The following is a 72,089-nucleotide window of genomic DNA, read 5'->3' on the forward strand; positions in this document are numbered from 1 at the left end:
AAAGAAAATTTCCCATGCATTTCCTTAAAGAAAAAAATTACTTAAATTCAAAGAACTTTTGCGATGTATTTCCTCCGAGCTATGGCGAAAAATAAGAGCAGATGCAATTTTACTGAGGTAAGAACAGGGCCTAAGATCGACATTTCGGTCTATTTGCGTTTTCATTGTCACTGAGATTTCATTTTTTATTGAATTGACTTTCATTTTTGTGGGGAGCTTACACATGGGTCAGATTGCTATTTTTCATTTGTCATTGTCAATAAATTATTTTGTTTGCTGGGAGGTTGCACTAGGTTCTATTCTCGTTAACATTTAATTGTCATTGTCTTTCAAATTTCTCTGGGGAAGTTACAATACATCGTTCTGGACGGTACGTGCAAGACTATAAACTGTTAATGGCGCCTTGCTAGGTCGTAGCCATTGACTTAGCTGAAGGCTATTCTATCTATATTCTCGGCAAATGAGAGAAAGGCTTCGTCAGTGTTGTCGCTAGCAAAGTCGTCCGTACAACTGGGGCGAGTGCTAGTAAGTCTCTCTAGACCTGCCGTGTGGCGGCGCTCGGTCTGCAGTCACTGATAGTGGCGACACGCGGGTCCGTCGTATACTAGCGGACCGCGGCCGATTTAAAAAGGCTACCACCCAGCAAGTGTGGTGTCTGGCGGTGACACCACATTTCTCCCCCGCAAATCGGCGAACGGTTGTGTTATAAGGCTTCCGCCTGCCGTGGGAAGGACCCCATGTTGACGTATGCGACGAGGTGGGGAGCCTAACAACAGGCGAGGCTGTGCCACCCGCACGCTGCCATTCGGTCCGAGGGGAGCTAGGAAACGCCTGAAAACCTAGTCCAGGGTGCACGCCAACATGCGGTGTATGCGCCCGTAAAGAAACAGGAGGGGCCGAAGGGTCGACCTCCAACGAGTCGGAGCACCCGACGGGCGAAGATGACATCTGGTCCGGAGCGGGAAAGAGTTCCATGTCGGAGGATAGCTGGTCACGGGAAGCGATCGGCGGCGCGTGACCCAGGGAGGCGCTTGGCGGCTGCAGCGAAGCGTCCACTGCGGGCGTCGCCGGCGGCGGCTGCGGCGGCGGCGCGTCGCCAAGGGGCAAAATGGAAGGCAGCGTCGGTAACACCTGGGGATGAGGCGAGCCAGTAGATGGGTCCCCAGGGCGCTGACCGGACGGCACAGTCGCTGAAAGCAGACGGGGAGCGGCAGAACCCGTGCGACGACAGAGGCACAGCTGATTGAGATGCCGACGCACCTCACCAGAGGCCCACAAAACCAAATACATCGCGCGGCCGAGGCAGCGAAGAATGTGCCCTGCGAGCCAACGCCGTGAACCGCGATAGTTGCGATAGTATACAACGTCGCCAGGGGCAAAAGCAAGTGTCTGCCGCTGCACAGGAACCTGATGCGGCGGATGCAGCAAAGACATCAAGGTTCGATGAGGACGACCATGAAGCAACTCAGCCGGCGAGCGACTATCGCGGGGCTGAGAGCGATACGTGGACAAAAAGAGCAATAACTCATCCTCCCGAGAATGTGACTCTTTCAGCTTCAACATCTGTGACTTGAAAGTCCGGACCAATCGTTCAGCGGCACCGTTTGAGGCGAAAACGGCGCGGACGTCAGATGGTGAATACCATTGGCCTTGCAGAATGACTGAAATTCTGCGGACATGAATTGTGGGCCATTGTTGGAAACAATAGTCTGTGGAAGACCTTCAATGCAAAAGATAGCGGATAACGCTTGGATGGTGGCAGATAACGTCGTGGAAGACATCCGGACAACAAAAGGAAAATTACTGAATGAATCCACCACAACCAACCATCGAGCATTCCAGAAGGGACCAGCAAAATCGATGTGTATGCGTTGCCAAGGGGAAGTGGCTTTCGGCCATGCAAAGAATTTCCGCGGTGGTGCGGATTGTTGTTCTGCACACGCCATGCAAGAAGTGCACATTTTCGTAATCGCAGCATCGATTCCGAACCAAGTACAGTGCTGACGAGCAATTTGTTTCGTTCTCACTATACCCCAATGTCCTTGGTGGAGAAGCCGTAAGACAGAGGACTGTAACGAACGTGGGACCACGACCCGGGACTGATCATTATCAGAACGCAACAGCAAAACACCACGTTGTACAAAAAGTCTCTCCTTGTGAGCAAAAAATCTGCGAACCAACGGATCCTCGATCCGTGACTTTGACAAGGGCCATTGCGTAGCAACAAAACGCAAAACGGTAGCAAGGACAGGATCAGCAGCTATGGCAGTAGCTACACGACGAAAATCAGTCGGAAACGATTCGACCACGTCATCGGTTTCCGCATCAATGAACATGCAAGCAAGTTCGGAAGAATCGAATGCTCTATCCTCAGCAACAGGCAAACAGGATAACGCATCGGCGTTTCCGTGCTTAGCAGTGGACCGATACAAGGTATCGTAGCGGTACTGCGAGAGGAAAATAGACCAGCGAATGAATTTCTGCGCTGTACGTGGAGGTACAGGCTTGTTTGGATGAAAAAGCGACGTCAAAGGTTTGTGGTCTGTGATGATGGTAAAGTGACGACCATACAAGAAATCATGAAACTTAGTAACACCAAATACGAGAGCCGAAGCTTCTTTCTCGATCTGTGAATTATTTCTTTGCGCAGACGAGAGAAATTTGGACGCAAAGGCAATAGGGCATCATGTGAACCACCTTTGTGCGCAAGCACAGCACCGATCCCGAAATCCGATGCATCGACCATCAACAAGAGGGGTTTCTGGGGATCGAATGGCGTAAGGCAAGTATTGGAAAGCAACGCCGATTTCAACAGGCAAAAGGCGCGTTCGCATTCCGTCGTCCAGACGAACGGAACACCTTTAGGGCGTAAGCGATGAAGCGGTGCTGAAATGGAAGAGGCATGCGGGATATACCGCGTGTAATAGTTAATTTTTCCCAGCACACTCTGTAGCTGCTTCAAATTCTGCGGCGAAGGCAAGTCTTGTATGGCACAGAGGTGCTCTGGACTCGGATGTATGCCTTGGGCATTGATTACATGTCCCAAATATGGTAAGTCACGAGCAAAAAGCACACATTTGTCCTTCCGCAAGCGAAGACCATTTTGTCGCAAGACCTGAAATAACGTTCGGAGGTTGGCTAAATGTTCTTCTTCTGTCTTTCCGGAGATCACAATATCGTCCAGATAGTTTGCTGCAGTAGGGACCGACGCACAAACAGTTTGCAGATATTGCTGAAACAATGCAGGGGCGGATGCCCACCCGAATGGTAGTCTTTTGAATCGATACAAACCAAGATGCGTGTTAACCACCAGTACGTGTTGGGATTCTTCGTCCACCGGTATTTGCAAGTACACATCTGCGAGGTCCAACTTAGAAAAATATTTACCCGGGCACAGTTTGTCAAAAAGATCTTCCGGGTGGGGTAAAGGAAAAGTGGCAATCACTAGTTGTGGATTCATTGTTGCCTTGAAGTCCACACAAAGTCTCAATTTTCCGGATGGTTTTGGCAAAATTACTAAGGGTGAGACCCAGAGAGAAGCCTGCACACGTTCAATTACACCTTGTGATTCTAAATCGTGTAATGATCTTGCGACCTCATCACGCAATGCGTGGGGAACATTGCGTGCTCTGAAAAATTTCGGTTGTGCGTTAACTTTCAGTTCCAAATGTGCTTCATAGTTCTTAGTGCAACCAAGGCCCGGCGCAAAAATGTCTGCAAATTCTTCACATAGTCGAGAAACACTGTCTGAAGGCACAGTCTGGTTCACTGATAGGACTTGATTGACTATAGACAAGTTAAACAACTGAAATAAATCTAAACCAAACAAGTTCACAGCAGAAGAAGAACGAAGGACGTAAAATGACACAAATTTTGTTTGTCCGTTGTATGTTGCAAGAAGGCTGCACTGTCCTAACACAGGGATATTCTGACCTGAATATGTAGTGAGCTTAACATTTGCGGCACGCAACGGAGGGTTGCCCAGTTGTTTGTACGTGTCTTTATTGATTAGTGAAACTGCAGCTCCGGTATCGAGCTGGAATGGGATCACGTTGCCATTAATGTCCAAGTCGACAAAAAGTTTATTGTCCTGCTGACGACAAGAGCGACTGTCTCGTGCAATTTGAACAGACACTGGTACAGAATCACTTGCTCATTGATGTGATTTCCTGCGACGTCGACGCACACTTTTTGTGGGACGCACACAGTCACTTTTAGAGAGATTAGCACTGGGCGGAGTGGAATTAACTACATGAATTTCCATGGGCGAAGGTTCACGAGCCTGAGTATTCTTGGTTCGATTCCGGCGCGAAGCAAAGGGCCTGGAATGGTTGTTAGTGTCTGATCTGAGCTTTATCTGGCAAACACTCTGAACATGTCCTTTTTTATTACAGAAAAAGCAAATAGCTTGGCGTGATGGGCAATTCTCACGCGAATGTCTAGTAGCAGACCTTGGGCATGACTTTAGTACTGCATTTGCATGCTGGCGCGGGACACGCGGCTGCGCGGACGTGCACGAGGGCTGTTTACCGTTCTGTGCAGCCCGCCCGGCGGGCCGGTTAATGTGACACACAGCTGGCGAAGTTGCAAATGATTCCTGAGCAAAGTCAAGTGTGTCTTGCCTATCCAATATGTCTAACACTTGTTGAAGGGAGGGATTGACTAGTTTCAAAATTTGCTCCCATATACGAAAATCAGAAACGTTCTGTGCAATTGCGTCACGCACCATAGTATCTGAATAAGGGAGTCCACATTCACACTCGAAAGCACAATCTCTAGTAAGGCCTTGCAATGTTGCAACCCACTCCCTATTAGTCTGACCGGCCGTACGTTTTGTACGAAAGAACGTATACCTTTTTGCAACGACATTGACTGATTCTTTGAAATATGCATCTAAGGCCGACAAAATTTCTTCGTAGGACAGAGTTGCTACGTCGCGTCGGGGAAACAATTTCACTATCACACGGTACGTTTGCACCCCTACACACGCCAATAAATGAGGCTGCCGCTCCTTACCTTGAATTCTGTAGGCGGCGAGATGAAATCCAAATTGGCGTGACCACTCCGTCCAGCTTTCCATCGCCTCATTGAAGCGTCGAAACGGTGGTGCAACTGCATGTTGTGGGTGCGGTAGCTGTGAAGCGGCGGCGGCCGCATCGTTTTGCATAGCACGTTGACCCTGGACGAGCTGTCCAAGGGCATCCAATAACATCTGCGTCTGCTGATTCTGCAAGCGATAAAATTCGGACAGTAAATCTGGAGATTGTGGCGAAGCCATGACACAAGTACTCTAAGCAATTGTAAAGAACAAGACCCTATTTTTTATCGTCGCCAAAATGAAGTGTCGGCAGAAGTGCCAAAACCGTGTTGTTTGAGGAAGCCGAAATGCACGCTATAAGCTCACGCAGGATGGCGTGAGGTTTGAAACAGGATACGTAATGAATGCTATAAAGAAAAGTATGTAGCTTCTGGAATACTTAACTTTAATCCATCATTTCAATACATCGTTCTGGACGGTATGTGCAAGACTATAAACTGTTAATGGCGCCTTGTTAGGTCGTAGCCATTGACTTAGCTGAAGGCTATTCTATCTATATTCTCGGCAAATGAGAGAAAGGCTTCGTCAGTGTTGTCGCTAGCAAAGTCGTCCGTACAACTGGGGCGAGTGCTAGTAAGTCTCTCTAGACCTGCCGTGTGGCGGCGCTCGGTCTGCAATCACTGATAGTGGCGACACGCGGGTCCGTCGTATACTAGCGGACCGCGGCCGATTTAAAAAGGCTACCACCTAGCAAGTGTGGTGTCTGGCGGTGACACCACAATCAATTGGTGAGAGATATGGAGATGTGCTGGCCAGGGCAGCGGTCGAACATTTTCTGTATCCAGAAATGCCCGTACACGACCTGCAACATGCGGACGTGCGTTATCATGCTGAGATGTAGGGTTTCCCAGAGGTCGAATAAAGGGTAGAGCCAAGGGTCGTAACACATCTGAAATGTAACATCCACTGTTTAAAATGCCATCAATGCGAACAAGAGGTGACCGAGACGTGTAACCAATGGCACCCCACACCATCACGCCGGGTGATACGCCAGTATGGCGATGACGAATACATGCTTCCAATGTGCGTTCACCTCGATGTCGCCAAAGACGAATGCGACCGTCATGATGCTGTAAACAGAATCTGGATTCATCCGAAAAAATGACGTTTTGCCATTCGTGCACCCAGGTTCGTCGTTCAGTACACCATCTTAGGCGCTCCTGTCTGTGATGTAGCGTCAAGGGTAACCGCAGCCATGGTCTCCGAGCTGATAGGCCATGCTACTGCAAACGACATCGAACTGTTCGTGCAGATGATTGTTGTCTTGCAAACGTCCCCATCTGTTGACTCAGGGATCGAGACGTGGCTGTACGATCCGTTACGGCCTTGCGGATAAGATGCCTGTCATCTCGACCCCTAGTGATACGAGGTCGTTGGGATCCAGCACGGCGTTCCGTATTACCCTCCTGAACCCACCGATTCCATATTCTGTTAACAGTCATTGGATCTCGACCAACGCGAGCAGCAATGTCGCGATACGATAAACCGCAATGGCGATAGGCTACATTCCGACCTTTATCAAAGTCGGAAACGTGATGGTACGCATTTCTACTCCGTACACGAGGCATCACAACAACATTTCACCAGGCAACGCCGGTCAACTGCTTTTTGTGTAGGAATAATCGGTTGGAAACTTTCCTCATGTCAGCGCATTGTAGGTGTCGCCACCGGCGCTAACCTTGTGTGAATGCTCTGGAAAGCTAATCATTTGCATATCACAGCATCTTGTTCCTGTCGGTTAAGTATCGCGTCTGTAGCACGTGATCTTCGTGGTGTAGCAATTTTAATGGCCAGTAGTGTATGTACTCGGACGCATCCTAATTGAAGACAACATGAATCTCCCGTCTGCCAGGGGTATAGCTTTTACGATTCACTCCACGCGTGCCATTAATGTCTATGCCCCTTCTGGTAGTGGACGTCGGCGTGAACATGCATGTTTTTATGCGGACAAGATTGCCCCACTGTTCTTGGGTTAACATAAACATCTTCGTTGTGGAGGGGACTGCGTATTCACCCGGACAGATCAAGACCTGAATTTTGCATCGTGCCAGGAGCTGCGTCTCCTTGTTCGTGATATAGCCCTTCGCGATACTTGGGAGGTACGGCACGCCGACGACAAGGGATTCACTTTTCACGTGAGCCATTCGGCTACTCGGTTAGACAGCATTTATCTCACCCATAGGCTGGTGAATACGGTGCTCGATGTAGAGCGCTGGCCTATGGTGTTTTGTGACCACTGCGCCTACATATATACATTGCTGCTTCCCCGCCAGGAGGTTTGGAGGAGCCGAGCACTTGGAAACTTAACACTCAGCATCTGCAGGATCCTGATAGTCGCCAACATATCGCTGAGACGTTAACAAGACCCGAACAGCGTCTCCGATCCTACGCATACGTCGTCGTTTGGTGGCTAAATTATAGCAAACCGATGCTTCGCGCACCTTCACCACTTACAGCAGGGAGGTGGCCGCTTAGCACAGGCACACTACCGACTTCCACCTCAGTGCCCTCTGTGACGTTGATGGCCAGCCACCTTCCCCGGAAGTGCTAACTGAACGCATCATGATTAAGGTGAAGCTACCAGCGATTACTCGCCGGAAACTACAGGGGCTATGGTGCGTGCCCGCAGACGTGGTATGGTGTGGCGGGAGATTCCGTCCACGCAGCAAATTGTGCACGATCGTAGCCACATCAGCCAAAACTTGGTCACCGATCTCGAATGTCATCCTGTGCAGTGGGGCACCTGCCAAGCGGACGTAGTCGATTACTTTGTCGAACATTATCGTCTAGTCTACCGTGGGCCGTCCTGGACTACGATCCTATCGCCGTGGACGCTTGAGGAGGGGGTTACTTTAATGGAACCTTTCACCTCCGAGGAGGTCGCTACTGCTATCTTCTGGACTGCGCTGTACAAGTCACCAGACATCGATAGACTCCCTACTGAATTTTATAGTGTATTTTGTGACCTCATATCTACACTATGGACGGAAATGTGTAATGAATTGATCACGTCTGCAGCTGCTATTCCACCAGCCTTTGTCAAGGGCATTATTGCTCTCGTTCATAAACCGACGCCTGGAATTACTACGGAGCACTAATGCCCTGTCACCTTATTAAATAACAATTGCAAAATCTTTGTGCAGGTATTGGCGGCGGGTTGCAGACCCCTCATACAGCGTGTCCTCTCCACCGCGCGAACTACAACAGATGGCAACGGTTAACGTCCAGCTTGCGATCGTTGGTTCAGGTCAATGGCCGTGTTACGGGTCCGATACGCTTCAACGGTCGGTCCCACAGGGCTGCTCTCGTCCATGTACCTTAATGCAGTGGCGCTGGATTTTTTTTAATTTGAGGTGGAGCCCCTCCACGCCCACACCGGCATGATGGCCAACTCAAAAGGTCTACTGCCATCTCTGCATAAAGGGTTAGTGTTCACTAAAGTGAGGTGTCGCAAAATGTGGGTACTGCGATGTTTGCATACGTCTGGCTAAGGTTAGCCATTTATACGCGCTCATCTGGAGATAGACTAGGTCGAAAGTCGTACGAAGGGTAGCCGTTTTAAGGGCAGAGGGAAAAAGTGCCAAGGCAAGTGCCAAAGGAAAGAAACCTCTGCGATAGTTAGGTCGGGTAGTAAGAGCAGGGATGTCTTGCTGACTGCGATAGGTCATGCAATGGCAGGTTATGTTAGAAGCAGGTATCATGCAATCTGATACCTTCTCATGCCAAGTTTCGTCATAAGAGATCGGTCCTAGACGGTGCTGCAGCTCGGTGTGCTGTAGTATGTGCTGGGCTCGTGTGGTGTCTCCTTGGCCTGCTGCGGCGGCCTTGTCCTTGTAACAAAAGAATTCAGTGCGGCAACGCATGCACTGCCATTATGGCCTGTCCTGCACCGTGTCGTCAGTGACTTGGCACAGCTTCAAAAAATGTTCTAATGTGTGTGAAATCTTATGGGACTTAACTGCTATGGTCATCAGTCCCTAAGCTTACACACTACTTGACCTAAATTATCCTAAGGACAAACACACACAACCATGCCCGAGGGGGGACTCGAACCTCCGCCGCGACCAGCCGCACAGTCCACTACTGCAGCGCCCCAGACCGCTCGGCTAATCCCACGCGGCGGCACAGCTTCATCAGGCTGTTGCCGCTTCAGCGTCGGTGAAATGCATGCCGTTCGCTCGCGCTTGCGTGATGAAGTCTGCCTCTTTGGCTTCTCGGCCCCTTGCGGGGGCCACCTCCGCGGCGGTCAGCGTCGACGCCGATACCGCTGGGGCGGCGGTTGTCTTCTTTGCACCTTTCGCCTGCGGTGCTGCAGGGGCAGCCGCTGGGACAGTAACGCGAACGTCCTTCTGCGAGGTCTCAGGAGTGTTCGCAGGTTCTGCTGCGCTGAAGCCTTGGGGCAAGACTGCACGCAGTTGCCTCAAGGCCTCTTCCTTCTCTGCAGCCACGGCGGCTGCGAAGGCAGCCCTCTATGCCACCATGACGGCTTTGAGGGCTGCAGTGGTCTCCTTCACAGCGGTGCCGAGTTCGAGGCCACAGTTCTTCTCGGGCGCGCGAGCTGTATCCCGACTGCCCGTCTCCGGGCGGTCGTCCCAGCTCCAGACAGGTGGAGCTGCTTCTGCGCCGTCACTCGCGCCGGGCTGTTCTGCGCCCTACGTCGTTGCCGACGTCGTCTTCTTCCGCTGCGTCGGTGCGGCCGCGGCCGTCTCGCCGCCTTCGCCACGGTTGCGGTTTGAGAAAGCCGGGCAACCGCGCCAGCTGGCGACCTGCGGGCCGCCACACCGGACGCAAGTCGGCAGAATGTTACTACCGCGGTCGCAGGCGCGGCTCCAGTGTCGTACATATGCGGATAACCTCCTACTACGGGTTGGTTCTCGCGAGGAAGTAGCACGGATCATCGACCCCATCACGGCTCGTGGGAGAGTGACAGGAAGTGTGATGAATGTGCGCAAGTGCACGGTGCTGTCAGTTGGTCGCGGGGTACTCCCGGAAGACCTGGTACCCCTCCCATGTGTCCAACACCACTGCTATCTTGGGATTACCTTTAGGTCCTCAACGCGCTTTCCGACAACGGTTAACTTTGGTGAAGTTTTTAGAATTACCCGTGTGTTGATCTGTACGCTGGCTCGATCCTTTGCATCGTGTTGCCTACCTGAATGCCTGTGTAACATCCAGGAAGGTTCACATTGAGCATATTCTACCGCTGCCATTTACGAAAGGATTCCAGCGGCATTTAAATATTTTCGGACGGCTGAGTCCCTCTTCAAAGTACACTGTGACACACTCACTCGTTGTCCGAGTGCCGCAGGGCCTGGTCTTACTAACGTCCGCTGTCGTGCGGCAGCACATTACATGACCACGGTGCATAAACATTGGCACAGCGTTGAGGCCTCCATTACGCACCATTTGCTTGCCGTTCTTGTGACGCTATCCCTCCCTCCGCCGGTCCCCGTGGGTAGGATCAAGCCCGCTTTTGCACACATCGTGGCCGTCTTTGTGGAACTCAGTTACGTTCACGTCGAACTCCCACGAACACGCCTGCCGCGGGCGAAGGATTTCTGCGTCTTTTTCTTGCGTGGCGTCGCCTGTAACGTCGTAGCACGCCCAAGTTCCCGTTGCTGCGGTGGGCTGTGATTTGGCGCCACACTCATCACAGCTGCTATCCGACCCATATGAGATCTACTTGGTGTCATGCTGCAAGGTGCCAGGACATGGGCACTTACACGTTAGCTTACCAACATTAGTATTAATAATAAAGGGACTGGCAAGGGCATCAGATCATGACTCTATTATGATAAATACGAGGAACTCTCGAGCAGCATTTCCTGCTTGTCTGCATGATTAAGTCACTAACTTAAAGCGTTGGTGAAAAGTGTCGGAAGTTGAGAATTGTGGAATTTAAAGTCTGCAGCTGGCCGCAGCTCGCCGGGCCGCCGTGGGAGGCAGGTAGCGGTCATCGAAAACGCGGGACAATACGGCGCTTTTGGGGATATACTGGCATCCGGAGCCACCTGTGCTGGGCAACACGTGGCGAAGACGGAAATTTCGTTTGCATAGGGGCGATATGACCTACTCGATCATGTTGGAGGGATTGCGGTGATGATAGAGCGGTCGACATTGTCCGAAACGGGGTATTCTTCCGCCGCGTTTTCGTACGCGTGTGAGACGGGAGAATTGTGGACAGAGGGGACTTCGCCTTCAGCCATCGAGCGGTACGGACTTGGAGACGGCGTCTTGGCCATCGTCTTCGAAGGGAGATGTACGGTCTGTATCGCAGCACTGCACCAACGCGTGTTGCGTGCAGAGTTCTGCGGCTAGAGCTCTTTGTGTACTCAGAAGTGAGATTTTCACCAACGCTTAACCACTTCCAACATCTTACCTAATATTCTTGACCTGGTAGTCTTCCTTGCGAGGTGCCGTGTATTTATCAATGCAAAAATAAAATGGTTCAAATGGCTCTGAGCGCTATGGGACTCAACGTCTGAGGTCATTAGTCCCCTAGAACCTAACTAACCGAAGGACATCACATACATCCATGCCCGAGGCAGGATTAGAACCTGCGACCGTAGCGGTTTTATCAATGCAGCTGCCGGTAATAGGGGCGCGTAATTGCAAATTGTTGATGTGCCATTCTCAGGAGTGTGTGGGTGGACAAAGAGATCAACCTTTTTTTTTGTAAATTTTGTCGGTTGTGGGGAATATCAAATTAAAATGCCAATATTACAATCGAATTATCGACTTCATTGTAGCTAGCATTTACCCTGTCCCAGTAAACTCTAGTCACTGCACAGCTTGCCCAGACGGGAAGGAAAGAAGGTTTGGAGGCTTCTATGTCAGCGACGGACAAATAAGCTTACAATGCGACTTTTGGGAAGTGTCCAGTTAATGAGCGGCTCCATGCTATAGGACTGGCGGACTCGTCGTCTGCCGTAATGTCGACGATTAAACTGTGTAGCCGATACGGATGTCTGTTTGTTGGGGCGACACATGGTCGCGTGTTTTCTACGAGTGCCGCCGTATGTTACTGACCCCGAGTCCTTTCTTTATCCAGTGGTGGAATATTTTCCTGCAACCAAATCTAGGGCGTTTCTCTGGATAAGGAGCTGGACCTTGGCATATCTACTTAGAGATACTCTACACTCACGCCTTAATTTTTGGCAATACTCACAGACTGCACATGCGGAGGCTGCACACAGTTCCCGCTGTCGCACTTGTTTACGAATTATCTTAACAGCGTGGCAGGTGCCCGTCCGATTCGGAATGAAACAAGATGCGCCTGCCATCATTTCGTACCTTGCGAAATTTCGAGGATTCCGGATAGGTGGACTTATTTTAATTTGTTTTTCCTCTGTATATACGAGGGTCACTCCAAAAGAAATCCACACTATTTTTGTAAAAATACAGTTTTCATTCTGCATGTGTGAAAGTTTTACATGTGTAGATACATACTTCCCGCTTGTTTTCAAACTTAGTTCAACCTGTTCCCGTCAGTGGCGCCGTCACAGCATGTCTTCAAGATGGCTGCTACACTTGACGTTCGTCAGAAGCAACGTTCTGTCATAGAATTCCTGTGCTATGAAAACGAGACAGTGGGAAACATCCACAAGAGGTTGACAAAGGTGTATAGAGATGCTGCTGTCGATCGCAGTACAGTTAGTCGGTGGGCAAGCAGGTTACGTGATGAAAGCGGGCACGGAAATATGGAGGTTTGTCCTCGCAGCGGCACGTCTCGTACTGCACACACTCCACACAATGTGCAGAGAGTTAACGAATTGGTGACTGCTGACAGACGCATCACAGTGAACCAATTGCCATGCTACGTTGAGATAGGGGAAGGAAGTGTTTGCAGAATACTGAAAGTGTTGGCGTTAAAAAAGGTTTGTGCCAGGTCGATCCCCGGGATGTTGACAGTGGCTCATAAAACTCTGATGGACAACACTGAAACACCCGCCTTGCAGTCCTGACCTGGCTCCATGTGACTATCATCTCTTTGGGAAACTGAAAGACACTCTTCGTCGAACAAGGTTTGAAGATGATGACTCCCTTCTGCACGCTGCCAAACAGTGGCTCCAACAGGTTGGTCCAGAATTTTACCGTGCGGGTATACAGGCGCTGGTTCCAACATGGCGTAAGGCAGTTGAGAGGGATGGAAATTATGTGGAGAAGTGAAAGTATTGTTCTTAAAGGATGTATCTACATACTGTAAACCATTCAAACATGTAGAAAAAACGATGAATTAAAAAAAATAGTGTGCATTTCTTTTGAAGTGACCCTCGTGTGTGTAAAAAAATAAAAATAAGTGAAGTAAATAAAGAAATAAGTAAAATTAATACCATCAACATGAGGGGTGCAGCACGGAGGTGGGGGAGGTCTCGTGGCCTCGGGATTCGACCCCCACTCCCCTTGTCTCCACCAACCTTATTGTAATTGTGGCAATTAAAACAAAGGGGGGGGGGGGCGGGTTCTAAACCAGTCATATCTTAATTTTGGAATAATAAACAGAGTTGGAGGCGGAAGGCTTCCGACATAAGAAGTCGTCCTCTTTCTGCCAACGCCCTTGTCAAAGAGGGCGCAGGAGGAGGCAGAGGTTCACATCATTTTCTTGTCCTTGGGGTGGGAAACTGACCCTAAAGGCGGAAGAATCAGAAATGATCGATGGCATCAGGATTCAGAAGGCAATGGAAACCACTGCATTAAAGACACATAAAGTGTATCTACAGGACATTTGGCCTGTGACTGAGAAAGTGTCATGATGATGATTCCTCCATTGGCAAAAGATTCCGTAATAGTCCCCCATTCGGATCTCCGGAAGAGGCTGCCTAAGGGAGGTCACCATGATAAAAAAGATTAAGTAACCAACGAAAGGATAGGGTTCTACGAGTCGGGACGTGGAATGTCAGAAGCTTGAACGTGGTAGGGAAGACAGAAAATCTGAAAAGGGAAACGCAAAAGCTCAATCTAAATATAATATTGGTCAGTGAAGTGAAATGGAAAGATTTCTGGTCAGATTAGTCTAGGGTGCTATCAATAACAGTAGAAAACGCTATAACAGGAGCAGAATTTGTTATGAATAGGAATGCAGGGCAGAGAATGTGTTACTGTGAACAGTTCAGTGATAAGTTGTTCTAATCAGAATGGACACCAAACCAGCACCGACAACGACAGTTTATGTATACATGTCGACTTAGCAAGCTGAAGATGTGGAGACAGAAAAAGTACATGAGGATTTTGAAAGGTTAATACAGTACGGAAAGGGAGATAAAAGCGTAATACTTATGGGGAACTGGAATGCAGTTGCAGGAAAAGGAGCAGAAGGAAATGTTACAGGAGAATATGGGTTTGGGTCAAGGAATTAAAGAGGAGAGAGACTAATTGAGTACTGTAATAAATTTCAGCTAGTAATAGGGAAGTCTCTGTTCAAGAATCACAAGAGGAGGAGTTACTCTACGAAAAGACCTGATACGGGAAGATTTCAGTTAAATTACATCACGGTCAGACAGAGATTCCGAAATCATAGATTGTAGGGCTTACCAAGGAGCAGATATAGACTCAAATCCAATATAGTAGTGATGAAGAATAGACTGAAGTTTAAGAGATTTGTGAGGAAGAATTAACACACAAAGAAGTGGGATATGGAAGTACTAAGGAATGACGAGATCGCCTCCAGTTTTCTAATGCTATAGATAAAGCAAAAAGAAACTACTCAGTAGGCAGGAGTTGAAAAGCAAAACATAGGTACAAAGAAGATAACTGCGAAAAAACCACGGGTAATAGTATAAATACTGCAGTTGATCGACGGAAGAAGGAAGTATAAAAATTTTCAGGGAAATTCATGAATATAGAAACAGAAGTCACTGAGGATTGAAATAAATAGGAACTGCAGGGAAGCTAAGAGGAAATGACTGTAGGAAAAATGTGAGAAAATCGAAAAATAAATGACTGTCGGAAGGATTGGCTCGGCATATAGGTAAGTCAAAATAACCTTCGGTGAAATTAGAAGCAAGGGTAGTGACATTAAAAGTGCAACGAGAATTCCACTGATAAATGCAGAAGATAGAGAAGATAGGTGGGAACAGTACGTTGAAGGGGAAGATTTCTCTGAGGCGACAGAGGAAGAAACAGGTGTCGCATTAAAAGAGATGGCTGATCGAGTATCAGATTTTAAGAGAGCTTTGGAGGACTTAATATCAAATAAGCAGAAGGCATAGATAACATTCTATCAGAATTTCTAGAATCACTGGGGGAAGTCGCTACAAAATGAGTATTCACGTTGGTGTGTAGAATGTATGAATCTGCCGACATACCATCTGACTATTTGAAAAATATAATGCACACAATTCCGAAGACTGCAAGAGATGACACTGGGAGAATTATGACAAAATCAGCTTAACAGTTCATGTAGCCAAGTTGCTCACAAGAATAATGTACACACGAATGGAATAGAAAATTGAGGATGTAATACTGACGATAAGTTTGGCTTTAGGAAAGGTAAAGGCACGAGGGAGGCAATTCTGACTTTGCAGTTAATAATGGAAGCAAAACTAATGAAAAATCAAGAAACGTTCATACGATTAGTCGACCTGGAAAAAGCGCTCGACATTATAAAATGCTGCAAGACGTTCGAAACTCTGAGAAAAATAGGCTTCAGCTAAAGGGAAAGACGGGTAATATACAATATGTACAAGAACCAAGAGGGAATAACGAGAGCGGACGACCTAGAACGAAGTGCCCAGATTAAAAAAGGTGTAGTCTTTCGCCCCTACTGTTCAATCTGTACTCTGAAGAAGCAAGGATGAAAATAAAAGAAAGATTCAGGAGTGAAATTAAAATTCATGGTGAAAGGATATCAATGATACGATTCGCTGATGACATTGCTATCCTGAGTAAAAGTAAAGAATAATTAGATGATCTGATGAATGGAATGAACAGTCTAATGAGTACAGAGTATGTATTGAGAGAAAATCGAAGAAAGAGTGAAAGTAAATCGAAGAAAGACCATACTAATAAGAAGTAGCAGAAATGAAAACAGCGAGAAACTTAACATCACGACTGAGGGTCACAAAGTAGATGAAGTTCAGGAATTCCGCTACCAATGACGGACGGAGCAAGGAGGACATCAAAAGCAGACTGTCACTGGGGAAAAGGACATTCCTGGCTAAGAGAAGTCTACTGGCATCAAACATTGGCCATAAGTTGAGGAAGAAATTTGTGAGAATGTACGTTTGGAGCAGAGCATTGTATGATAGTGAAACGTGGATGTAGGAAAGCCGGAACGGAAGAGAATCGGAACATTTGAGATGTGATGCTACAGACGGATTTTGAAAATTAGGAGGACTGATAAGGTAAAAAATGAGAAGGTTCTGCGGAGAATCGGAGAGGAAAGGAATACATGAAAAACGCTGATAAGGACAAGGGACATGATGATAGCACGTCTGTTAAGACATCAGGGAATGACTTACATGGTGGCAGAGGGAGCTATAGAGGCAGAAACATGGAGAAGAAGACAGATATTGGAATGCATGCTGCAAATAATTGAGGGCGTAGGCTGCAAGTACTCAAGTGCTACTATGAGATGAAGAGGTTGGCACAAGAGAGGGGTTCGTGGCGGGCCGCATCAAACCAGTTAGAAGACTGATGATTAAAAAAAAAACTGCTATCTATAACAGCTTCTGGCCCACGGTTTCATCCATCGAATCCATCGAGTGATGAAGATGACACATTAGACCATAAGGCACTATTCAGAACTACAAACATCTATCATTGTAGAGAATTGCAGCGTATTTTTGCCTAGCATTATCAAGTCCTAGCTGGCAAAGGTTACTTATTAGGATGAAAGTTGCTAAATGCTAGACACCTTTGCGTCTTCGTCACAATTCATCTAGGTCTTTTGGCTGATCTAGTTGTGGCAATATAATTTTGTTAATAGGACGTGCATCCAGGATCAATGTGGTTGCTCAATTCTTGGTGTCGAATATATGGATGGAATTAGAATAGCTGCTAACTAAACTCTCAAGAATTTCTCAATCAATAACTTTGCGTTTTGTTGACAGAATACGATAACACTGACTTCCAAAGAGCTCACAGTTTTTAACATACGCTTTAGATATACAAGTTGTCATTAATCCTCATGTCGTAGAAAACGTCGTTTACGTGTGCAGCAATAATATCCTATTTCAAGGTACATACTCTTCTATCTTGATTAAATAGTCTGCTTCATCGAGAATCCAACCTACACTCATCTTCATAAAGCCAGTCAGAGTCAACAAACAAAGCAACAAATAAAGATGGAATTATCGGTGCTCTGTGTTCAAAGTCTCTGTTGTCAATGAGAAACTTTAAAACCATCGTCTCTCGTATAGGTTTACGTTTATTTCCAATAGCAGTAACTATTTCGACGCTACAAATACTGTAAGGCTCGCTGAGCTACATAGACGATATCATTACTGCAAAATTGTGGTCAATTGTCTGCCTCTATTAAAAAAAAATTGAATTTAATCCAACAGCTGCCCAGTTTATTTCTAGCTACCAAAATAGCATTAACATAGTAGTGCTCCCATGTACGCCTCACGTTTCTGTAATAAACCCCACGTCATTGTCTTTATCGTATGAAATGGCATTAATAAAAAGTTATGACCCATTATGTGACTGCGTCTTTCGAAGCGGTTGCATCTTTTCATCATTCGATTCTTCAGGAACCTATCACGTCTTCGTTCGTCATGCTGTAGTTGATAATGTTCTTCATATTCCAGGCGTTCTTCATTGACATACCGATTACCTACCTGGCTGCCATATTGATCTTCCCGTCGTTTCAGACTATACTGTTTGTTATATGTTCTGTGATTACAGTTATTATTTTGAGGAGGCGATGACTTACTGCTTAGCCGGTCGGGATGGCCGAGCGGTTCTAGGCGCTACAGTCTGGAACCGCACGACCGCTACTGTCGTAGGTTCGAATCCTGCCTCGGCCATGGATGTGTGTGATGTCCTTAGGTTAGTTAGGTTTAAGTAGTTCTAAGTTCTAGGGGACTGATGACCTCAGAAGTTAAGTCCCATAGTGCTCAGAGCCATTTTTGACTTACTGTTTCTAGAAATTTGTGGAAAATCGTTGTTTGCACACCGCTGTATTGTCACTAAATTAAACAACCAGTTTCGGTCCGGAACGGACGATCTTCAGTTATAATGAGACATCATTAATTATATTTTAAGAAATCTTATCTATGAACAAGCGTTGTGCCATAAACCAACATCCAAATATAGTACTGGTGCGCATACAGTGGCCAGCAAGTAATGTGGAGATGCAAATGGCAAGAATGAAGTCCACAATGATAGAACAGTCAAGAGAATGCATTAGTGTTGTTCGCGTGTAGTGATGTTGCAAGGCCTGGAAAGATACATAAGGGTCGCAAAAAGCGACGGACTTGGAGTGGACTTTGTGAAGGATACGAAGATGACTCGTACTGCTGTGAGACAGCTTTAACAACACCTAACAGAGTTTCAAAGGGAGCTCATTGTGGATCTCCAATTGACCGGATGGTCGAATCGTGCAATATCTAGATTTTTCGGGCAATCGGAAGTGACGGTGACCCGTATTGGACTGCATAGAATCGTGAGGACAGGCATATTTTTATATGCGTCCCAGTCGACCACGTCTGACCACAAGGGCAGATCTTTGTGCTGAGCACCAAGCATATCGTAACCCTTTCGCATCTGCACTTCCCATCCGAGAATAAATACCGATCAAAAAAAAAAAAAAAATGTGTGTGAATTCCTAAGGGACCAAACTGCTGTGGTCGTCGGTCCCTAGACTTACGCACAACTTAAACCAACTTGTGCTAAGAGCAACACACATACACACACACCCATGCCCGAGGGACGACTCGAACCTCTGGCGGGAGGGGCCGCGCGATCTGTGACATGGCACCTCGAACCACATGGCCACTTCGCGTGGCAAGTACCGATCTTCATGGATTATTCTGTGCCATCCCACGTAGTTCTTCAGAGAGTAACTGCAGCGGATCTGAGAAATTACCATCCCATGCATAGGATGTGATTAAGACCCCAGCACAAATGGCTGTGATAAAAGGGTGCTGTGACTGTGAAACATGAATCGCAGATGAATGGTTCTACTTTGTGTTCACTGATGAGTCACGGCTCTGCGCTACCATCGAAGACCATCGTCGCCGAGTGTGCCAGCGGCCTGGGAGAGAGCCCTTACTTCAAAAGTCTTAAAAGGGCAAAGTGGTGCCACTCCACACATCATTAAGCGGTGAGCCTTTGGGTATGATTTCAGGTCACGGCTTGTAGTGGTTGAGGGAACTCTGACACCACAACAGTGCGTCATGGACACCTTGTGATCTTATGTGCTACGCGATAGCAGCAAGGTGCCATTTTTCAACTGACCAATGCTCGTTCACACGTGGGTGTTTCTATGAAATACCTGTCTGATGCTGAATTACTCCCAAAGCCAGTAAGCTTCAGTAAGATCCATAGATCCGTCCTTGACAGAAAATGTGTGGACCAGCTTGAACGTAAACACTGTCCCGGTGCCAGTATACAGGAAATGAGCGACCAGTTACAGTAGTTATGAGGCAGCATTCTTCAGAACATGATACAATGGCCTTATGACACCCTTCCCAGTCTAATTAGTGCAAACAGCCAGACAAGAGGGGAAGCTAAATCGTACTGAAAAGTGGACATATCCTGCCATGCTCTTTTTACATGATTCGATTCTGTAGTTGCTAAAATAACGTCACGCTCCCTCTCAACCCTCATTTTCCGTTTCCTTCTCCCCTTCTGGATGCTTCAGTTCCCTGTCAGGTATTGTATAGTTTACGTTCCGCATTCCCTGGACAAGATTTAACAACAAGCCGTAATACAGGTTACTCATATCTGGTTTTTGGACATTGATTTTATATTTGGCGTTGCGTAACTTTACACATATTAACTTCTACGTAAATTTTTAAAGACCATGTTAATTCCGTTGCGCTTCTATACGTACCAGTATTGCAGCATCAGTCTCAATGCACGCGTCATTATGCCTCTTAGTTTTGTAGACGCTTGCACCATCTAGCAGCAGTACTGGGAGTTAACGGAAGACGGCAGGCCACGAATGTGTGGTATTGCAGGGTGCTATCATCTATTGACAAAAATTGTAAACATTTAACTAGCTAATTTAGTATGCTTCGAAGTTTGACTCTTCATCATTGAAATGTCTAATACTTTTTTCTTTTGCAAGTCGGAGTATGAGTTTGTCTTGGTGACGTTGAACAGCACAGTCGTATGTTAGCACATATGGACTCAGCCTCTTATTAAGTGTGTTTAAAATGCTATATTTAAGTTTTGAAATGTATTACAGCTGTACACCGTCGTTTTGGAATGTGCTGGCCATCCTTCTGCAAGTTTTTAGCAGACAGCTCCTGTGATGAAACGTAAATCGCAATGTGTTTTGAGTCTGGTGGCTGGCTATCTACCCAAAGGATATAGCAGTTTACCTGAATTACGAGCTGTTGAATGAAGTCAGGAGTTTCACTCACTACAGCTTTGGAAACTGTGAAGTACTTGCAAGAGCGGCAAGATACTGCTCACTGACGTCGTTACGGAACTTAACTACTTCCATTACAGGTGTTGAGCAGTCAGTGGATGGGTTAAAAGGAAACAATCATGCAAAGTTAATTTACATTTTGTGAATTCATGCTCTGTGAGGTATGGTGTTTTCATTTGAATAAGTTTATATTTAGTCATTGGAAGTGGTATTATATATATCATTATGTAAGTAGTGGGTGTATACTGAACGTGGGCTTCATGTGATTAAATTATTTTGTTTCATAGTTACAGAAGTAGATGCTGGTACAGGTTCGAATCAATATTTTCTATAAAGAATATAGAGGATTTGATAGATGATAAATCAGGTCGCTGTATGAAATGTACAACTTGCTGTGAAATTAGAGTTTAATTATGCACAATTACATTTCAGGAATACATCCAGTTAAATACTGTTTTTCACACTAATTGCTGTATTGTGAACTACTGCAGTCTTCCATTTGAAAAATTAATTTTTTCTCGCATTAATACTTAAACAAACATCAACCACAGTGCAGTGTAAATGATATATTTAGTTACTAGATACGTGTCATATAAATGTATTTTTATTCTGGTGTGCTTTCCATGGTAACATCGTTTGTGAGTGTAAATGCAGATATGTTCAAGTAATTCAGTTAACGTGTTCCGTTCGTTATTTTTTTTGCCCAAGCACTATTTATTTCAGAGTCAGAATGCAACTGTGAGTAGAAATAGTAACTCCTTCTCTCTTCACATTAAAATTTTAATTAATTATTTCAGCTCTGGTAGCCTGCACCATCTGCTGCGCACGATTGTTACCGTTTCTGTCCGATGTATCACAGTGAACTTAAGATTATTCCTAATTAGGAAAGGACTAATGAACTTATAGGAAACGGTAGCATCGATGTTGTTACATCTGAAACATAATTTACGTCTCTACCAATGTGACTATCTTCAGTTTTTATAAAATTCTCTCCTATTGAGTCATCCAATAACCCCTTTTTTTACTCGTTTCGGTTTAATGACGATTTGATGCCCTTCTCGTCATTTTTACACTTACAGTCAGACTGTTACGCAATTACAAGTATTATTCTCTTGCGAACTCACTTTTTTTCTTTTTTCTGAGGGGCGTCGGCTCGACCCGCGGATTAGAAGCAGTCAGAATCCGGTTTCGTTACGACTTACAGTATATTAACTAATAATTTATTTAATTTTATATTGCATCATATTCTTTCACAGGTACATGTAAATCAGAAAAAAATGCACCATGTGCGATTAAAACAATGGCCTCTGTTATTTCTTATTCTTTTAAGAATGACACATTTTACAATTTCGTGGAGACACGCAAACGCCTTTTTGACGCAGAAACGAAGTACGGAGTCTCTCCTATGCGTAATTCAAAGAGTGTGTGTGTCATGCAGTAGCTAAAGGGCTCAGTATTGTTGCGTAAGAAACGTCACAAGCTCCAAAGTCGTTTATAGTTCTAAATGATGGTCGTAGCGAGTATATTAAATTTTGTCGTTCATCTCATCTCATAGACGATTGCTAGATGTGATCCTTCTTGTCCGCCTCTCGTTTCTTTATGGAGCAAGAGCCTTTTATTCCGCGCCGTCAGTTGATGATATTAGAAATCACTCCATCAATAATTAGGGATTTCAGACTATCTCGTAATGTGCTATCGAGTGAATTAACGCCTGGTGGTCTATCTCCCATACTACAGGACATCGTTAACCAATCCATCTCAATGAAAAGGAACAGTTTAGGTGGCGTAGCAGTGTGTCACATCAGTAAGCAAGAATTCTATCGTGCATGAGACGCGTTCTGATACACTGGACCTGAACAACTTCTTGCAGTAATTCCTGTAGACGCTTGTTTACCAGAAAACGTAAGTATCTCTCTCCAGTCAGTCTTGGTGACAGTGCATGTGATCCAATGAGAAAGTGATTGGTAACCCCACACCAAATACTGCCACGCCACTTTTGGTTCGTGTAGACAATGGTCATTTTCCTCTGTCCACTCGTCAATATCATAAGGAGTCATTACACCTTCCTGCGAGAAACGCCGATAAGTAGGATTTATTTATTTTTGCCTGCGATATTGTAGTCTTACATCCTGTAACTTAGGATAAAGTTGCTAAAGTCCATCATAGTAGGATGTGATATTTTAGCAAATCATCGATGCAGATTTCCATTTCACCATCCACGGCTAAACTTAAGTGACCGATAATAAATCGACACCATGACATTCATCTTTTTAACACGAATTTATAGAATGGCATAAAGAGGAACATATAAACAAGTCTAAAACGGTATTTATTACTCAGTGTGTACAGTAATAATTAACATTACATACATCACTATTTACTGTTTACAGAGTTTAAAAATAAGATTTCTGAAAGGAATTCCCCGTTCACATTACTGCATTATAACAGAGACGATAAAGTGCTTTAGAGAACTGTATGTCAGAACGTGACGATGTGGCTGTACAGGGCAAATACACTTCACAAAAAAGTGCAGTGTCCTCTAGGACAAGGTCATTTTATTAACAAATGAGGTGGCAGCTACACTACTGGCCGTTAAAATTGCTACACCACGAAGATGACGTGCTACACACGCGAAATTTAACCGACAGGAAGAAGATGCTGTGATATGCAAATGATTAGCTTTTCAGAGCATTCACACAAGGTTGGCGCCGGAGGCGACACCTACAACGTCCTGACAAGAGGAAAGTTTCTAACCGGTTTCTGATACACAAACAGCAGTTGACCGGCGTTGCCTAGTGAAACGTTATTGTGATGCCTCGTGTAAGAAGGGGAAACGCGTACCATCACGTATCCGACTTTTATAAGGTCGGATTGTAGCCTACAGCGATTGCGGTTTATCGTATCGCGATATTGCTGCTCGCGTTGGTTTAGATCCAATGGCTGTTAGCAGAATATGGAATCGGTGGGTTCAGGAGGGTAATACGGAACGCCGTGCTGGATTCCAATGACCTCGTATCACTAGTAGACGAGATGACAGGCATATTATCCGCATGGCGGTAACGGATCGTGCAGCCACGTCTCGATCCCTGAGTCAACAGTTGGGGACGTGTGCAAGACAACAACCATCTGCACGAACACTTCGACGACGTTGGCAGCAGCATGGACTATCAGCTCGGAGACCATGGCTGCGGTTACCCTTGCAGCTGCATCACAGACAGGAGCGCCTGCAATGGTGTACTCAACGACCAAACAGGGTGCACGAATGGCAAAACGTCATTTTTTCGGATGAATACAGGTTCTGTTTACAGCATCATGATGGTCGCACCAGTGTTTGGCTACATGACGGCGAATGCACATAGGAAGCGTGTATTCGTTATGGCCTTACTGGCGTATCTCCACGTGTGATGGTATGGGATGCCATTGGTTACACGTCTCGGTCACCTCTTGTTCGCACTGACGGCACTTTGAACAGTGGACGCTACATTTCAGATGTGTTACGACCCGTGGCTCTACCCTTCATTCGATACCTGCGAAACCCCTACATTTCAGCAGGATAATGCACGACCGCATGTTGCAGGTCCTGTGCGGGCCTTTCTGGATAAAGAAAATGTTCGACTGCTGCCCTGGCCAGCACATTCTCAGGACCTCTCACCAACTGAAAACGTCTGTCCATTATAATTATCCGGGCTGTTATGCCGTGGTCGGTTGATGAATTCTGTGGTGATTCCCAACGTTTCGTCTCCGACTGCGGGAGACATCTTCAAGGTTAATTAGTTCTAAGTTCTAGGCGACTGATGACCTCAGAATTTAAGTCGCGTAGTGCTCGGAGCCATTTGAACCATTTGTCCGATGAAACCCCCTTGAAGATGTCTCCCGCAGTCGGAGACGAAACGTTGGGAATCACCACAGAATTCATCAACCGACCACGGCATAACAGCCCGGATAATTATAATGGACATGATATTTCCGGCCGTGAAAGTTTACATTTTAGTATGAAAACGTCTGGTTAACGGCGGCCGAGCAACTGGCTCGTCACAATTCGCCAGTCACCACTCTTGAAGAACTATGGTATCGTGTTGAAGCTGCATGGGCAGCTGTACCTGCACACGCCATCCAAGCTCTGTATGACTTAACGCCAAGGCGTTATTACGGCACCCGAGGCAGGATTCGAACCTGCGACCGTAGCGGTCGCGCGGTTCCAGACTGTCGCGCCTAGAACCGCTCGGCCACCCAGGCCGGCGGTTGTTCTGGGTGCTGATTCGCATCAGTGGGCCGTAGATCCCCACGTGACGGCAACCCCAGCATGTATTTTCGCATTGAAACGAGCATAAAGGTGCCGAACGGTGTCAGGCGCAAGAATTTTCTCAAGGATCTAGCGCCTTTTATTGTATTTCGGCAGTATTCTTGCATGTCCTAGAGAACTAGTAAGTGCCTCCTTCATCATGTTCCATACTTGTACCATTTGCGAGAGACCTGGTCATCTTGTTGGCTAGAGCAATAGTTCATTTGTTGTACACTACGAAGAGTATATTGTGTCACAGCAGCGGTATGTGGACGTTCACTGTTCTGCCGAAAAAGCACTTCTCGGTTCAGCGGAAGAAATATTAGTAGCACGGGGAGAACAGCCTGTGCAGTGTAGCGAGCGTAGAAAATCCAAATGTGACCGCAAGTTGGATCTGATGGATCCACACACCACTAAGCTGTTGTAGGCGAATGCCATCTGGAATAGGCAGCTCGCCAGGACCACGCCGCACACACGCCATCACTCTCATGCAGACAGAAGCTAGTGTTATCACTGAAGGCGACAGGGAGTCATTCCACTCTCCCTTTCAATACAAAATATTAGCCAGGCCTTGCGGTATCGTGGTGTCCGTGGTAGCCTGGCATGAGGCAAGCGTTATTTTAATGTTGCTGAAAGCAGACGGATTGCAGTGGCCGTTGGTGACACTGCAGGTCGAACATGTACTCGGATTTTGTTCCTTGACCTTCAGTCGGCCACCGCCAGCTGCAAGCACAGTGCGTCGACCTCGATGTGCCACTGTACTGCACAGACGTCCATTACCTGATCTGCAGATGTGGGAAATATTCTACAGTCCTGTCTTCAAAGGAGCGACATACCACCGATGCATTGTGTCCAACATGTCTTACTATCCGTCGATACATTCATCCACCTTCCCTCCGGCCTGTTATAGGACACAGTTCAAATGTCTGAAGCTATTCAGCAGGAGTACATAGTTGTCGGTTGGACTTGACATTACCCCAGAATAAATTTTGAGCAGTTCACATCTAAGCTCAGCACAGTTACAGCCTGCAAAGTCAAAACAGCGGTTGCACAGCTCGGCCTCCTGGGCGCCATCCAATCATCGATGACAGTAATAAATGAATCATTTGTACTGCAAACCCTATGTATGCACGTTTTACACCCTTGTCCTTGACAGTGCTGCATATCTAGCATCGTATTATAATGAACCACCCTGCTCCAACATTACCTTTTTTTATAGTGATAACCGATACCATGTATACTATCGATTCTTGCACAGGTTAAAATTATCTCAGCTGTTTCATTAAAAGAATTGATATGATTTTGTATGCGATGTATTACATTTCAGGATAAAATGTATAAAAAGATTAATATGAAACAATAGATATGTACTAACAGTAAAAATTACTCTTCTTTAAAAATATTTGAAATTAGGAAATTTCTGGTATACTTAAAATTCATATTATTAACTACACAATCTAGCTCTAATTACTCAACTTATTTCTGGACTAATTAACAAAGTAATTATATGATTTGGTGAAGACTCTTCTTTGGTGAAGAAAGTCTGTAAACACTTTTGCTTAGTTAACTCTTTGGAATAATGTGAGTACTGCAGAATATAGGCAGTGTGGTGGTCATGCCTCTGATGGAAGACGTTCCTTACGTTTGTCCCCAAGAATGTAATTATTCGTATTTTTGAACGTGGAAATGTAATAACGGCGTGATGTTGAAAGATGTGACAAAGAATAAAATTCAAGAATATTATGTGCAAACCTTCATCAGTTATTTAGTCATCAAGAACCTAAAAAATCGAAATTTTAGCTACAAGAATGTACCCCTAGACAAGACTTTGAGCCTTCGACAACAACAACGACATAATGAAGGTAACTAATAAGTTATTCTTTTGCGTATATTACGCCTGTCGAATATCTTAAAATCTGTGCAAAGACAGGGAATTTTAGTAGTTGTGTGTGGGAGGGTAAGATTACAGTATGTAACTCTTAGTGGGGTTTGGCAGGTAGTAACCATCACTTGATTCCATAGTTGTAATGGACCTTCTTTAAACGGAGGCGATATTCCTAATAATAACTGAGTTCTGGTGGTAGCTCGGTTTTCTTTCCAGTCTGCAAATTATTCATATCTTGCGCTATTTTATGTTGTTTGCTCCACAAATCAAATATGGTCTCTCTCTTTTGCGGTGTTGGCCACACTACTTCACACCACAAGAGCTTGAACTGAATGAACAATTAAAAGTCCATGGTTATCTAAAACAATAACCAATGTTCCCGCATTACTTCGTCCAAAACTTTTGATCTCCCTTGGCCCTGTTTGATAAACTCACTGATTTGTTGCACTGCTGTCGTTATGTGACATATTCAGAACAAAAATCGTGTAAATGACGAAACTTTTATTGATAGTGGTGTCAAGTAGCCTATTTATTCCTAGCATCACTGAAGGTCAATATTTAGTGTTGAAATTTGGTTGTTACATTCCAGCTTTTATGATTTGCTATCTTTCAATGATGTTATTTTCGCATTTTAGTTACCGCAAGTTTATTGCATACAATTTAATTACCTTTCGGCACAGTCTGTGACGCGTCCAGGATGTAATTTTTCAGTTCCGGTGACGCTGCCGAACTAGGTTATGGCGCGTTTGCGAAGAATGCTAGGTACTCTTGTGTTCCGCCATTTTGTAGAAAGACCTATTTGCTGTCGGATGAAGCTTGCTGCTGGTTGCTGTATAGTGAAGAGGTGAGATGTAGGAAGTGCAAGAAGTGCACACCTGCAATACCAGTACGACATCGGTAATCGTTCACTAAACACATGTAATACGTGCTTAACTTTTTCTTGATTCACCTCGCGAAATTGCTATAATTTTCACGTTCTGGACTCCTTCTGATATGTGATTATCAGGTCTCTGTATCTCTGAGAAGTGAGTATGTTTCAAGGTTCGATACTTAATCTAACTGCTGTTAATTCATCCTAATGGTAATATAGTCATTCTAATCACACTCCTGTAAATTCTTTGTGATTTACACTCAAAACATTATGACCACTGCTCACCACGACGGTGGATGAAGTCTGGTGGCGTTTCGAGCACGTGACGCAATAAAGAAAATATGTAAGCGGAGCAGAGATGGTTGGGGGATCACCCTAGCTGAGATATGGGCTGCAAATGGGGAAAACCATTGAGATAAGTGACATTTGACAAAGGGCAGATTATTATTACACAGAGCCTGTGAAAGACTATCTCTAAAACGGCGATACTGGTCGAATTTTCACATGCTGTCATACTTATCTACGGAAACTGGTACAAGAACGGTGAAAATACCACTAGGCATTAATTCGTTGTACGTCCATAACTCTTCACAGAACGTGAGGTTCAGAGGCTTGACTGCTCTGTAAAGAAAGGCACATGGTGGTCAGTGGTATCTCAGCCGAAAGAACACAACGCAGGAGCACGCGCAAGTGTTCGGAGCACACTTTTCATGTTAAATTTTTGAACATGAAACTCGACATGAGACGACCAATACCTGTTCCCATGTTGACGCAACGACATCGACAATTACGACTGCAGTGGCATGGGACCATTGGGATTAGACCGTAGATCATTGGATACGAGACGAAATAAAAAAAAAAAAAATGGTTCAAATGGGTCTGAGCACTATGGGACTTAACATCTATGGTCATCAGTCCCCTAGAACTTAGAACTACTTAAACCTAACTAACCTAAGGACATCACACAACACCCAGTCATCACGAGGCAGAGAAAATGGCCGACCCCGCCGGGAATCGAACCCGGGAACCCGGGCGTGGGAAGCGAGTGTCGACATATAAAAGCTCCCCTTCCTCTCCGGATAGGAGATTAATTAAAGAATTATTGTGTTGCTAATGGTTTGATATTAATTTGGAACGAGGCATCGAATCCGAAGTGAATGTATTACCCGGAAGAAGTCTGGTGCTGTCATAACTTGACCGTAATTGTGCGATTTACTTCGCACAATAACGATCGGCAGAAATAATAAACACTACTGGCCATTAAAATTGTTACACCAGGAAGAAATGCAGATCATAAACGGGTATTCATTGGACAAATATATTGCTACAGAACTGACATGTGATTACATTTTCAGGCAATTTGGGTGCATAGATCCTGAGAAATCAGTACCCAGAACAACCACCTCTGACCGTAATAACGGCCTTGATACACCTGGGCATTGACTCAAACAGAGCTTGGATGGCGTGTACAGATACAGCTGCCCATGCAGCTTCAACACGATAGCACAGTTCATCAAGAGTAGTGACTGGCGTTTTGTGACGAGCCAGTTGCTCGGTCACCATTGACCAGACGTTTTCAGTTGGTGAGAGGCGTGGAGAATGTGCTGGCCAGGGCAGTATTCGAACATTTTCTGTATCCAGAAAGGACCGTACAGGACCTGCAACATGCGTCGTGCATTATCCTGCTGAAATGTAGGGTTTTCGCAGGGATCAAATGAAGGGTAGAGCCACGGGTCATAACACATCTGAAATGTAACGTCCACTGTTCAAAGTGCCGTCAATGCGAACAAGAGGTGAGCGAGACGTGTAACCAATGAAACCCCATTCCATCATGCCGGGTTGGACAGCAGTATGGCGATGACGAATACACGCTTCCAACGTGCGTTCACCACGATGTCGCCAAACAAGGGTGCGACCATCATGATGCTGTAAACAGAACCTGGATTCATGCGAAAGAATGACGTTTTGCCATTCGTGCACCCAGGTTCGTCGTTGAATACACCATCGCAGGCGCTCCTGTCTGTGATGCAGCGTCAAGGGTAACCGCAGCCATGGTCTCCGAGTTGATAATCCATGCTGTTACAAACGTCGTCGAACTGTTCGTGCAGATGGTTGTTGTCTTGCAAACGTCCCCATCTGTTGACTCAGGGATAGAGACGTCGCTGCACGATCTGTTACAGCTATGCGGATAAGATGCCTGTCATCTCTACTGCTATTGATACGAGGCCGTTGGTATCTAGCACGGCGTTCCGTATCACCCTCCTGAACACAACGATTCGATATGTAATTTAGGCTGTTTAGGTTTTCTTATTGGTAACGCCACATTGCGCTCTGTATGAAAATCACTGGCTGTGCTGTGTGCAGTCTGTGGCTAGTTTGCATTGTTGTCTGCCATTGTAGTGTTGGGCAGCTGGATGTTAACAGCGCACAGCGTTGCGCAGTTGGAGGTGAGCCACCAGCAGTGGTGGATGTGGGGAGTGAGATGGCGGAGTTTTGGACAGAGACAGTAAATTTGGAGGACTGGATGCCATTAACTGATATATATATATATATATATATATATATATATATAAACTTCTGAACACTATTGAGGTAAATACATTGTTTGTTCTCTATCAAAATCTTTCATTTGCTGGCTATGCCTGTCAGTAGTTAGTGCCTTCAGTAGTTTGAATCTTTTATTTAGCTGGCAGTAGTGGCGCTCACTGTTTTGCAGTAGTTCGAGCAACGAAGATTTTTGTGTGGTAAGTGATTTGTGAAAGGTATAGGTTAATGTTAGTCAGGGCCATTCTTTTGTTGGGATTTTTGAAAGTCAGATTGCGTTGTGCCAAAAAATACTGTGTGTCACTTTAAGCACAGTCATGTATAATTTTTCTAAGGGGATGTTTCATATGGCGACACTGCCAGGATACCTCACTGGAATCTTCTGATTTTTTCTTGTAGTTTCTGTAATTAGTGTAGCTTTTGTTTAATGCTAGTGCGTAATTGTAGAGAGAATCTCCTTTGTAGTTGCAGTAATTCATTGTTGTACAGTAAAACAGTTGTGGCATGCATGTAGATTTGCACCAAGCATTTCACAGCTGCGCTTGTAATTAACTAGATATTATTTTCAGTGCTATATTAATGTGTTCTCTTATGTTTGCTCTTCAAATTGTGCTTTTCTGTGTTATCGTGTGAAATATTGTGACAATAATGGCGTTTGAGAAAAGTAACACTAGGCTCCAAAGTAAACTGAGAAATAATAGTGACGACGAGCATAGCTTATCAGAACCACTGTGTAATGAAATAATAGACATTCGAAGTAGTAATTTTGTAATTGTGTATATGGAAATGGAGCGGGCGGCAAATAATGGTGTAGACAGTGAAACAAATAGTGAACAGGGAAGCATTATCGATCGATCGGTCGGCAACAGCTCACCTCGGGAATCCGAAATGACAGAACACAATATTGCAAATACTGTTGACTCAGGTTTTGGGTCCTCACCGTTTCTCCAATGAGTCAAGACACATTTTCTGCTTGTCAAAATGTGAATGTTGCCGGTGAAAATGCACTGCCAAAAAGCATAGAGAAACAGAAGCCAGACACTAATACATTATTATTGCAATTAATGAAACAAATGGAACAAAACCAGAGACAAACAGAGCAAAAGCTTCAAAAGTTGCACACAATGGAACAACATCTTCAAAAGTTAGACAATGGAACAAAATCTTCAAAAGTTAGACACCACACTTGAACAAACACGTGAAGATTTAACTACTGAGTTACATAAAATCGAATCGAAATGTCAAAAAGTCTGTAATGACGTAAAAACACAAATTTGTGAGCATTTTCAACCTATTTTTTCGCGTCATGAAAATGCATTACAGAATCACGAAGCAGCCATAAAGGGACTGCAAACTATAGTTCATGAAAATCACGACACCTTGCAAGCTAAAATTGACTCAGTTGCATCTACCGATTCGGTTACGCAACTTGCAAAAACTCAGGAAAACCTAAAGGACACAGTAGATACTCTGAAAATTGGTTCAGAAAGACAGATGGAGGAAAGTAGGTCATTATCAGAGAATGTAGTTGAACTTTGGGATCAGCTAAATAATTTATCTACGAAGGTAGATGATAATCTATGACACAAAACCAGTAGTCTTTAATGACACAGAAGAGTGCGACCAAATTAGGAAATTCAAACAAAATCAAAATCAAATTAATACGCAACACCAAAGAGAAATCCGGGAAGTACAAGATCAGTTGACACAGGTAATACAGGAATTACATATTTTAGAGGACACTCGCGCTCCAATACGGGAAGAGGGACATAGAAATACGGAACAGCCACTAAATAATAACACAGGGCACTTCGAAAATTATGAAAGAAATTGGCAAGGTACACCGAATTTTGAGATGGAACCGCCGAAACGACGTAACAATGACAGACATGCGACTCGCCGACATGATGATTTTGACTATAAGCTGTTTATTACTACACGTAAATTCAAAACATTTAAGAATTCCGGCAACGACATTCATCCACAAGCGTGGCTTCATCAATTCTCTCATTGTTTTCCTCCCAACTGGTCATTAGAGCACAGATTAGAATTTATGTGTGGCTATTTAGAGAATGAACCACCTGTAAGAATGCGATCGGTCATTCACGATTGCCACAGTGAAGGAGAATTTTATCATGCCTTCCTCTCAGCATATTGGTCTCAAGCTACACAAGACCGAGTAAAACATAGCATCATAATGATGAAACATTTCGAAAAATCTCAATTTTCCAGTCCTGTGAAATATTTTGAAGATGTGTTGCACAAGAATCAGTACCTGTCAAACCTATACAGCCCCTCAGAACTCATCCGCATTTGCTTAATCAAATTACCTGAATACTTGCGACATATTATTTTGGAAGGACGTTGCAAAGACGACATTGAAGCTTTTCATGGACTCTTACAAGGATTAGAAATTGACACTGACAATCGCGGAACGCGAAAACAGGAACACAACAATTACAGGTCACATCCGTCGCAATTCCGCGATGAAAGAAATAATAACTGGACACGACAAGGCTATTCTCACAACACAAATCGTGACCAAAACAGACACCACCCATATGACAACCGTTTGCAGAGTAGTAATAATTACAGGGAAATATCACCTCTCCGTGGTAGTGACTATCACAGAGACAATCAGAGAAACAGAGAATATGGGAACCAAAGTAATTATTATCAAGGGAGACAGAATAACTTTAGACGCAACGGTCCAGCGCGTAGTTACGATTCTGGGAGAAATTCTCCACCATGTGACCGGCAAGAAAGAAACTATGGAATCTACCGACATGACGACAGACAATATTATCGTAACGACAGACCTTAATTGCATCAGAACTGGCGGGATTCCAACAGGGCAGCGCCCTCTCGACAAGGTGAATTTGTGGAAGTTAGGTCTCCAAATCCCAATAACGACGCGCGCCATCAAAGAGACAATAGGCAATGACTCATGCCACTGGCAGCTACAAAACGTACTTATGAAACTGACGACGCAGCTGCCGTAGCTAGTAATTACGTAAAAATGGAAGACATTAGGGACATCTTACTCCAGGAGCACGACGTAAAACATAACAACATTGCATATCCTGTGATTCTCATTACAGTAAATGACGTAAAATTTACGGCAGTACTTGACTCTGGCAGTCCCATTTCAGTAATTAGTGAAACAGCCTTTAGCAAATGCAACAAATCGAAAGATTGCCCCACACTTCCGTTACGTAAGATTTAATTACAAGGTGCAATCGTGGGAAAAAGTGTAGATGTACGCCAACAAACCAACTTAGAATTCTTTTGTCAAAGCCACAGTTTCTCTATGAACTTTCTTATTGTTCCATTACTGTCGACGGAAATTATATTGGGAGTAGACTTTTTGAATGAATACAAAGCAATCTTAAACTTTCACGATGCTGAAATAAGTTTAGAGAAAGAAGGTAAGTCAACAGCTTTGAAATTTGAAGATTGGCTCTCAAACCTTGACGAGGAAATTAATCGGCTTTACCTTCTGTTAGACAACAGTTCGGAATTTTCTACGGAACTAGACACTAACAATCACTCTGCAAGTACTGACGGGAATGATATCGACGGCATATTTGATACTAATGAGTTAATTCAGAATAAAATTCAAACAATTGAGAATTGTAATGACACTGATAGGCAGGACCTTTTTGAGATTTTACAAGCACTTTCCACAGTTTTTACTCACAAAACATGAACAATCAAGGGATTTCAATACCAATTTCGTGTTCGTGAGCATACTAAATTTTGTGTTAGACCATACGTAATTCCGTCGCATTATAGGGACCGTGTTAGAACAGAAGTACAATCTATGCTTGACGAGGGCATTATTGAGTCTGCAGTAAGCTCATACAACAATCCATTACATGTTGTTGTGAAGAAAAATGGATCGATCAGGCTTGCCTTAGATTCGAGACAAATCAATACTATCATCATTCCTGAAGCAGACAGGCCGCAAACGTTGGAAGAACTTCTTCAAAATTTTAATCGTGTAAAAGTGTTGTCTTCTGTTGATCTCAGATCCAGCTTTTATCAGATCGAACTTCTTCCAGAATGTAGCAAATATACACCTTTTCTTTGTTTCGGCGTTTGTTATCAATTTCGGAAACTTCCTTTTGGTTTGAACATTTCTTCGGCAGCGTTCATTCGCGGGCTAAATTCCATATTACCTGAGTTCTTAAAACGTCGCATCACCTTATATGTGGATGATATTCTAATAGCAGAAGCTTCATGGGAACAACATAATCGCATCCTCAACAGTTTGTTACGTATTTTTGCAGAATCTGGAATTACAGATAACTTGGAAAAGTCTGAATTCGGTAGGTCAAAGGTGAGGTTTTTGGGACATATTATTTCTTCTGAAGGCATTCAGTCGGATCCTGAAAAGTTAGAAGCAATCAGAGCCATTCCAGTTCCATCCACAAAAAGACAAGTCCGCAGTTTTCTAGGTCTCATAAATTTTACCGTCGTTTTCTGAATATGCAAATTCTTCTTACACCAAAACTTTGTTCTCTCACTGGAAAAAATACTATTTGGAACTGGGACGAACAAGCACAGTTGTAATTCAATTCTTTGAAAGAATCGCTACTTAACGTGCCAAGACTAGCTCATCCAGATCTGTCACAAGATTTCTGCCTTAGCACGGATTCTTCTAAAGTCGGTCTTGGCGCCCATTTATTTCAAGAAGCCACACAAAATGACACTACTGTTCAGAAAACCATTGCTTTTGCTAGCCGAGTGCTAACAAAATCTGAAAAAAATTATTCCGTTACTGAATTAGAAGCTTTAGCTATCGTTTGGGCATTTAACAAATTCCGTTTCTTTCTTTCTGGTAAGTACGTAAAAGCATACAGTGATCATGGTGCATTACAATTTCTTATGTCTTCAAAATTAAATCATGACAGGTTAAAACGATGGCCTTGTTTCTGAAAGAATTCCACTTCACAATAGTCTACATTCCCGGTAAGGAGAACATTGTTGCGGACGCATTGTCACGCGCACCGGCTGGGCTTGAGAAAAGTAACACAGAAGGCAACCTCGAGAAAAATTTCAGTATTCTTTACATTCAGAAAGTCGCCTTTGAAAACTTCATCATCATCTCTTTAAAGGACATTGCTCATGAACAACATAAAGATCCGATTTGGAAAGACATCTAAACTAAATGGCATGAAAAGACACACACTCAGATTCGGCATTATTATCTGGTTAGAAACAACATACTCTTCAAACGCTGCACTGTTGATGACAAGCTATGGGTACTTTGCATTCCAGATGATTTTGTTAATAAGCTCATTTGGTACATTCATTTCAGCTACGCACATTTTGGTCCACGAAAATGTTATCATATTATTTGGACGACTTGTTATTTTAACAATATGGAAAAGAGAATTCGAAGAGTCTTGTCTATTTGTAAACTTTGTCAAAAGGGGAAACCATCTAGTATCTCACATCGTGCTCCGTTGTTTCTTATGATTCCTTCTAAATTAAAAGAATTTGCTGCTGTTGATCTCTTGGGACCGGTTGTCAGAACATCGAATGGATTTTCGTACGTTCTAGTTGCTGTTGAACTTACTTCAAAATCTGTTTCTTTCACTCCGTTACGTAAACTGGACGGGCTGTATCCAACGCCTTTGTTAAAAATTTCTTACGTGAAGTTGGGCACGTTAGTAAAGTCATTTCAGATAACGGACCGCAATTCAGATCTGCTGTTTGGTCACGCATGCTTCGGAACCATAAAATCCAACCTGATTTTATTTCATTGTACTCACCACATTGTAACCCGTCTGAACGGATTATGAAAGAAATAAATAAGCTTTGCAGACTTTATTGTCACAGAAAGCATCAGCATTGGGACAGATATTTACACTTATTTCAAAATGTGCTGAATGAAATGCCTCATGACTCCACTGCTTTACCACGTACTCTTGTACTGAAGAAAGAAGAACCACCAAACAGAATCAGAGAGCTTGTACCTTTTCCGAATACCCGTAAACTTCGACACAAAGACATAATTGATTTGGCCATTAAAAATATAAATTCTGCTGCAGACAAAAGGAGAAAACTACACGGTAAAGCAAATGCAAAGAAACTATATATTGGTCAGAAAGTTCTCATTAAAGCTCATTCCTTGTCACACTTGAGTCACAAATTCTTTCTGGTTTACAATGGACCTTACAGAATCCGACGTATACCACATGATAATTGCGTTGAAGTTGAAACTCTGCATACTAGGAAGAGTAAAGGTTTACACCACATTTCACATGTAAAACCGTTTCTTGAACGATAATCTGCTTTTTAACTTATTCTTTGCTATAAAATTTTTCGCTTCACGTTACTGGTACTCTTTGTCACACTTACAAACTGTTAACATGCAACTATGTTTTAAAGTTAACTATCCAGTCAAGAACCTAGGGAACTTATACAAGTAATTACGAATGCATTGTTATAGTGAACAGACGACACAGTGTTGTTATTTGTACAGTCTTCCTTGTTTGTTGCACGATTACATAACGAATATACGGCTTACATACTTAGAACATATACCGTTAATGAGACTTTAATGCAACATTTTGGTTTACTTGAAAAGACATTCATTTGAAGTACTTTCTGTGGGATTAAAGATGACTTAGCATTTGGTTTCTTTGACATCTACACAATTATATCATGACGCTACTAATGTGTGACACAATTTACATTGTTGCTCTTGTGCTGTATCTGCTTTATATCTGCACAGTTTTTCTGAATTCTTCAGGAAAGTAAAACATGTTTTAGTAGTAGCTTTGTGGTATAGCTACAATAAGAGAGCCTTTTTTGTAGCACAACAATACGTTACAGTGTAGTACTTTCTTGATCACGGTACTGTACGTAATAACTACGATATCTATACGCATAGCATTTCGCTTTTGTTTATTACGAGGTAAGTACATTGACTTCCACAGAACTTTGCTTACAGACGACGATAATTACGACACTTGGCACATTTTTTACCCTTAAGTAATGACAGAGATTATGTTACAACAAGACGCACAATTTAGCGCTACAGGACACGCATTTGAGTGATTAATTTTGCACTTAAAACATTTATTTTTAAAGATTTTGGAATTACAAAGAAAGTTTTCTGTCATACATTTCATTACATTGTTGTAATCTATAACACCTGAGGGTATAATTACATTAATCCTCAGGGGGGTACACGCTTACTTTGTGTATCATGTGTTTGGTAAGCACAAGGAGCCCTAGCTAATATGGTATTTGCTTATGCAACTTTACACATCGGTACCATGTTTCTCTAACATAGAATTACACAGCTATCTGATTATTTAACTGATAGAGACAAACATTTATTTTACTACATCAGTGACAGATGTTTTCTTAATTACACTGTTGGATAACTTCACACTTATGAAATTGTATTTGTCTGTACTTTGTGAACTGTTCATATTTTTTCGGAACCATTGTGATACTATGAGAGCTTTGAATGTCGTATTTGGTATGGGATCATGATTTTTAAAGTAAGTTTGAGGGAGATGACACTTTTGAAATGAGCGGAGAATTTTTTTTAGGTTTTAAAATATTCAGAAAGCTACGACGATTTTGAGATGTGATTGATCTGTTATGATATTATTATGACGACGATGTGTATTATGCTGTTGAGGTATGTTTATGATCAATGAGATGATGCTATATGAGGAATCTAATTATGCTATGTATTTATTATGATGAAATATTGAAGACATGTTGATGAATATGCATATGTGTAATAAGATAAGGAATAAGGAGAAGTGGTTAGGGACTCTGACTTGTGAAAAAGGATGATGGAAACCAAGAATTGTACTTTAAAGAGTTATGAAATGTGTGTAAATGCGTGAATGTATCACAATGCCGACGAAAATTTTTTGGACAATATTATATTTAAAGGATTTTGTTTCTACACATTTGTAACACAAATTCTCGACCTGTGAAATTTTATATGAGACTATCACTGTAGTGCAAACTGGTGTCATAAATATTTCGGTAAGAAAGTTAAGTGACCACTTTTACGTAATGCGTCATGAGCACCCAGCTGCACGACAGTCGCCTGGAAAAAAGCCATTAGTGTGTGCCTTTCAGAGGCACAGGTGGAGAAAAAAGGAGGCCATTATCCTCGCTATTGATATTTCTTTGTAGAAAGCATCGCAAATACGACACACTGAAACTTGAAAACATATGATTACACTGGTGAGCTCGTAATTTATGATATTTACTAAAATGCCTAATGAAATGATGAGAACCATTTTATATCTATTGTCTTTGTAGTTGAGAGATTGCTCATTTTGTTTAATATCTAGTATCTAGCTCCACTGCAGCATTGGCGAAAATAAAATTTTATAGATGTACTAATATAAGTATATTATGCCTACAGATCCAGTAAATAATAACTTTATGAACTACTTCAAAAAAACTAAGGAGCACAAAAAGAAATTTCCATTCACAGGAATTGCATACGGAATTTTCTTTTCAACTACTTGGTAATTTTTTTGGTAGAATAACTTCTTGTGGTGCACCACATTAATGACATAGATATTAAGATGTGACTAGACATTTCCCTTATCTGCATTGTTGTCTTTAGTGTACTATTTTTTCTGCTTGAGCTTTGTCTTGTTTAGGTATAAGTTAATGCATTTGCTGCTGCTGCTTGCCAGGCATAGTGCTACTATAAATTTCAATTTGTATTACTCTGAGAAGCCAGTTTTACTACTGATTTATTTTTATTTTTGCTGCACATTGGCTCATATTAGTGATAATGTTGCATTTACTCTGCAAATTTAGATTTACTGCTGCTAGCTTTGCCAATTTGCATTTTTTGGTCGTTGCTGTTTGTGTTAATTGTTTTGTGCTGCTGCATTGCCTCGTCCCTTAGTATATATATCTGAGCTCAGTAGATTTAAGTTAGCTTAAGAGGGGGTAGACTATATAAGAACCTAACTATGGAGAATAGGGAAAGAATGCATTGAGAAGTTATATGAAAAAGATTTGGACCAAAATGAGTATTGTACAATGAGCAATAATTATTTTGAAAGAAATACAGTTAGAATACAGAAAGGAGGTATAGATAGGACTTTTTGGGGATAATGATGAACGAAGGGAGATCTCCAAGAACAAAAAAGGTTTTATTTGCAAAATACTGCAGTACCAAATGTTACACTGAAAACGAATCCTGTCCTTTCTATTGTGTTATCCCCCTATGTGTTTGTGTACCCTTGTGTATTTGTGTTTTTCCTGTCTTTATGCGTTTAGTTAATAAGATTTATGTTGTAGAATTTTTCTAGTACTAAGCTGCTTTCACTATAATGAGGAATACTGTTATCCTCAAATATAATTTGCATTTATAATATGTTATTTTCTTTGTAAAGATGTTTAGACATTATTAATTCTGTTGTGTTTCAATGCTCATGTGTGAAATTAATGTTTCGAAAACTATTCTCATTATTTTATATATTTACTTATGACATAATTCCTGTAACACTGATTTATATGTTTATTTCTATTCTTTTGTAAAGCCTGTGTTACTATAAATGTTATCTATATTGTTATGTTCTTTAATGATGTATTTTGTACCTTTGTTATTGTATTCTTATGTTATAAAATTGTAATTGACACCATTTCATCAAATTAAGTAACTTGTAAGGTACATGTCACTGCACACGTTTCTGTTGGTCATAGTATATGGACAATATGTGAGAAGTAGGGACTGTCAGTGTTTGCATGTGTGTTAATAATTCAGCAAGGGACTGGATAACAGCATTGCTGGTTCTAAGGACAATTCTGAAAACTTTGTGAGTGCACAAGTGGTGGTTAAGGACTTGCTATATTAACCACAAGATTCTTCAATGGTGATTATGCACCCGCACAGTCACAACAGATGGCTGCTGGCCATCTCTACAAGGACTACAGTGGGTCTACACCTTTGATGACTCATCAGTGCAATTATTTCTACAAAGACTGCAGTGGGTCTGCACCTCTGGTGGCCCACCAATAACAAAATCTCTACCAGGGCTACAGTGGGTCTGGTCTGTGATGACCTACCTACCAATGTTCTTCAAAACGTCGACTGACTCTGCTGTGGGTTGGCTCTGTTGTGGCCCATTACCTGTTTGCATGTCGAGAGTCAGCACTGGCTTTCCGTTGGAAAGACAAGACTACTTCTTCAAGACTGCATGGAAATCCACTACGTCCGTGTGCATTTTCTTTTACTGCCCAGACGTTGAGAAAAACACTGCAATTTTACTGTGATGAATGATCAGGACTGTCTTTATGGACTGTGAGAAAATTTTAGCTTTTGACCTACAGCGTATCAATAAGTGTGTGCATTTGATTTCTTTGTTATTGTAATTGTGAAAAAAATTTAACAAATATGTAATGGCCAGTGCCCAAAACAATTTGTAAATTTTTTTGTGGGGAGCATGGGGGCTGTGTAAGTAGGCTGTTTAGGCTTTCTTATTGGTAACGCCACCTAGCGCTCTGCATGAAAATCACTGGCTGTGCTGTGTGCAGTCTGTGGCTAGTTTGCATTGTTGTCTGCCATTGTAGTGTTGGGCAGCTGGATGTTAACAGCACGTAGCGTTGCGCAGTTGGAGGTGAGCCGCCAGCAGTGGTGGATGTGGGGAGTGAGATGGCGGAGTTTTGGACAGAGACAGTAAATTTGGAAGACTGGATGCCATGAACTGATATATATATATATATATATATATATATATATATATATATATATATATATATATATGACTTTTGACCACTATTGAGGTAAATACATTGTTTGTTCTCTATCAAAATCTTTCATTTGCTGACTTAGCCTATCAGTAGTTAGTGCCTTCAGTAGTTTGAATCTTTTATTTAGCTGGCAGTAGTGGCGCTCGCTGTATTGCAGTAGTTCGAGTAATGAAGATTTTTGTGAGGTAAGTGATTTGTGAAAGGTATAGGTTAATGTTAGTCAGGGCCATTCTTTTGTAGGGTTTTTTGAAAGTCAGATTGCGTTGCGCCAAAAAATATTGTGTGTCAGTTTAAGCACAGTCATGCATAATTTTTCTAAGAGGACATTTCCGATATACTGCTAACAGTGGTTGGATCTCGACCAACGCGAGCAGCAATGTCGCGATACGATAAACCACAATCGCGATAGGCTACAATCTGACCTTTATCAATATCGGAAACGTGATGGCACGCATTTCTCCTCCTTACACGAGGCATCACAACAACGTTTCACCAGGCAACCCGGGCAATTGTTGTTTGTGTATGAGAAATCGGTTGGAAACTTTCCTCATGTCAGCACGTTGTAGGTGTCGCCACCGGCGCCAACCTTGTGTGAATGCTATGAAAAGCTAATCATTTGCATATCACAGCATCTTTGTCATGTAGGTTAAATTTCGCGTCTGTAGCACGTCATATTCGTGGTGTAGCAATTTTAATGGCCAGTTGTGTAGAAACCAAACAGAGTCCAAATTAGTTCATCATATTTTGACTCTGTTTGGAAATTACTGTAAAGTGTAAACGAACAGTCGCCAGCTCACTTAGTATGAGTGAAATCAATTGAAACTTTGATATTATATTACGTTACTACTGTAGCATGTTGGCAGGCGTGGACAGTCGCACAGGCCCTGAGTCGCTCTCATTATCAAAAAACAATAATCACCCAGAAAAATTTCAGCCATGGACATAAACTAGCTTACAACTACTTCATAACATTAATTACTAGTTCTTTACACTATAAATGAACTGCGTTTTTCAGTGTAATGCTAACTGCTGTTAAACCGTTTTGCAAAAGGTAACTGTTTCGAAAAGAATAGTTTTAGTATTTAAATTGACTGTTCTACAATATCAATTGTTTTTTTAATTATTGTTACGTAAATTACTTCTCATACAAAACTGTCTGAAAATGAAATATTGTTAACTACACTGCTTTGTCAGATTACTTGTCAATAAGCAGCACTTAATTAGCAAAGTCCGAAAAAATTAACTTTTTTGCTCACTTTCATTTAAACTATTAATCAATTCGATAAACTTTCACTCTTCGTATCATTTACTTTCAGTTAACTAGTGACACACTTGGTTAATTGTTGATACGGAGATGATCCTGTGTGGTTGTTGTTACTGAAGGTTACACACCTTACACACGTAAGCTGCTAAAGTATTTGATGTTGAACGACTCGCAGCTACCACTGACAGGCCTTTTACAATTGCAGATGATAATCTGGTCGGGTCTTACTTCATAGCGGTGCGGTCGGTGCGACTGGGTCCATTATATCACGACAATGTACAGTCAAAGGGTCTTCACCTGCAGCGCTCTTCGTAAACACTGGTTAACCTTGATGCTTTGCGCTGTGCCCAATCACTTCTCCATATTAGGCCTGGCCATAGACTACAGCACGTGGGAACGTGCAGTGAAACAAGCCTTGCGTCCTCTCGCAGCAGAATTCCTCCTTTGCGTCCGACCCGCTCACGCGCTACTAACCAACTATCATTGCAACATGAAAGACACTGCCCGACTCCGTCCCGCTCCTGGGCCTAGCGACAGTACGAAAATAATAATAATCTCCTTGGTTAACATAACTATATTCCTTGACTTGGCCAGTGCGCGTACTACAATTCTTTACATTCTCTTTCACTGGTTATTTTGCACTCACGAAATATTAAAACACGTACACATCACAATAATATACACAACATACAGTATTTGTACACTTCATTTAAATGTACATAGTCAATAAAGCAGGAAAAAATCTATACTTGGGCGCTGTGTTGTTGGGTTACAGGCTCTTCGGATGAACCATGTTTCTTGCAACATCAGATCGATGGTCGTCTTCACAAATGCCATCATCGAGGCGAAAGGCAGCTACAAACACTCACCACGCCACGGGCACGGGCTGGTGGGAGCAGTATTATCGTATGGAAGACATTCTCTTGCCCTTGTGTGTGACCTGTGGCAGTAATCGAAGACATCATTTCAGCTGCGGGTCACCTATATCCCTTCATCTTTGATGTCTTCCCTGACGGCAATGTCATCTTTTAGCAGTATAACGGTCCTTGTCTGAAAGACTGAATCGTGCTTAAGTGGTTTGAACACCACGACAGTGCAAGCACGATGATGCCTCGGCCACCAAATTCACCTAATGTGAACCCGATGGAACCTTTCTGGGTCGTTATAGCGCGCTATCACCAAGTACACAAATCAGTGACCAATTATTTACTGGAACTGCATCACCTGTGTTTAGACATCTAATGCCGCATACCTCGAGAAAGCTACCAACAAATTTTATTATCGATAGTGCGCAGAATCCGTACTGTACTGCGTTCCAAAGATGGTCGAAGAAGCTGTAAAGATGGTGGTCATAATGTCTTGGCTTGTCAGCATACTTCGGTCCATACATTGTTCGATTTTATTACGTTTGGGAACAAGTAACGCATGTATCGTTGTGATTCACTCATTATTCTGTCAACTGTACGAATTTACATTCAAATAATCTTAGCAATTTTGTGCTCACCTTACATTTTCATGTTCAAACGAATCAGGCCGACTGGCACTTAGCAGTTTGGTTATATTGTAACTTGTCATGAAACGTGTTACATGGCTATCTCAGGTGGTACAATCCTGATTTTCTCACTGAAATACACATCAACAAAAGCAGCAATCACTGAGAATGCGAGGGTGGTTTGAAAAGTTCTCGGAATCACCTAGAGAGGTCAGCGCTAGCGCAACGAGTTGTCCACGTATATCCATTGGACTGTTGCCTGTAAACACCTGCCACGTAAGTGCTCTTGGATGAAAGCTGTGGCGATGACCTCGCTCTGTTGTTGTTCCCGCATAGGGATTTGCCAGAATGGAAAAAAAATCGAGATTCGAGCAGTGATTACGTACTTCGTAAGGAAAGGTTTGAAAGCAAAGGACATTCATGCCGATTTCCAGAATACCCTGCGGGACTCTGCTCCAATCATATTCAACTGTTGCTGAGCGGACAAAAGAATTTAAATTTGGTCGGATGAGCTTAGATGATGACCGCGCAGTAGTCGGCCAAGATGTGTCACTACTCCAGAAATCTTTGCAAAAGTCTACAATTTGGTCAAGGAGGATCGCCGATTGTAAGCGCATGAAATTACTCTCGCTTGTCAGATGTCACCTGAAAGTGTATATCACACTTTAACTGAAGAATGAAGAATGAAAAAATTATCTGCAAGATGGGTGCCGCGACTTTTGGCGCTGGATCTAAAACGCATGCATATGGACATATCGGAACAAAGTTTTGCCCGTTTTACGAGAAACAAACAAGATTTTTTCTCCGATTTGTGACTACGGATGAAACTTGGGTGCACTACTGTGGAAAATACTGATTCTCCTCCACTAAAGAAGCAAAGATAATTTCTTCTAGGTTCTAGGATTCGGAGGGGATTCTGTTTGTAAATTATCTCCCCACTGGGCCAACAATTACTGGAGAATACTATGCTAACTTCCTGGGCAACTTGCAACAAAGGATACGCGAAAAAAGTCCAGGTTTAACAAGGGAGAAAGTCATCTTCCATCAAGACAGTGCGCACCCGCTAACATGTGCCGTCACCATGGCAAAATTACACGAACTAAGGTATGAATTGTTGCCACACCCGCCTTATTCACATGATATGGCTGGCTCCGCCAGACTTCCGCCTCTTCCCAAAACGGAAAATCTTTGTTCAAACGAAGAATTGATAGCCGGAGTTGACAACTATTTTGGTGGGCCTGGAGGAAACTCATTTGCGACATGAGATCAAGGCACTGCAACATCGTTGGACCAAGTGCATTAATCTACAAGGAGACTACAGTGACAAATAAAAAAAAAGGGTCCAGTGATGTAAGTACTTTTTTTCTATTCCGTTCCGAGAACTTTTCCAACCACTCTCGTATTATACTTCACATGTCTGTGCATGTTTCCCAGCAGACAGGGTATGTTTTGGTGCTACCATGAATGTTGGGGCTCAGTGCTTTCTCCTAAAGAATATTTGTATATTCAATGGTTTATAATTGAGTACTGTTATTCATACTAGGTGTACAAACCCTTTTCCCGTGGAGCTAGCTGTTAACCACATTGCTTAAATACTTATAAGCTTGGTGAGATATCTGGAACGACTGGTAATATTCACATAAATATAATTTTCCTCAAGCCCTTATATTAACTTTTTGCGAGTCCTTATCCAAATGTAGACGTCTGCCTGAGTAACTTTCCACTCTTTCAGATGAATCTGAAGGCCTTCTTGGTGAGTAGCACTGAAGGACACACACAAAAGACTTCCGTTAGACATTAGAAAGGAACAGTGTAACTGATTTTATTATTATGATCTAACTTACACACGCGTGGAGTATAATTTAACAGGAGAGAAATGGAGAATAGTGTTTGCTCTTTAAAAACTAAAGGAATGTTCATTTCATTTGTTCGTAGATTTCAAGTTCATGTGTAAATAAATAATAGTAGCAAGAGGTCCTGAATCATGGTAAGCTAGTAGAGCAGAGAATACCATCTCACATATTTGTCCATTAGGGCTGTAACGACATGGAAGTTCCCTGAAAGCTGCGGGAAGATCAAGGGTTCACGTCACGACCGCCTTTCTACAGAATTCCTTGCGGTAAAAGCGTTGGATGGAATTATGTGCCAGGCGGTCGCTTTCACACAAACAGTATTGTGTGTCTTGTCTCAATTCCCGTGAAATAACAATGAACGCCTAAGTAGTGGTGCGGAGATTGCTGGCACTGCAGCAACGCGCGTCACTTGGGCTGTAGACGTCTGTACATAACGTCAACGTAGAAAGGAGGCGGGATTCACGTCTGAAGTTAGTGGTTTCCAGCGCCGTGGTGCAACGAAGATAGCAGTTAGAAGCTCCGTAGAGTAGCGAAAGATGCAGCTAAGTGTGGAAGCGAACATTACCGTGAAACTTCTTGACATCGTTTAGAGCGCCTGACATAATTTGTGAACACTGGCATCTTAACAAAGGGTTACGTGACCTGATGTGTAACTAATGTGTCGGTAATCCACAAACCTCGATGCTTTACAGAATCAAACGGATTTAAAGGCCTGATTGCTTTACAAACAAATTAATATATTAAATATTTCGCGTTAAGGTGCTGAAACATTTATTGCACTAGGCGTAACAGTCTAAATATGTTGGTTTTATTGGTATAGGTGTTAAAAGATCTTAATCTGATGGTTAAATTGTGGGTTAACGCCAGCTCACGACCAACTTATACTTCTAGGCGAAGTGAACTCAGCTCTCCCTAGTAAAACCAAAATGTAGTAACACATGACAAGCAGGTGTACTGCTTGGTGGTGCCACAGAATAACAATTAAAACTAAATTGCACTTGTAGTAGACCAGTGAGAGCAGTGCTAGTTCTTTTCACAAAATAAGACGTACATTACCCTCTTACTTGGCAACCGTGCAGGAGGACTACGCCGGCGGAGTGAAGTTAACCGAACGGGTGAACAACAGGTTATATTTATTTTTGATGGGTCGCCTAACCAGAAAATGTTGTTGGACAACTTAAAGGATCTTGAAATTTAAATGCCGGCCGGAGTGGCCGAGCGGTTCTAGGCGCTACAATCTGGAACCGCGCGACAGCTACGGTCGCAGGTTCGAATCCTGCCCACGGCGTGGATGTGTGTAATGTCCTTAGGTTAGTTAGGTTTAAGTAGTTCTAAGTTCTAGGGGACTGATGACCTCAGAAGTTAAGTCCCATAGCGCACAGAGCCATTTGAACCGTTTGAAATTTAAATCAAGTCTGCATATAACTGGGGTGTATTTGTTCTGTACCCTTCAAAAATTAACAACAAAAAGACAGTGAATGTTCAATGAAATCTATCAAGAATGACGATAACACTACGGGAGACACCAAAATTCATCTGTAAGACTGCATGAACAATGAATCACGGACATCTTATCTGTGAAGCTCGCAGATTCAAAGATAAAAAAAATCCAGAAGTTCATTTTACAATGAGACAAGTCGGAAATACAGACACTCCCCCCCCCCCCCCCCCCCCCAAAATTGCCTCTCAGGCGGTCGTCGGTAGCCGAATCCCTAACTTATTTCCTCCTTCCCATCCCACCACCCACCATTTCTAAAAACTTTACACTGAGGGAACGGCTCTATGCTCCAACCAATGAAACTGGCGAAAATTGCTGCTGAATTCAGGAAAAAGCAGGGGGAAGATCTTTCACATTCTTTCCATTTGCGTACAAGACGATTGTTTTTAGAGAAGAAGTTAGTATTGCACCGAAACAGTCTTACATGTCAAGAATACCGTCTACAGGGACTCAGTTCTCTTGGATGAACCGACTTTTTAGAGTAAACGACAATAATAAAATGGCCATGGTTTTTTACCCTTTCAATTTTGCGCAGGAAGACAAAAATGTCGTGCTCAGTTATTCTCTATTGATTCTAGGGTAACTTTAAGTGACCATAGTAGATGCAAGTGCCAGTCCAGCCTTCAAAAACCTGTCCGCTAAGATTGGCCGTATCCGCAGGGTAGCTAATCTTCGTCAAAAGTGATTCATGGACTGCCTTATGCCGATGTAAGAGGCCATAGAGACGTTTCTGGCAACACACCGCCCCAGCATGGAGGGCTAAAGGCTACCTTTCAAAGCACAGTAGCTAGTATTCTCACTAAAATGATCACCGGCAGAAAGTGAGTTGCTATCGTATAGCGATAAGTGACACAAGTGCCATGATGTTTATGACGTCTTCTCTTCTTGACTATTTGGCCTAAAATGATGGTCAGTACGATATTTAAATATTGTCCGGAAAATCTGTTGTGGAGGGGGGTAGCAGGAAAGACATAGTGAATTAAAGCTTCATGCCTTACGCTGAATTTTTACTACCCGAACAGCGAAAATATAATAACGAATAATTTTTTTCATTTTTTTTGGGAGGTGTCAGCGAGAAAAAGTATCGAAGCATTTGACATTGTACATTGTACGTAAATTTTGTTGAAGTCGCCATCTACTCTCATTCAAAAATACTGGATGAATATCGACAGGATAATTTGCGGATCATGAGTTATTCTGCCTCAAGACACTTACTCAGTTTCTAGCTTTAGTACTTGACTTGCCGTGCTAAACCTTAACGCTAGTTTATATCTCTTAATGACTGGATTTCGACAGCTACTTAATCTTTTAAATTCGGTCGACAGTTATACGAAATACTGAAAATAAAAAATTTGTTACCCCCGGACGCCATTACTTAGGCAATCTGCAAATGCCTTCGATGAGGTGGAGATTGCTTTCGCCATTTAGCAATACAGAGAATGTTGTACAAACGCTGGCAGAGTAGTCCTGTTCAGCGGAAACCAATAATAATCTTTCGCGGTCTTCTAAAGTACACAGTGTGATATAATCAATAACGAAACATTAATAAGAAAACAATTTCGAAAGAAATGTAACATCTGGCGGATTTCTGAATATATAATAAACATACCACGTAGGATCCTATGAGAAGAAAGTAAACCTACTAGCAGTCTGGTCTATGGGAATAGGAACTTAATTCTTGCAACTGAATATACTATGAGATGTTTAATTTTATGAATGTTTTCAAAAACCTCTACACTTTTACAAGGTTTTTCTGATTTAACACTACGTAGGTTAAATTTCAACAAATTTAGATAAGACTGCTGGAATGTAATCCATGAAGACTGGACAGCTTCATGTGTCACGCCGCTTCTTACGGTACAGTAATAAATATTTTCTTTATTTTTTTTTTACCGTAGCACTCTGATTTTTAGGTCAAGAGAAGCACCAATGAAAGCTGTCTATGTTATGTAAATTTCAATAATTTCCCCGTATTACTTCCTGCATGGAGTATACGCAACTATGATTTCATGTCCAGTCTGTCCCTCTTTTTTTTAAAAAAAATATAGGACTCGTTTGTTGTTTGTTATCATCCTGAAATTAATCTCGCCAGCAGCAACTGAGTTCAAAAACCCTAAGCTTTCATTAACGTCCGAGTGAGAGTAGCAGTTCTGCAACTGTTTTGAAATTCAATTTTTGTATAATGGAACACTGTTTTCATTTAATTACGCAGCTTAAAGGGAAGCTGATAATGTGGTATAATATCTGAAGTCATGTTTGTAAAGTAGCTGTTGTTACTAAAAAGAAAGAACGACAGGAAATAGAGCTTCGAGCAGTCTGTAAACAGATGTAAATTGTCGATAGTTGCTGTATGAAGCGTTTTACGACAGTGTGTCAATTAATGAAATTTTGTACCAAACGTTGTAGTCGAAAGCCACAATTTTACAAAAATTTATGCAAAAGTTCAGTCGGCATTTCACAAAGTGTCTCTAGCTCCTCTTAAACAAGGTAAGATGAAATCAAAATGCCAGATCCACATACCAGCCGTTGTGTACGATGCTGATGTAGGCATTAATTCTGTAGACGACAATACGATTTATGAACGGGACACCGTAAACGGTGCATCCATAATCATATCTGGAAGCGAATTCATGTCATGATCTGAGACTGCAGCACGAGGATGTATTATGTATCTGAAATAACTTAGAAAATGAGGATCGTTCTGAATTACTCGTATTTTCTGTACAACGAGGCGCCAAGTGCTGAGTTTTCACGCACTGTTTTTCCAAGCAACAAGTGCTGTGCGCGTCGCGTTGTGGAGAAGTTAGATTAGTCAGGAAGCTTTGCAGCAAACCGCAGTGAGTCTCGCAAAGGCAGAGAAAGTAGAGGCTGATGGAGATGATTTTGAGGTGTACCTTCTTGTCGACTTCGATATTGTTGTCAACAGAACAGCAACTGAGGAAGATACCGACGTTAGTGAGACAGCCCAGACGAATTGGGGTACAAAAATTAAAATGGCTGGTTGAGGATGTGAACCTAGATCCTCTGAGCTACTAACCCATTAACACATTGTCTAATAAGCAGTAGACTCCCCATATTTCGGTAAAACTGATTGACGCTTAAGACGAAGAGGCAACCATCACCCCAAGTTAAACTCCAGAATACACCACGAACAGTGCTGACGATTCTTGCCTTTCATATCTCATCAACATTAACCATAAAACGCTGGAGGCGGAAAAGAAGAGAATAGAAACTTTTGAAGTGTGGTGGTACAGAATAATCTTGAAGATTAGGTTGATAGATCACGTAACTCACGAGAAGATACTAGATGCGGGAGGCACGAAATTTGTCGTACACCTTGAGTGAAAGAAGGCATCAGTTTGTAGGACACATTTGAGACCTCAGGGGATCATCAGTTTAGTATTGGAGGGAATTGTGTGTATGTGTGTGTTTAGGGGGGGATTACAAATCGTAGAAGGAGACCAAGAGATGAATACATTAAGCAGATTCAGACGGATGTAGACTGCAGTAGTTATTTGAAGATGAGGAGGCTTGCACAGGATACAGTAGCGTGGAGAGCTGCATCAAAGCAGTATTCAGGCTGAAGACCACAACAACAGAAGTTGCAAATTAAAAACTCCGATAATCCATCATATGTAGTAAATAGGGAAGGCTATAAGACCATCAAACTAACATTGTAGCTGGGTCATATGTGTTGTAAAATTTGCCCCTGAATCTCAATTTATCTGAATGTGTTTGTTCGTTAAATATATATTATCTTTCGCAGTAAAGTAAAGAGTAACATGCTAATGACGGTGTAAAAACCACATAAACATGGACTGGAAACAGAGAATGAGAAAAAAATATTTTGCTAAAGACAGGATACTTGGACACGTACTTTTATTTCAAAGCTTAGTTTATGTAAGAAAATAAGAATCTTGCATTGTTTTAGAGCAGTTTGTAATATCATCAGAGTAAAATGAAAACTGAAATGTCTGCAGTCAGACATGTCGTACTGAAAAATCTAGGACTAGAATATTTCGCTTCTATTGAGACGACAAGAGTGTGGAGTAGTCAACATTGTGTTTCATATATAGTGCAAACCATGATACGTTTTGAAGCTGTAAGAAAACAATCTACGAAAGGAATGATAAATTGTGACACGCGTCTTAAATAAACTGAACAGAAAGTTAATGTCTGAAACTCATTTGCGGTATAATACGACAGAATGAGTTTATGTGTCAATAGGGAAACTAGTTCCACAGGTTTAAATAAATTACATGTTTTCTCTGGGTCATTAAGGAACCTGATTGACATGGAAAGAGATGCGATCATATCAGAGAAATCACTGTCATATGAATGCTCTCAAAATAAAAGAAATGAATACTCCGTACGCCGTAGTCTCATTAACTGAATAGCTGTCCTGCGAATAGTGATATAAATGCATATCATCTGATAGTGTACTATGGGGTCCGGTAAATCAACTATGAACCTATTCGTCGCAGAGCAGCACTCATACTAAACTTCCTCTATTGTTTATTTTACATATTATAATCTCTGTCTTCCTGTACCGGTTTCGGCCAGCTGTTGCCAAATGCCGTAACACATGTTCTGTCGTCTTGTCCCTTATTCTAGACAGTGTTTTCCTCATATTCCGGTTTCCTCAAACTTTGTGGAGGATCTCCTCATTTTTTTGTCTTAGCAATTCACTCAGTTAACACCTTTCTACCCTAACACCATGTCTCAGACGCTTAGATCCTCTTCTTATCCCTATTTCCTCAGTCCATGACTCACTTCCGTACAATGCTGTACTACAGACATACGTTCTCATAAATTACTTCCTCAAATGAAGACTCACTGTCTATTTCAGTTGATTTCTTTCAGCGAGGGATACCCTCTTTGTCTGAGCTAGTCTGCTTGGTAATAATGGTGTATTTCTATCATTGGTGCCGTTCTCTGATGATAAACTGAAAGCAAGAAACTAACGATCTTTGTCTCTGCAATACTGATTAGCGTATTTTCTCTGTAACACCGTCTAACTTTCTTCTTCCTAATACACAAAGTAGCCTGGTGTGTATTTTGCAGAAGTGGTACTACTCGGAAGCACTATGAAGTATGGCCGTCAGAAGGTATTCCAGAGTCGGCGTATAGAGGTGGCACGTGATCTGTCGCGACAGAATTTCTTTTACGGCCCTGAGTGGCGAGCAGACGTGTGTCCATGCGGCACTGCCGGTCGTAAAACACATCTGGTCCAGCTAGAAATGCGGCAATTACGTTTTATTTCCCATTAAATTTTCGATATAGTACGCTACAAGACACGGGTGTTTTCTATTACAGGGTGACGTTTAATGTCCTTAAGATAATTTATATGCCATAAGTCAAACTAGTCCGGGAAAGAAATCATGATGACGTTTTTACTCCCAAGTCACCATCAACCGAAGTCTAATAGGATATTTTACTTGATATTTCAGTACCTAGTATTGTCAAATTTATTTACTTTGTCATAATGTGGTAGCCAAGTGAAGTGTGTCACTTCGAGCAACGCTATTGAGAAGTATTATCGTTAATCCAGAACTTGAAGGTCTTTCACCGGAAGGAATAGTTACTATCCTATTACGTCTACAATTACTTATTAACTTAGACGTTACACGCGTTTTCCTTAAGTGCTTCTTATGCTGTACCAAAAAAAACGTATAAAAATTACTCTATGATCATTGGAAGTACCTAATCAGTAATTTATTACCCTGCGTGTGGTTTAGTTAGTGACGTCGCATGGATAGAGAAATAATGTACGCTACCGAGGCCGTACTTCCTTTATAGTGTTTCTGGAGTCTCAGGACAAGGTAAAACGTATGAGAGAAAATATACACAACAGGTTCCGAAACAGTTACAGGGATCTTATAACAACACCTGCTGGAGAGCTATATTTAACTCTCTTCTTTACACTGTGCTAGTGATATATTCTCTCAGAGGAGTGATTGGAGAAAGCAGCCTATGACGGGTTCGTTGTAGAATAGTTACTAACGAATCACAGGGTGTACGGTTTATTACAGATATTACTCAGATGAACACTTTAAATGCATTCAGCAACATAGATACCCAAACGACAGTCTCTTGGTTTAGCCGTGGTTGTTCCTTTGTGTTTGTATTTCAGAATTACATATCCTACAGCAGACGTCAAATGGACTGATTACTATAGAATTCATTATTTATTATCATCACAGCATCTACTGCATGAGCGAACTTGAAGCGCATCTCATCATTACTAAGTATTTCAGTATCTCGCTACTTTGCACATTTATTCTTTCAGAATATTCTCTTAAACTTCAGCCTATTCCTCACCATTACTAAATTGTGATAAGAGTCTATATCTGCTCCTGGATACGCCTCACAGTTAAATATCTAATTTCAGAATCTGTCTGATCACGATGTAGTCCGTCTTATGCCTTCCAGCATCTCGAGTGTTTTTCCAAGTATTCCTTCTCCTCTTGCGATTTTTGAACAGCTTATTAGCTGTTACCAACGGAAATACACAGCACAACTTAATCAGTGTTTCTCCCAACTGTTACCAAGTTATTAAATATCATCTCCCTTTACCTACTGACTTGCCTTTTCAGTGCTCTGTTATACTTTACGTCCTCATTTTGTGCTTATGAATTCGGAATATATACATCATATGTTGTTGTTGGCGTTGATGTGCTGTCGACTCACATGGGAATAATCCTCTCCCTAAATCGTTCAAAGTTATTCGCTCTCTGCCCTACCTTCCTACTCGTAACGAAACCTACACCCTTTACGACTTTTGTACTACTGTTGATATTACCCTATATTTGTCTGACCAAAAATACATACTTTCTTTCTATTTCACTGGACTGAGTCATACTGTGTCTACCTTTAGTCAGTGCATATACCTTTTCAAATTTTGGAAGCTCCCACCACTTTCGAACTTTTGATATTCCACGCTCCAAATCGTGGAATGATACACTTCTCTTGGTTATTCAGACTTTTTCTAGGGTTACGTCCCCCTTGACAGACACTTCCGGAGAGCCGAATGGTGGACTGATTGCTGGTGAGTACTGTCGTGTTTGTCTCTTGGCATCCTGTGACCTGAACTTTTAATGGATGAAGTATCTGAAGAACGAGCTGGCCTGGCAGCGATATAACGTGCTCTGTATCGAAGCAAGTCAGGACATCATGGGTAACATACGGTCTTGCGTTTGCTTGTTTCTGTATCCGCGCGACAATCGTAGGACTATGACTAACTTGAGCAGCAGCGTAGCGAAACAATAAAACGCCGGATTTATAAATGAGAAACACGCTGCGTAATCTTACCTTCTATACAGAATGAAGATTGCATTGCTCCTACGTATTATTTTTACGCTGAAATGCTATCTATCTGCATGTCCAAGAGTGCAGAACACTTCATGATAATTTTATATCACCGTTCTGACGGTCATAGGCGCTCCAGAAGTCGTCAAATGGTTCAAATGGCTCTGAAGACCATGGGACTTCTGAGGTCATCAGTCCCCTAGAACGTAGAACTACCCAAACCTAAAGACATCACACACATCCATGCCCGGGGCAGGATTCGAACCTGCGACCGTAGCGGTCGCGCGGTTCCAGACTGTAGTGCCTAGAAGCGCTCGGCCAGCCCGGCCGGCTCCAGAAGTCGTTGCTCGTTCTGTGTAGATAATCGTCTTGCTGGGAACATGCCCATTTCCACACTCAGGATGCCTAACGTGGCTGTACGATCATCAATTACAAAAGACTGCTTTCTGATTATGGACCCAGTTATAGGTCTTCTCTGAAACTCTTGAACTGAAAAACTCTATAGCTCCTTTCGTGATCAAGTAAGCAATTTTTTTGTGTGTTTGTAGATTCAAAAACTGATTGTCTCTACTGGCACAGTATTTCCAGAATAATACATAAATATGAATACTCGACATACTGTCTCAGCTGAATTGTAAAGTGAAGTACATCTTCTGCTAAGCAAATCTTGTTGACTGGCAAGCATTTCGGAGATGAGCTTTCCCACCTGCAATTTCTGCATCCACAGCAGTGTACTGCGTTATTCCGCGCAACCTCTCCTGAGCTCAGGCTTCAGAAACGCTGCAGTTTGTCTCATCGCGCAATCCATGACAATATTCGTCGCCTATTCAGTAGCTGTTGCGGAGCGCGCGGCTGGATCCTAGTTATCTACGCCGTCTGCAGGAAGCTCAAAGCACTCCCCAGCAATTTCCAAACTGCCGTACTCCAGAGCGATTCGCATCGTAGCTTACTGGCGAAGTTCCCTTGCTCTGGAGAGAGTATCTTACCATCGTTACTAAAATCCTATTACTGAACCATTAGCACCATTCCTATGTATGCTTTTACGATTTTATTGTTTAATTATGGCTCTTATACACACATAACAGAAGAGTAACACTAAACGGATTCATCCACCTGACATTAACAGCGTCTTTTTATTTGATCCAAAATGTATGAAACATCGACTTTAAAACGGGGAATCGTGTCTCAACAGAAACCGCCAGTCTTGTCAGTTAAATGACTTTAAAAAGGAACATATATCCTCCCACTCGATGGTTATGGTGTAGCAGTCTTAGTAATATAAACAGTCTACGTTGCAAACGACAGCAGAAGCTTTACCTAAAGGTTTCACCCGTTTCAGGCATCTTCAGCATTTTCTTGGGAACTGCAGGTAACGTACTACTCATAAACAACCAAAATTTTGGTATGCACCTTTCGCAGAGCCATAAAGCAGTGCTAAAATACAGCCACACTTATAATCTTGAAATATAGGTATTACAACGCAAATTGTAGCAGACGTGAATACTTAACAACAATTGTCGTGCAATGTGTGTGTTTCAAGATGATAAGTGTGGTTCTATCTTAGCATTGCTGAATACCTTCGCCAAAGGTGTATACTAAAATTTTGACTATTTATGAGTGCTACGTTACCAGCAGTTCAAAAAATGGTTCAAATGTCTCTAAGCACTATGGGACTTAACATCTGAGGTCAATAGTCCCCTAGACTTAGAACTACTTAAACCTAACTAACATAAGGACATCACACACATCCATGCCCGAGGCAGGATTGGAACCTGCCACCGTAGCAGCAGCGCGGTTCCGGACTGAAGTGCCTAGAACCGCTCGGCCACCGCGGCCGGCTCCAGCAGTTCCCAAACAAATTCTGAAGATGCCTCGAAAAGGTGAAACGTGTTCATAAGGCTTCTGCAGTCACCTGCGGTCTAGACTGTTTTTATTACTGAAAAAAAGACTTTAAACACTTTAAGAACCGATGTTCTGAAGAACATAAGAAGATGTGATGGGGTAAAGAAACACATAGTAAACATATCCTTCAACATAATTAGCTTCGCGGAGTGGCCACGCGGTTTGAGGCGTCATGTCACGGATTGCGCGGTCACTCCCTACGGAGGTTCGATTCTTCCCTCGGGTATGGGTATGTGTGTGTTGTTCTTAGCGTAAGTTAGTTTAAGTAGTTTGTAAGTCTAGGGACCAGTGACCTAAGCAGTTTGGTCCCTTAGGAATTCGTACACATCTGAATTTTTCAAGCTCATTCAGATTGTATCCGTGTGCTATCACACTTTACTGTCTAAGGGAAAAATGACCCTGCGTATGTACTTTTTTATCATTTCTGTTAACGCCCACACTATTAGGAGAGGAAACTGTGTTAATTTACGCGCGTATTGTTATGGCAGACAAGTCAGTATCTGCTTTGTCTTTGTCTTATAATTATGAGACACTTTTGATATGGCACAGCATACTCAGAAGAACAGGTCAATGAAAGGAAAGAAAAAACTGCCAGTAGTTACCCTATTCATATGTTATTCTAGAGCTTCTCATTAGTTTTGGTCACTTACTAATCCTGTAATGCGAAATAATACTATTTTTTTCTGACAGCATCTTGTTTATTTCACTGCAATTATTAAATTTCTTATGATGATTAAAGTCATATCTTGTATAAGGAGCACATGTACAACTACATAATGCAAAAAAATGGTTCAAATGGCTCTGAGCACTATGGGACTTAACATCTGAGCTCATTAGTCCCCTAGAACTTAGAACTACTTAAACCTAAGTAACCTAAGGACATCTGTGGTGTCACCGCCAGACACCACACTTGCTAGGTGGTAGCCTTTAAATCGGCCGCGGTCCGTTAGTATACGTCGGACCCGCGTGTCGCCACTGTCAGTGATTGCAGACCGAGCGCCACCACACGGCAGGTCTAGAGAGACGTTCTAGCACTCGCCCCAGTTGAACAGCGGACTTTGCTAGGAATGGTTCACTGACAAATACGCTCTCATTTGCCGAGACGATAGTTAGCATAGCCTTCAGCTACGTCATTTGCTACGACCTAGCAAGGCGCCATTATCAATAGATATTTAACTTGTGATGCCTGTACCGTCAGACCGATGTACACCACTTATGGATTAAAGTTAAGTATTACATCAACTACGTACTTTATTTGCTACTATTAATTCCCTTAACTGTTCCAGACCTCGCGCCAGCCTGCGTGAGCTTAAGCGCGTGCCTTTCGGCTTCCTCTCATAGTGACTTGGCTGTCTTGCCAAGTCACAACAACATCAGTATGTGATGCCCGACGCAGCATACAACCTGCGACCGTAGCGGTCGCGCGGTTCCAGACTGAAGCGCCTAGAACCGCTCGGCCACATCGGCCGGCACATAATGCACAATAATTGCCTGACATGTAAGATGTCGGAGCAGTTGTCCTTCCAGTATTCCACCAAAACACGGTAGCAGAGCTGCAGAAAAATTTAGTGTACAAACTATGTGTTTCAAACTACATATGGAGTTTTTTGCGTGTACTGAAAAGTTTCACAATTCTTAGGAATGTGCTTTCTGCATCTTGTAATTCTAACGAAAATTCAGTTGTGTGAAACAAACGATGTGTGCTGTGTCCCCCAGTAAATGCAGGACACAGCCTACGCAGCAAAGTGCCAAGCTGTCTGTGACTCGGTCACAACATAATCATGTTTAGACTCGGCGAGGACTATGTACCGTATTCGCCTTATATTACACAATTGATCCCAAGTGGACAGCCATCGGCCACCGTGGATATAAGCAGACACACGGCATCACTCAGCAATTGGTTAGTTGAACATTAACACAGTATGTGGCCGATGTCACTTAAGTTAAAATCTTCAGGGTTATTAGGCCGCGTCATGTTTCTTCTAAAATGTTCGACGTTTTGACCTCTCTGCTGGGATCTTCCTGGGGATCTTTTGGTGTCCACTACTGCTACTGTTCTAGCACCAAAAGATCCTGAGGAAGATCCCTGCAGAGTGGTCGAAACGTTGAACATTTTAGAACAAACATGACGAGGCCTAATAGCCCAGAAGATTTTAACTGAACACAGTACTTCCACGGGATCGTGTCTCAGCGAGTGTCTAAGGACTTCTCCAAATCACCACCTAGAAGAGCCTGATATTAGTCGTCGTTCATAGGTTCTAAAACTACACCAAGGTGTAAGGTCGATCAGTGCAACTCAAACTCAGCATTGATTTACACTGTCTGACTAAAACCAAACGGAAACTGCTATGTGAGGAGGAATTGACCACTAGAAGCCACGAGAGGCAGACCCCCCAAAATAAAAGGAGGAGCGGAGTATTTTGTTGTTAGCAGAGAATCAGTAATAGCAGAGTGGTTTGGTCAGGAGGGCTCAAAGACTTCAAGACCAGACAGACCTCATGTACTGACGGACAGAGATTGTCGAGCACTGCGCAGAGGCGTTGAAGAAAATCGCGTGGAATCAGCGGAAGGGATCACTCGCGAGTTGCGAAATGTAAGACGAGGATGCAGTCTTTCACTCATACTATTCAGTCTATACATCGAAGAAGCAATGCCGAAAACAAAAGAAAGGTTCAAGAGAGGTTTTAAAATTAAGAGTTAAAAGATACACTACTGGCCATTAAAACTGCTACACCACAAGATGACGTGCTACAGACGCAAAATTTAACCGACACGAAGACGATGCTGTGATATGCAAATGATTAGCTTTCCAGAGCATTCACACAAGGTTGGCGCCGGTGGCGACACCTACAACGTGCTGACATGAGGAAAGTTTCCAACCGATTTCTCATACACAAACAGCAGTTGACCGGCGTTGCCTGATGAAACGTTGTTGTGATGCCTCATGTAAGGAGGAGAAAATGCGTACCATCACATTTCCGACTTTAATAAAGTTCGGATTGTAGCCTATCGCGTTGGTCGACGTCCAATGTCTGTTAGCAGAATATGGAATCGGTGGATTCAGGAGGGTAATACGGAACGCCGTGGTGGATCCCAACGGCCTCGTATCACTAGCAGTCGAGATGACAGGCATCTTATCCAACTTATGAGTTCATTAGTCCCCTAGAACTTAGAACCAGTTAAACCTAACTAACCTAAGGACATCACACACATCCATGCCCGAGGCAGGATTCGAACCTGCGACCGTAGCGGTCTCGCGGTTCGAGACTGCAGCGACTAGAACCGCACGGCCACTTCGGCCGGCAAGGAATATAAGAAAAATTGACGATGTAATATCTCTTTATATTCGATGAATTATTCTGATACAATTCTACCCGTCAATGACGTTTACTAATTTTCTATCTTCATACTCGCAGAATCCATGCGAAAAGTAGTTCATACAATAGCTATGCCATGAGCGCATAAGTATTCTTTGTGGTACTCTCTCTGATGGTTGTTAAAAAAGAATAAAAAGAAAGGGGGCTTCCGAGATTGTCTTCGTGCCGATTAGCCTGAGCTTGGTTTGGAAGAACTGTAATCTGATTATTGAGATTTATCACAAAAGATAACTGATACGAACTGTACGATTAAAAGGAAATATATAAATTGCTCCTTCAAATAAAAGGTGTGTATTTGAAATTTGAGAATTAATGATATTTATCGATATATTGCGTAGTTGTTAATCAGAAGGGAACTTCCGAAAGACTGGATACCAACCTGCATTTAATAATCCAAGAACTCCATTACTTCTTCGGAAGGTTAAACTTCATCAAAGCCAAATATCCGCTTGATATGAGGTTTCGCGACTGATTATACAACGTTCCCAAAATTACGAGGCATTTTATTTGTACAGATTAGCAGACTGCCGCAAAGCACGAGCCTGCAGAGAAGAAGAATCATCGCCTGATTTCATTCTAACAAGTAAAATTTCTGAATCATTTTTAGTGACTGAGCTATGACTGTGTTTCCTATCATGAATGATTGATTGCTCGAACGAATTGAGAGCTACAGAATTACATAGAGAGGAGGAAAAATTACAACCAGATGAGGGGACAGGATGATAAGACGTGGTAAGACATTATGGAAAGTATCCGTGATACTACACTACTGGCCATTAAAATTGCAACAGCAAGAAGAAATGCAGACGATGAACGTGTATTCATTGGACAAATATATTATACTAGAACTGACATGTGATTACATTTTCACGCAATTTGGGTCAATAGATCCCGAAAAATCAATACCCAGAAGAACCACCTCTGTCCGTAATAACGGCCTCGATACGCCTGGGCGTTGAGTCAAACAGAGCTTCGATGGCGTGTACAGGTACAGCTCCCCATGTGGCTTCAACACTATACCACAGTCCATCAAGAGTAGTGACCGGCGTATCGTTACGAGCCAGTTGCTCGGCCACCATTGACCAGACGTTTTCAAATGTTGAGAGATCTGGACAATGTGCTGGCCAGGGCAGCAGTCGAACATTTTCTGTATTCAGAAAGGACCGTACAGGTCTCCGAGCTGATAGTCCATGCTGCTGCAAACGTCGTCGAACAGTTCGTGCAGATGGTTGTTGTCTTGCGAAAGTCCCCATCTGTTGAGTCAGGGATCGAGTCGTGGCTGCACGATCCGTTACAGCCATGCGGATAAGATGCCTGTCATTTCGACTGCTAGTGATACGAGGCCGTTGGGATCCAGCACGGCGTTAGGTATTACCATCCTGAACCCACCGATTCCATTTTCTGCTAACAGTCATTGGTTCTCGACCAACGCGAGCTGTCATGTCGCGATACGATAAACCGCAATCTCGATAGGCTACAATCCGACCTTTATCAAAGTTGGAAACGTGATGGTACCCATTTCTCCTCCTTACACGAGGCATCACAACAACGATTCACCAGGCATCGCCAGTCAACTGCTGTTTGTGTATGAGAAGTGGGTTGGAAACTTTCCTCATGTCAGCACGTTGTAGGTCTCGCCACCGGCGCCAACCTTGTTTGAATGCTCTGAAAAGCTAATCATTTGCATATCACAGCATGTTTTTCCTGTCGGTTTCGCGTGTGTAGCACGTCATCTTCGTGGTTTAGCAATGTTAATGGCCAGTAGTGTGTGCTGGAGAAGTTAAAAAATGTGGAGGAAGATAGAGACTGCAATATATCCAACAAATAATTGAGGTCGTATTATGGATGTGCTGCTCTGAAATGAAGAGGTTGGCACAGAAGAAGAATTCGTTGCGTGCCGCAGAAAACCAATCATATGACTGATGACACAAAAAAACGTGTCCGTATACTTTTTATGCGGTAGTGTATATAGTGTAAATAGCCATGCACAACCTTCGTACTCCAGTTAAATACTATACAATTTTTGTAGCCTGTTTTGCCATCAATTTTTGCCATAGCTTTTGGCGGATCTCTCTTATTTTCATGTCCTTATTACGCTTGGGAGGATGTGGTTTCAGTTGCCCGAGGCTGCGGTCGTGTGTGTGATTTGCTTTTGAATGTGTGTGTTTACGTCTCTTGTTGACGAAGGCCTTGATGGCTGAAAGCTTTATTTATTTGTGACAGACTTTTTGTGATGCCTATCTGCGACTCAGCATCTCCGCTATATGGTGAGTAGCTACTTAACTTTCCATAATATTGTTACAGTCCATCCTGGATTATCCGTTGTTTGACATTAATTAGAATAGTGTTGCCAACAGTTGAAGTGAGCTCCCCACAAGTTTCAAGTGCAAAAACCACCAGAAAATCATAGCAAAAATGCCCCTACTCTCATAATTGCTAAAATTTCCACAAATTTTTTTAATTATTATGAAATACAACAGTAAGTATATTAGTAATTAGTTTCCATTAAGTAATTAAATATTCACAATCATTAAATGAAAATACAATAAATAAATCAGGAACATACAAAAAGTTCTATAACAACAGTTAAATATTGAAATGAATTCGTCTTCTTCAGAGGAATCATTTTCGTCTACATCATCATCATCACTGTCGGTTTGAGACTGACATGATTCTCTGGTACCGATTTGTTTTACAACGTTCATTGGAATTTCGTATTCGTTGCAGAATTTTCCTTATAACCTCAAGCCACAGAGCATTCTCAATATAGCAGTTAAGATGTTTAACTTCATTCTATTCCTCTGCTTTTTTTTTAGTGCATTCATACTGCTAAATAGCCTCTCAGCATCGGCACTCGAATGAAGCAATATTACGAGAGTGACTGCAAAAGGCGCTAATTCCTCAAATCTGGATTCCCCTTGAGCATCTACTAAGAGCAATACTTCATCCCAAATTTTTTTTTGTATGTTTGGCCTCGTTCCAGGTTGACAAATGAATCTGTCGCCACTGGTCATCCATTCTTCCTATAAATTCTACATTTTTATTGAACAAAGTCATTATATCAATTAGATTTTCTTTGTTGTGGTTAAGTGCTAATTCAACACTTACTCTGGAAATTTTTTTCATCAACGTCAAATTTTCTGGTAAACGTGCTTTTTATTTCTTCCATCAGAATTACAATAAATGCTATGCACCGATTACGCAACATTTCTTCGTCTTCCCGTGGTAATCCTTTTCCTCTCATTTCAAGCAACTGATTTTCAAAGGGGAATCCCAGATAACATCTTTGACAGAAGAAATCACGAATATTTTGAGAAAAATATTGGCTTTATTTTCAGGTAACGTAACTTTGCTGACAAGCATATCTATCAGGTTGGTCAACTAATCAAAGAGTTGGGTGTGATCTGTATCTTTAGATTCGAACATTGTATTGACTGTGTTTATTTCAATTAATATTGGATATAAAAATGAAATATACGCGTAATTAATCTCGTTCGCATTCATAGCGTGCAATAACTCTGCCATGAGGAACCTTTCACGCACTTTAGCCTGGAAAAATGTATTTTTAGCTCTGACCATTGCGTCTACATTCTTGATCAGCGGATTCTATTGATATCCATCTTGTGTAACTCGCTTGACCTATTTTTAACGATTTCTGTCCATCGTTAATGGTTTTGTATAGCTCCTTATAAACAGATTGTCTGGAAGAGGAGCAACTTAATCGGTAAAGATTCTTTTGCAGCAGCTGACACAGCCAGTTGCAAGGAATAACACAAGCAACATACAAAAATCATGTGTGGTACCACTTCTTTCAATTTCGTAAATAATTCGTTGTTACTCCAAACATGACAGAGGCATTATCTGTACCAAGTCGTAAATCGAATCGTTGAAGTGTCTCCTTTATAGCAGACACAATAACTTGAGCATTACACTTGTGCAGTTTACCAATGTCAAGGTAGGTTGATACTATTTCTTGGTGTAATGTGCTGTGATAAACTATAATCAATCCCAAGTATTTATGTACAGCAATATTACTAGATTGATCAGTTAGTAAGCTAAATGGTTGATCTTTACAATCTTCTTTTAGAATTTGAGTGAAATGCGGTGCTAACACGTTTTATGTAACTGTGGTGCACTTAGTTCGGTGCTAATGAACTTTTTCTATAGGTTTTTCATGACTGATTAATTAACTCTCCCAAGTGGTCGACTACACATGTAATAGTATGCATGGTGTAGTGGGACGCGAAATTGAAGCGGCACCCATCCACCTGTATCAGCCCAGTTTGCAGGTGAATATAAGTTTAATTTAGTGTTTTGGTTATGTATTTTTGTAATATTTGTAATGGTTGTGAATTGTCTAAAGTTTTGTATTTATTTTTTATGTTTCATGTACGGAGAGGGCGGCGCAACGAACGGAGACAGCATCTTCGCTGCCGGGACCAGAGAGAAAATTGCTGGCCACCATACGTCGCGGGTCGACAGCCAAAGAGCAACAGAAGATCCTGAAACCGAGTTGTTGCGTCGTGCTTCTAAAAAATTGAAAATTAAGAATTTGTAATATTTGTACAACAATGACTTCATAGAAAGTTTAATCATGTTGTAAATGTTCAGTCCTATCTTGTCAAGGCTCAGGTTCACGTCTATATGTAGGAAGGTAATAAACCAGTGGATACTACAAAAGTTTAAATACGTGTTCCGAGAATTTATTTATGAAGAATTATGTTACGTAATTTATCTGACCAGATTATTAATTTTTGACAACGTTCATCGCGAGTTTCAGTCTTGAAAGTCTATTCAATGTGGTTCTAATATCTATTAAAACAGATCACTTGCATTAATATAATTTCTGAGAAGAAACAAATGACATCTAAATTGAAAAAGTTTGCGCAAATCAATTGGACTGAGTGACGTAATTCTGCACATACGACTCAAAGGATGATGTTTTACAGTTTCGTTCAAGAACCATTCAGAGACAAATTTTAAAAAGGATTTAAATAATTTTGAAGAGTGTTGTAACTGACGTAGGTGACGAAGTCTGCACATGGTTATATGTCAAAAGAAAATCATTCATACAAAACTTACGTCGTTACACTACACCGTGGCGACCGTAACAGGACTTGTGTGCAACTAAGACACACAGGTACGAAACAAAACATCTAGAGTCCTTCGGAAGCCAACGCGAGTTTTCGTGGAGCCTTCACAAGCCAGCGGCGACTTCGCGGGTGTGGGCAACTGACGGAGCGCAGGCAAGCAGTACGGTCACGCAGTTATTCCACGAGAAGGCGCATCTGTTGGGCAGCAGCTGAACGCTGCAAAACCCCGATAACCTTTTCTCCCTAAACTAACAGGCCCAGTACGTCAGCTGGGGGGGCGTTCCTCCGGCTGGTATTAGAGGTGTTGCTGAGGGCTTCGCCTGTCTATGGTGCGGCCGGGCGTGGTTGCAGCCAGTGACATCTCCGCTGTTCGACTCAGCGTCCTGCCGGTTGCGGAAGCGGGGTCGCAGCATCTCAGCGGCTGCACAGACGGCTGTTACTTCTGCAGCCCATAGCAGCACACTGATCATCGAGAACTGCAAACTTAAATATTAGTGTCCGGTGAGTCTGTTTTAAGTTGGAAGTGGAGTGTTGTACATAGGGAGTGTGCTTTTACAGGATTGTTGATTACAAGTCTGCGTGTGTAAATAGTTAATATCTTACAATAATGTCGGGAAGTGAAATGTCAGACGAAGAGTGATCTATGTCCGATAGGAGCATGAGATCCCTTTTTAGGGCGATCGCTAAATTGAAACAATCTAACGAAGAAACTACTGCTAGATTAAAAGAGGAATTAAAACAGTCTAACGAAGAATCTACTGCTAGATTAAAAGAGGAACCAAAACAATCTAACGAAGAATCTACTGCTAGATTAAAACAGTCTAACGAAGAATCTACGGCTAGATTAAAAGAGGAACTTAAAGGGGAGCTAACAAAATCGACAGACAGGTTACAGGAACATCTTAATGAAACCAGTCGAGAATTAAGTGATAAAATAGAGGCTGCTAAAGTTGAAATGCAGGAAAAACTAGTAGTACTTAGTAATAAGATTGCTGCTAATTGTAAAAGGTTAGAAGAACATATCCAGGAATCGCGTGAGGAGAAAGCTCGCATGCGAAATGATATTACTGACTTAACCAAGAGACTAGATAATGTCAATGTCTTAGTTGTAAATGAAATAGAGAAAAATAACGATAAGTTACGAGACAAAATTTCTATGCAAACAGAAACTGTTCGTAGAGAATTATTAGAATCTATTAAAGAGGTTTCTACCAAACCTGTAGAGATTTCTTCAATAGATAATGTAGAATTAGAGACATTAACTCATCGAGTAGAAAAAGATCATACTGAAATAGAAAACATGAAATTTTTAATCACTGAAACATGCAGTAACCTTGAGACTTCCAGAGATAGTAACATTGACGAAGGTACAGAGCGTTCTCACCGTAAACACAGTGAAGAATCGATATTAGCTAACCGCGTATCCAATACAGAAATGCGAATACAGGAAAGTACTAAACGGTTATCGGAATTAGATCATAATGAAAACATTTCAAGTAGTAGAAGTAATAACGTAATCAGAGACAACAGTCGCATCGTGTTTGCTAGCTCGGATGACAACAATACAAATCAAGAAATCACGGCAAGCAAATCAGACGCAACTCCGTCTCTGCAATCTAAACAAAATCCAACTATGTCTCTCGCAGAATGTTGGGATGATATAACGACAAATTCAAACGTAGCAAGTCGATTTCCTGTATTCAAACCAGGAGGCGAACTTCACCCTATAATCTTTATAAAAGCTTTTGAAACTTCATTATCTCCTAAATGGAGTAATGAAAAACGGATTCAATTTGTAATAGGACATTTAGAAGCAGAAGCTGCGGAATGGGTAGTACTGCATAGAACTGAATTTAGGGACTGGGATGATTTTGTTAAGCACTTTAAACAAAATTATTCTTCAAGAGGAAAACAACAACACTTAACTTTAGAGTTGATAGACCCTCCTTCATATTCTAAACGGTGGATGGCATTTAAACCGTGCTAAATTAATTGAAGAACCAATTATTGAAAGTCATCTACTACGAGTTCTAATTAGTAGATTACCGTATTATGTAAAGGAAAGCAAAATGTTATTCTACGAATTGTCCATCCGAACAGTTCGAAGATGAATAAGGAATGTAGAAAATTCTTCTTTATCTTTGAAGGTCCATATGTTGTACATAAAAGAAATTATTCAGGTAGTGAAGGGAGACGAAAATTTAATAGTCATGGGTGACTGGAATTCGTCAGTAGGAAAAGGGAGAGAAGGAAACATAGTAGGTGAATATGGATTGGGGGGAAGAAATGAAAGAGGAAGCCGCCTGGTAGAATTTTGCACAGAGCATGACTTAATCATAGCTAGCACTTGGTTCAAGAATCATAAAATAAGGTTGTATACCTCGAAGAATCCTGGAGATACTAAAAGGTATCAGATAGATTATATAATGGTAAGACAGAGATTTAGGAACCAGGTTTTACATTGTAAGACATTTCCAGGGGCAGATGTGGATTCTGACCACAATCTATTGGTTATGAACTGCAGATTGAAACTGAAAAAATTGCAAAAAGGTGGGAATTTAAGGAGATAGGACCTGGATAAACTGAAAGAACCAGAGGTTGTAGATAGTTTCAGGGAGAGCATAAGGGAACAATTGACAGGAATGGGGGAAAGAAATACAGTAGAAGAAGAATGGGTAGCTCTGAGGGATGAAGTAGTGAAGGCAGCAGAGGATCAAGTAGGTAAAAAGACGAGGGCTAATAGAAATCCTTGGGTAACAGAAGAAACATTGAATTTAATTGATGAAAGGAGAAAATATAAAAATGCAGAAAATGAAGCAGGCAAAAAGGAATACAAACGTCTCAAAAATGAGATCGACAAGAAGTGCAAAATGGCTAAGCAGGGATGGCTAGAGGACAAATGTAAGGATGTAGAGGCTTGTCTCACTAGGGGTAAGATAGATACTGCCTACAGGAAAATTGAAGAGACCTTTGGAGAGAAGAGAACCACTTGCATGAACATCAAGAGCTCAGATGGAAACCCAGTTCTAAGCAAAGAAGGGAAAGCAGAGAGGTGGAAGGAGTATATAGAAGGTCTATACAAGGGCGATGTACTTGAGGACAATATTATGGAAATGGAAGAGGATGTAGATGAAGATGAAATGGGAGATAAGATACTGCGTGAAGAGTTTGACAGAGCACTGAAAGACCTGAGTCGAAACAAGGCCCCGGGAGTAGACAACATTCCATTAGAACTGCTGATAGCTTTGGGAGAGCCAGTCCTGACAAAACTCTACCATCTGGTGAGCACGATGTATGAGACAGGCGAAATACCCATAGACTTCAAGAAGAATATAATAATTCCAATACCAAAGAAAGCAGGTGTTGACAGATGTGAAAATTACTGAACTACCACTTAATAAGTCACAGCTGCAAAATACTAACGCGAATTCTTTACAGACGAATGGAAAAACTGGTAGAAGCGGACCTCGGGGAAGATCAATTTGGATTCCGTAGAAATGTTGGAACACGTGAGGCAATACTAACCTTACGACTTATCTTAGAAGAAAGATTAAGAAAAGGCTAACCTGCGTTTCTAGCATTTGTAGACTTAGAGAAAGCTTTTGACAATGTTAACTGGAATACTCTCTTTCAAATTCTGAAGGTGGCAGGGGTAAAATACAGGGAGCGAAAGGCTATTTACAATTTGTACAGAAACCAGATGGCAGTTATAAGAGTCGAGGGACATGAAAGGGAAGCAGTGGTTGGGAAGGGAGTGAGACAGGGTTGTAGCCTCTCCCCGATGTTATTCAATCTGTATATTGAGCAAGCAGTAAAGGAAACAAAAGAAAAATTCGGAGTAGGTATTAAAATTCATGGAGAAGGAGTAAAAACTTTGCCGTTCGCCGATGACATTGTAATTCTGTCAGAGACAGCAAAGGTCTTGGAAGAGCAGTTGAACGGAATGGACAGTGTCTTGAAAGGAGGATATAAGATGAACATCAACAAAAGCAAAACGAGGATAATGGAATGTAGTCGAATTAAGTCGGGTGATGCTGAGGGAATTAGATTAGGAAATGAGACACTTAAAGTAGTAAAGGAGTTTTGCTATTTACGGAGTAAAATAACTGATGATGGTCTAAGTAGAGAGGATATAAAATGTAGACTGGCAATGGCAAGGAAATCGTTTCTGAAGAAGAGAAATTTGTTAACATCGAGTATAGATTTAAGTGTTAGGAAGTCGTTTCTGAAAGTATTTGTATGGAGTGTAGCCATGTATGGAAGTGAAACATGGACGATAAGTAGTTTGGACAAGAAGAGAATAGAAGCTTTCGAAATGTGGTGCTACAGAAGAATGCTGAAGATAAGGTGGGTAGATCACGTAACTAATGAAGATGTATTGAATAGGATTGGGAGAAGAGAAGTTTGTGGCACAACTTGACTAGAAGAAGGGATCGGTTCGTAGGACATGTTTTGAGGCATCAAGGGATCACAAATTTAGCATTGGAGGGCAGCGTGGAGGGTAAAAATTGTAGAGGGAGACCAAGAGATGAATACACTAAGCAGATTCAGAAGGATGTAGGTTGCAGTAGGTACTGGGAGATGAAGAAGCTTGCACAGGATAGAGTAGCATGGAGAGCTGCATCAAACCAGTCTCAGAACTGAAGACCACAACAACGACAACATGTTGTACATAAGATTGCACATCCCAAAGCGTTACTTCTTATGGAACCTTCATCAGGTGTAATTAAAGGATTATATAGTGTCGATCAAATGAAACCCTTCATTCCTAAATAAGTTAATATTTAGTATATGTTACCTACAGATGAGCGTTCATAGTTTCTTCATGTGAAGTTTTTCGTGATAGTTGCGTGTTATTTTAAAGAAATAACAGAAAGTTTAAACAAGTGTTCTACAATAATCTACCGGTACTTCAAAAGGAGAAAGATAACTAAAAGGGGATTTATATGGAAGAAATTTTGTTATTAGGTCAGAAGGAATTTTGTATATTTTACATTTACTCGGATAGTAGGAACCAAAGGGGATGGTTAATAATTTTAGGGACCATGGGCGTCCAGAGCTGTATGGCTCACGAGAACATAGCAGAGTGCCTTTAATAGAGATTTGTAATAGTGTTAATATAGAACACACCAAACGGGGCTCTCTCGCTTGTTTCTCCTAAATAAATTGCCATTACCCAACAAGTGTCCGAAGGTAAAGAAAGCCGTACCGAGATTCTAAAGAAAGTTTTGCTTGGTTTCTTCTTGACCTCAGGCATAAATAAAGCATTAGGGAAAGAAACGAAGTAAAGTAAATAGTACTATTAGTTATTGTGGGAAACTTATTAGTAATATACATTTTTGGAAAGAATAACTCTAGTAAATGAATAAAACTGAAACTAACCTATCACAATTTGAACGCTCTGTCTTAATGTAACAACGTTAAAGAACGTACTAAATTATTATTCACTAGCAACTATTAAATGAAAAGGAGTAATCTCGATATATTCGGCTGTGAATTACCATAATAGCACAATCAAAAGTAAATGACAAATAGTCACAACAATATTGTCATAAATTGATTGAATATATCTAAGAGCAAGGACTCTAGATTACGGAAAATGTGAGAAAAATGTATAATATTAACAGTTAAATACACTACAATGGCTGTGAATAATGCAAGTCTGGCTTCTTCCTTATTTTATTCCCAGTGTGCTCACTTGAAAGCAATTTTAGGCTGTATAGTTACAACCTGCAACAATTTACTTAGCCAAAGAGTGATTAAAGATGTAAAACCGGTCAGTGAATAACAAATCAATTTAAAAAAATGGTTTCCCACCTTTTTATTTTGTAGATGCTTTTTTGACGTCCCATGAGACTTCGGATCTTCGCAGTGACTCCTTAAAACTGTAGCACAAAATTTGCGCCCCGCTACCGAACCCGTAGGACTTAAAATAGCTTGGAGCCAATCTTTTAAATGTTGGTCTTGATTCCAAGAATCCCGAAACTTTTGCACATATTATGGTTTCGGCATAGTTATACATGTATGAGGTCGTGATGTAATACCATACACTGAGAATCACAACTGTATAGTGCACACCACGAACGACGTCGAGTTACTTTTTCTGCGCATCTGACGTGACGCACCTTGCGCGAGCCAACAAGCGCTCAGCGGTTATTCGAAGCGACAATGAAATGAGTGAGCACGCATCGTATGAAACCGGTTGTTGCACTCACTGCACCTGCCCAAGCTGTCTTCGCTCGTAAAATGAGGTATAACTAGGTGCTACTAAATAGTGTTCATTCCACAGGGACTCCCCGCATGTAGCCTATCGAGTGTGATGATTCGCTTGATGTCACTTTGTAATGCATCAGCATTGTCTCCGCAGTAAAAGTCAAATGCTCCTGAAAAAAGAAGAAATAATATATTTGGAAACATATGAATAGGTTAGTGGTTGACAGATCGCATTTTCAGTAACAGAAACTGAATTCTACTAATCCACTATAAAATCAAACAGCCACCAGACGCAGTATTTCGCCGCTAAAAAGAGGATAGAAACCACCAGTTTTAGTGGAAAATCCGATAAGTTTGCAAGAATAAATAATAACAATGGATGGAATCCTATCAACAGATATTTATTATACTACAGTGTGTTTTCACAAAATGTTCAGCTATAGTTAAGATAATACTGTGTCGTAATTGGAGATAATCGTTACACCTCCTGACTCCATGCTCCCATTTCTATAACATCCACCACATTTTTGCATTTGCCATTAGGTATCTATGACAGCACAGAAAATACTTTTTCTATCACTCATTGCTGCTTATCTGGATTCATGTTTATATAGTTATCAACGAAGTTCTTCGATTCATGGAACGAATGACATCTAACATTTTCAGTATTTGTTGGAACTCCAAGCACCATATTCCACTCCACTGCTTTCGGGCTGGGAAGGCGTGCTGGTCCCCAGCACGAATCTGCCCGGCAGACAAGTGTCGAGGACTGGTGTGCCGGCCAGTGGATGGCTTTTAAGGCGGTTTTCCATCTGCCTCGGCGAATGCGGGCAGGTTCCCCTTATTCCGCCTCAGTTACACTAGATCGCCGATTGCTGCGTGAACACTTTCTCCACTTACGCGTACACCATAATTCCTCTACCACGCAAACATTGGGGTTTCACTCGTTTGGTGTGAGACTTTCCCGGGGGAGGGGGGGGGGAGGGGGGGGGGGAACCACTGACTGGGAACCCAACCGCACAATAACCCTGGGTACGGTGAGGGGCGGCGGTGGGATGTGGGATGAAAGGACTGCTGTAGCCTGTCGTGGAGTTGCGAACCACAGAA

The sequence above is a fragment of the Schistocerca piceifrons genome, chromosome 7 (genome assembly GCF_021461385.2).
Source record: "Schistocerca piceifrons isolate TAMUIC-IGC-003096 chromosome 7, iqSchPice1.1, whole genome shotgun sequence".
NCBI classification, from domain to species: domain Eukaryota; kingdom Metazoa; phylum Arthropoda; class Insecta; order Orthoptera; family Acrididae; genus Schistocerca; species Schistocerca piceifrons.